This window comes from Taudactylus pleione, unplaced genomic scaffold (assembly GCF_031769625.1).
Source record: "Taudactylus pleione unplaced genomic scaffold, aTauple2 ptg000202l, whole genome shotgun sequence".
Taxonomy (NCBI): Eukaryota; Metazoa; Chordata; class Amphibia; order Anura; family Myobatrachidae; genus Taudactylus; species Taudactylus pleione.
The window spans coordinates 1,593,416-1,665,504 of record NW_028284604.1 but is presented as its reverse complement, the minus strand read 5'-3'; the positions used below and the strand labels follow the sequence as shown (position 1 = coordinate 1,665,504).

At 42.1% G+C, this 72,089-nt stretch overlaps 1 pseudogene; it reads right to left on the bottom strand.

The window, feature by feature from the left end:
• Positions 1–38,039: 38,039 nt before the first annotated feature.
• LOC148518087 (Y-box-binding protein 1-like) lies at positions 38,040–39,014 on the bottom strand (annotated as a pseudogene).
• Between the last annotated feature and the right edge of the window lie 33,075 nt (positions 39,015–72,089).

The following is a 72,089-nucleotide window of genomic DNA, read 5'->3' as shown; positions in this document are numbered from 1 at the left end:
GAATATCAGCAATACTAAGCAATAATTTGCAGGCTAATTACCACAGAGTAAAATGCACTGCTGACAATAACAGAATGCGATTGTATATGAACAAAACTACATAAAATAGTCGCAATCACACAACAGATATATATATATGTATTGCAAGATGGCATAGAAATAAACTCAGATACACATGCAACTGACAGTATGGAATTGCAGCATAACATCTAATGCAGAATGGAATAGCAATATATTAACAAGCGTGTGTTTTTCAGATTATACAGTAGTAGCAGAAAGAGATATGTACATATATTGCAAGATGGAATAGCAACAGTACACAACACAAATGGCTTGCAGAGTGTATTTTCAGTGCAATGAAAGTTCCTGGTATACTTGCAACAGATACAGGTAATGTAAGGCAGAGCCAGGACAGGAATCAGGAATACCAAACAGCAGATACAGGAATAGGGACCGGATAACATGACTTCCACAAGAAGCTACACTATATGGACAAAAGTATTTGTCCACACCTGTTAATTATTGAATTGAGGTGTTTCAATCAGACCCATTACCACAGGTCTATAAAATCAAGCACCTAGCCATGCAGTCTCCATTTGCAAACATTTTCCTGTATCAGAATGGGCTCAGAAGTCTGGGGCTGGTTGTGTCTTTGGGAGGTGACCCCACGCCTTTTTTCTTCTTAAATTATAACCCTTTATTACACCAAAAACTCACAGAAGCACTGCACAGATCACCCTGATATGTACAGTGCTCCTGTAGAACACTCTGCTCACAGACACTTCTATTAATTCCAGCCCAATACAACTGAACTCGCACGCAATCAAACACAATACCATAGATCATCAGAAATCACGATTCAGTCAAATAAGATTCTGGTAAATTTGATTGATTGGGAAGAACTGTTAGGTATCCCAGCAATGCACTTCATGTTTAAACTCGGACAGACACAAATGTTAACTTTGTGTTTCACTGTTTTTATGATTTGTTTTAATTAATCTACAATTTATATATTATGAACAATTTTAAATTCTGCTAATTTTTGACAGACTTATTTACATTTATTTAATCTTTAGAAACATGATACAGTGATGGTAGTAATCACAAATAAAGGCAAAATAATGGAATAGAGTAAATATTTGGCAAATGAACCAATGTATTTTTGTTGTCAAATTGAAATATATTCGCAATAATTTTTTAATCCAAATTTCATTATATAATATTATTTATCCACTGCACTCACCACTCTTAGGTCTGGGGTGCATGTGGTATGTGACCACATTGTTTAAATAAATATCAAGCTTAAATGTTTTGATCAACATATGAACTAAGGACCACATTCAGAGCTGCTCGCTGCTGGTGGGCGCTTGCTCTGAATGTGGGCATATTTTTTTTTTCTCTGGCTGCTCGCTAAGCTGTGGGAGACCACCCACAGCTTGTGCGAGTGGCCAGTAGACTGTCATGGTAATCATAACCATCGGGCTTGCGACGAGACCCTAGGGTAGGGTCTAGCTGCCGCAAGCCCGAGTGGACTTCCTGCTCTAATAGAGCTTGAAGTCCACTACTGACATCACTAGTGATGTCAGTAACCCCTCCCAACAAATGCCAGGCCTTCCTAAGTGAACTCCTGTCTTTGTCCTGTCACCCCCCCTACCCGCCCACAAAATGGGGTGAGCTGTCAATCAATGTCGACAGCCGCCCTGTCTTGTAGTGAGCCCCGTAGTGACTGAGCTTCAGTTGCTCAGTGGGGCTCGTGCATGCACATGCCGGATGTGGCTCATGCGCAGGGCATTGACATCGAGCCACTTGCTTGTATATGTACTTTGTGTGTATATATATATATATATATATATATATATATATTGTGGTGAGAGGGGTTGTCTCTCACCTGAATTGCCCACATTCTGGAGAGGGAAACACATTCTGCACCTGCAATGAAAGTTTGGAACTCTGGGTTTTCTCGGCTGCACAGCTCATACTGGAAATATAGAATTCTGGGTTTTCCAGGTCGCCCAGAGCCAGCAGGAAGTCAGCAGCACAGGAAGGGCTTAAAACTGTCACACACCTGTTGCTCGTTGCCCTGATGCTGACTAGCAGCCAAGTAGTGGCTACAGTGTTGTAGTGCCAGGGTCCAAGGGCTATGCTGGGAGAGCATGGCCAACTGCTGACTGCTAAGCACAAGGAGTGTTTGCATATTTTCTGTTATGTACCTGTGTGTGTCCAGGCCTATGCTCCCATATGCTAAGGTACAGTGCTTGCTGCCATTAAAAGACACTGCTTTACCAAGTACCTGTCTATTTGGAGTCCTCATTTCTACACCCCATGTTATATATATATATATATATATATATATATATATGGATCCAAAAGTTGGTGTCCTGACAATTAATAAAAGAGAAATGTCAGTTCAAATGGCATTTATTTTTTGACAGTCTCATTGATGCGCCAAACTCTTGATTCCATTCGGGTAAAAGTCTGGTGACTGGTGCTCAAAACATTCCTGTAGAGCAGTCGTGATATCATGACCAGATGCAAAAATTTTCCCACGAATGTGTTCCTTGAGCTTGAGTGTGAATTTCCGTTTTCTCCATTTTTCAGTATTCTCCATTTGTCAACTTTTAGTGATGTTGTTCCCAACTTTTAGTGATACTGTTCCTTTTATTATTCAATATCAGCAAAAATAAAACAATTGTGCTGTAATTTTCCATAGTTTTCTACTAAGCCCTCTAGTACATACATACAGAAATTTAATATGGGGTGACACCTACTACTACGTTTGGACACAGACTTTTGGATGCACACCCAATATATATATAGTGCATCCGGAAAGTATTCACAATGCTTCACTTTTTCCACATTTTGTTGTGTTACAGCCTTATTCCAAAATTGAATAAATTAATTTTTGTCCTCAAAATTCTACACACAGTACCCCATAATGACAACATGTAAAAAGTTTTTTTGAGATTTTTGCTAATTTAATAAAAAAAATAAAAAATAAGAAATCACATGTACATAAGTATTTACAACCTTTGCTCAATACTTTGTTGATGCAACTTTGGCAGCAATTACAGCTTCAAGTCTTTTTGAATATGATGCCACAAGCTTGGTACACCTATCTTTGGGCAGTTTCACCCATTCCTCTTTGCAGAACCTCTCAAGCTCCATTAGGTTGCATAGGAATCATTGGTGCACAGCCATTTTCAGATCTCTCCAGAGATGTTCAATTGGATTCAAGTCTGGGCTCTATGAAAGAACACATATGGAATTATGTTGTAAACAAAAAAGTGTTAAATAAATCAAAATATGTTTTATATTTTATATTCCTCAAAGTAGCCCCCTTTTGCTTTGATGACAGCTTTGCACACTCTTGGCATTCTCTCAATCAGCTTCATGAGGTTGTCTCCTGGAATGGTTTTCCAACATTCTTGAAGGAGTTCCCAGAGGTTCTGAGCACTTGTTGGCTGCTTTTCCTTCACTCAGCGGTCCAACGCATCCCAAACCAGCTCTTTTGGGTTTAGGTCGGGTGATTGTGGAGGTCAGGTCATCTGACGTATCACTTCACCACTTTCCTTCTTGGTCATGTAGCCCTTACATAGCCTGGAGGTGTGTTTGGTGTCATTGTCTTGTTGAAAAACAGCCATGCTGGTTAAGTGTGCCTTGAATTTTGAATAAATCACCAACCGTGTCACCAGCAAAGCACCCCTAAACCATCACACCCCCTCCTTCATGCTTCACAGTGGGAACCACACATGCAGAAACCATCCGCTCACCTTCTCTGTGTCTCACAAAGACACGGTGGTTGGAACCAAAAATCTCAAATTTGGACTCATCAGACTTCCACTGGTCTAATGTTCATTACTTGTGTTTCTTGGCCCTAACAATTCTCTTCTTGTTGTTATTCATCCTCAGTAGTGGCTTCTTCGCAGCAATATGACCATGACGGCCAGATTCACGCAGTCTCCTCTGAACAGTTGATGTTGAGATTTGTCTGCTACTTAAAAACTGTGAAGACTTTAATCTGAGGTGCTGATAAATAGCAGTTTCTGAGTCTGGTAACTCTAATGAACTTATCCTCTGCAGCAGAGGTAACTCTTGGTCTTCCTTTCCTGGGGCAGTCCTCATGAGAGCCAGTTTCATCATAGCGTTTGATGGTTTTTGCAACTGCACTGGAGGATACATTCAAAGTTCTTGAAATTTTCCGTATCGACTGACCTTCATGTCTTAAAGTAATGATGGACTGTTGTTTCTCTTTACTGAGTTGAGTGGTTGGTGCCATAATATGGATTACAACAGTAGTCAAATAGTTGTGTCCACTGTGTAGTAACCCTACCTCTGCACAACACAACTGATGGTCTCAAACACATTAAGAAGGCAAGTAATTCCACAGATTGACTCTTGACAAGGCACACCTGTTAATTCAAAACCATTCCAGGAGACTACCTCATGAAGCTGATTGAAAGAATACCAACCAAGAGTGTGAAAAGCTGTCATCAAAGCAAAAGGGAGCTACTTTGAGGAATCTAAAATATAAAACATATTTTGATTTGATTAACACTTTTTTGTTTACAACATAATTCCATATGTGTTCTTTCATAGTTTTGATGCCTTCAGTATTAATCTACTATGTTGAAAATAATTTAAATAAACAAAAACCATTGAATGAGAAGGTGTCAAAACTTTTGACTTGTACTGTGCATACATATATATATTATTATATATTATATCCATTATTTTTTGCATACTTGTTTTTTAATGTTATGTTCACAGTGGTCACCGATGAGACAGTAAACACTCAAATCTAGCCTTGGAAACTTAAGTGAACCAGTAAATATATTTGTACTGTGTTTCGGTGACATTGCATTTCTTTCATGCTTACATATTTTTTGAGCTAGTCGAGAAGGAGAATAAAATGTCCTTCATTTCTCCTTTATCTCAAGGATTAAAAAGAAAACATCAGGATGCACATGTAAACTCATTGTAATTCGCTGAGCTGCATGTATCCCTTTTTCCATTTATAACTATAATTGCTTCCATACAGCAAAAAAAAAGAAAAAAAGTATTTTAAATGACACCATGCAGTACAAGGACACGCTATGTACTGTAAGCAAGGTTTTTGAAAGTGTTTTGCGCAAACAAAGACCTTGTTTAGAAAGCTGCTTGAACTGTATCTGTCAATCAATTATCAAAGATAAAAGAATGAGTTCTTTATAAATTTAATTTTAACAGTAACTGAAATGTAAAGCCCTAGGTGCCGTCATGTTAGTATAATCAATTTGAGCGCTTCTGTAAGTAGGTGAAATCCAGAATAATCACTAAAAGGAAAGCTTAGAGGGACTGTATTTTCATATTTTCCTTTTACTGTACAATGTTGCTCATTGCACAAAAGAAATGGCACAGTCTAAAGAGTAATGTTCCCACAATAGGCACAGGCAAGATAAAGATGAAGATTTATCAGAGATCAACAATAAACAAAAACAAAAAATAATATACTCTATTTCAGAATTGTATATGCAAATATTTGTGTATAAAGGAAGATCAAAATTATTATTATTATTATTATTATTATTATTATTATTATTTTTCAAAGGAAATTTAGAAAATAAATTTTTGAAATGAAGCTTTTGAATTTCTTCAATATTTATTATCACTCATTTCTGTTATTTAGTAATACAAATATTTCATGTGTTTGCAACCTTGAGCATTGTTTATTTCTGGTTCTGCTTCTCATCTTTCGTTAAGCAGTGGGAAGTGTGTGTAATGTGCTTTGAGAACTTCCAGGTATGCCATTATTTAGTGTGAAAATGAGCTAAATATACCCACAATTATTTGCAAACAAAGTCTCTGATACAGAAATGGACACTGCTACCTCTTCCTGAGATAATATGTAAATATAAATACAGGTATCAGTCTTCCCCTAGTGCACTAACCTGCATCTAATTGTGCAAACACAACCACTTCTAACGTCTCTGCACGATGTAACACCGCCAGTGATTCTTGACACGCCATCATCGGCGCACCATTGCATGCACCATCTGCACTTGCACTAGCACTATGGCATGTGTCATTTCTCTGTTTGAACATGGCTGCTGTAGCTGAGAATGCAGCCACTTTCACTGACACGCCTATGACACACCTATAACACTCCCATGAGGCATAATTTTTTGCGTTCACTTCAGGCCACCTCCTACTCACTGTGAATATCGGGAGTGGACTCGAATTGTGTGCATCTCTGTATCAGGCTAAAAATTTGGTTATGTTTGCTCATGTCTACTACTAATAATTGCATAGAATGATATTAGAATGCATGTTTGATATTAAAGGTACTATTAGCCTAAAATGCAGGATGCTTATAATAGGCTAGCCTTCAGAGAATAAACAGTTTGGTGACGAACAATACCTTTTCCAGCATGATGGAGCACCGTGCCATAAGGCAAAATTGATAACTAAGTGGCTCGGGGAACCAAACTTCGAAATTTTGGGTCCATGGCCAGGAAACGCCTCAGACCTTAATCCCATTAAGAACTTGTGGTCAATCCTCAAGAGGCGGATGGACAAACAAAAATCCACAAGTTCTGACAAACTCCAAGCATTGATTAGGCAAGAATGGGCGGCCATCAGTCAGTATGTGGCCCAGAAGTTGATTGACAGCATGCCAGGGCGAATTGCAAGGTCTTGAAAAAGATGAGTCAACACTGCAAATATTGCCTCTTTGCTTAAACTTAATGTAATTGTCAAGAAATGCCTTTGATACTTATGAAATGCTTGTAATTTTACTTCAGTATACCATAGCAACATATGACAAAGAGGTCTAAAAACACTGAAACTTTATGAAAACCAATACTTGTGTCATTCTCAAAACTTTTGACCATGGCTGTACACTACAGTTCAACACACTTCTTGAAAAATACAATTTAAATTTAATTAGAAAAGACTGCAGTTTTTATTTAGACAACAGCTAATAAAATAATAATGCATTTTTGCAATTATTATTATTTGTAATAAAAGGAAATTAGGTCTTCTTTAGGGTGCTGCTCAGACACCGCACAGTATGCAATTTCACTTTTTAATAAACAATTAAGAGCCTGTTTTTGCAGCAGCTCACAGTGCAGCCTGTTTGCAGTTTGTAGTTTGCAGTGTGTGTCTGACAAACAAACACACACACATACACAGTGACAAGGATACCTGAAGTCACCCATCCCGTCCAATCCATCTACCTACTGTACATCTACTTACTACAAATCTCTCTGCCCTAATGGGTTCCTGATGGTGTTTTTTGTATGCACAGCCGACAGTCACACACTGTCTCCGTCCTCTCTCCTGTGTGAAACAGTGCATGATCACAAGGGAGGAACTCTTACTCTATAAGTCTATATGCAATCCAAAACAATCAAGATCCAACATATATAGGTAATGGCGTTTTGCATGGTTCTGAGATCCAAATTTGGTGGGAAGACCTGTGCAAGTACTTGGATTCCCTGGGATCCCCTAAGTCTAGGTGTGTTCAGTTTTCAAACAAAACAAACCACTCATCTCTATTGTAAAACCAATCCCTGTGAGCTAAAGTTACAGCCTAGCATCTCGACAACACTGTGAGCTGCTTCTTGCTGATTCTGAGATGTGTATAAGATGCAAAATTTAAAGAAAAGTACCTTATGCTACTCCGCTCGGAGCATCTCAATCAAGCCGAGCACCTTGTGCCATATGGCATATAGGTGCTAAGTGTCTGAGGACCAGTGGTGTAACTAGGAGGGGGGGTTGAGCGGGGCTCATGCCCTGGGTGCCATTGGACTGTTGATGCAGGGGTGCCTCGGCCCGCGGTCCAGGACATGCGTTATCAGTGTAGTGCGGCCACACGGAGTGCAGTCTGCACTACACATAAACAAACACAGCTGCCAGCTAGTACACTCGCACTACCAGGTGGCAGTATGTTTGTTTTGGTAGGTAGCCAATGAGAGTCAGAGACTCTCATTGACTGCTGCGCCCACTGTCGAAGCCGGTCTGGAGCTCACTCATGAGCTCCATCTTCCAGCTCCCGTATGGGGTGATGGGAGTGAAGTCATGATATCATGATGACTCTCCCATAATGCAGAGCAGGCCAGCCTGGCAGGACAGAGAAGTGGACAGGGATTCAGGTAAGTGTTTTTTTTTTTTTTTACATGTTTGTTTTCGTCTGGCACTGCACGGGGGGGCTACTACTGGGGGCACTATATAAGGGGCACTGCATTGGGGGGACCGCTACTGGGGGCACTGCATAGGGATGGACTACTACTGGGGGAACTATATAAGGGGCACTACTGGAGGCACTGCATGGGGGGGCACTACTGGGGGCATTATATAAGGGGCACTGCTGGGGGCACTATACAAAGGGTACTGCATAGGGGGGGACTACTATTGAGGGCACTATATAAGAGGCACTACTGAGGGCACTGCACAGGGGGAACCACTACTGGGGGCACTGCATAGGGGGGCTACTACTGAGGAAATTATATAAGGGGCACTACTGGGTGCACTGCATAGGGGGGAGACACTACTAGGGGCACTGCATAGGGGGACCTACTACTGGGGCACTGTATAAGGGGCACTGCATAGGGGGGGACCACTACTGGGGGCACTGTATAAGAGGCATTACTGGGAGCACTGCATAAGGGGGACCAACACTGGGGACACTGCATAGGGGCACCACTACTAGCAGCATTGTATAAGGGGAATTACTGGGGGCACTGTATAAGTGGTACTACTGGGGGCACTGTATAAATGATACTACCGGGGGCACTGCATAAGGGGCACTGTATAGGGCCACTGCTGTAGAGAGCACTGCATAAGGGGAACTGTTACTGGGGACATTGCATAAGGGGCACTGTTACAGTGGTCATTGCAAGAGGAGCACTACTACTTGGGGCATTAAGGTGCATATGGAATGGAAAGTAATGGTCTCAGAGTGATGAGAAATGGTTGTTTGTCATGTTGCCATGCCCCCATTTTCCAGTGCCCACGCCCCTTGTGGCATGTGGCCATGCCAACTTTTTTGCACCTAAGGCAAGCACACCTGCTGCGAAGGAGCGAGTTAGGTAAGTTAAGTGTGTGTGTCTGTGTCCTTTCTCTCAGACCCAGGCCAGGCCATTTTGTTGGATTGTAAAGTCAATTTCAGACAGTGGATACAGTTGATGGGACTGAGTCTGGGAGAACCAGACTCAGGACCTCATTCAGAGCCGCTCGCAAAATGCGAGCGCTCGCTCTGAATGAGGGCGGCCGCTTCCTCTTTAAAATTCGGCCTCCTGGATGCTCACTAAGCTGTGGGTGACCACCCACAGCTTTAGTGAGTGACCAGGTGATGGTCGAGACCATCGTGACCATTGGGGCTTGCGATGAGCCTTGGGGTCGTGTCTCGTCTGCTGCAAGCCCCAGGTAGCTTCCTGCTCTAACACTGCTGATGTCAGTAGGGCCGCCTACAAATGGCAGGCGTTCCTCCGGGAATGCCTCCATTTGTCCAGCCACCCCACCTCCCCTCCTACAGCCCCGGAGCAAATTAATTTGTCACTCGCTCCGGAGCTAGCGCATGTGCACTGTGGCCACTGTGCGTGCGCAGGGCCTCACCATCGACCCACTTGCGAGCGGGTCTGAATGAGGTCCTCAGTCCTTGTGCTTTATGTAATTCTCCCCTCCCATGCTGCCTGACAGGCTCCAGCATTAGCGTAAGTCTCTGAATCAGGCCCTAACTGCACAGCAGCAGACTGTACAGTTATTTCAAAAGGTAGAACCAGTAACTTTTGTGTAAAATGTGCCATACTGTACTTTAATAAAAGGTATAGGTGACCTCCTGCACATTATATCAGATTATACTTGCCAATGTCCAACATACAGTATACACTAATTATGGCCAGATGTATAGTGGTGAAGGAAGAGGTGTTGCGGGGGGGATAGGGGGGGCTATTTTGTCGGTCCCGGGCCCCATCATTTCTGATGGCAGCTCTGCCACTGCTGCACTACATAAAAATGCCCACTTTACCTTACACACAACCATAATGTTTAACAAGACTGTGAAACCATTGGTTCAATCGAGTACCATCGCAGCCTAATGCACACTTGCACAAGCCCAGACCTTACTCAGAAATTGATAACTTCCATGCATGCTATCAGACCTCAGGCTGCGAATGGTATCACAGTGGATAATTTATGCACACCCCTGCAATGGCATACAAACACACTGGCACACCTGCGTTCACCCGACCACCCCCTCGTCACCACCCACAAACGGCACTTCCTGTCAATCACTCTGAGATGGGTCTGTGTAGTCACTGCAAATGCAATCCCGATCGCAGTGGCTGGTTCGTGCATGCGCACTGCGATGCATACACATGCACAGAACGCAACAATTGGATGGTTGTGTGCAGTGGTGGCTCCAGAGGTGGGGCTACAGCACAGTTCAAAATTCAAATAGGGGAATCACACCAACTGCCATTTCAAATGCTGACAAACATAGATGGCTGGCACTCACTGACAATTATTGTGACTCCCCTATTTGAATTTTGGACTGCGCTGCAGCCCCACCTCTGGAGCCACCACTGGTTGCGTGCGTATCAGCAACTGCGTTCCTTGCTGAATCAGGCCCTCAGTTACTTATCATGATCCATAATTGTACTACAATATATTGTTGGAGCTGACAAAATAATGTAGAAATAGGTAATAATTCCTTTTAATTCAATAAAATTTGTTTAATAAAATATATTTTCAAATAAATTTTGGCATGATTTGTTTTATTTTCTTTTTTAAATAGTGGAACTGATGCCCAAATCTGGGTGTTCAGTTCCCCTGCAAAAGCACAAGATGGCAAGCCAAATTACCCATGCTCAGAACTACAGAGACTAGCTTGGCAGTATAGCTAACCCTTACACCTCCGTGCAAGCATTATCAAAAAAGATGAGTATTGCTCAGCTCTCAATATTATATTATTTATTTATTTTAAAAATGGGTTTAAAATTATATTTGTTGCCAGGATAATGTGCTATTTAATTATAAACTGTCACAGAAAGGGATTATAACAGTGTATTACACTGCATTAGATAATCTCACATTCTCATTTTAATCCATCCATTAATTTCTTGCATTGAAGAAATCCCTTAGCAAAGTAGTAACATTTTTATTGCCACCTTCACTGTATTTATTCTACTCTAGATTATCATTTTTAAAGAATGAATATGTTCATAGAAAAGAATCTGTCCTCAGTGATTTCAGACCAAGCTTCCTTGTTTTATCTCATAGACCCTAGAGACTATTTCACACACAACATATTTGTCTGTCCGGCAAAAAAACTGACTTTGGCCCTCATTCAGAGCCACTCGCTAGCGGCAGTACGCTCGTTCCGAGCGATGTTCGCACATCTGCGCATGCGTACGGATCGTTATACGCATGCGCGAACCAGTCAGTGCGGCCGAAATTCATGTGCTCGCGAAATAGCGAATGCCTGATAATTTGAGTGACAGGATGAGGCGTATGTGGGTGGTAACAGGGGAAGGTGCTTGAAAACGGGGAGTGGAAATCAGAACGCAGGCGTGCTTAAAGGTCAAAACGGGCGTTTTATGGGTGTGCATATTTAAAACAGCAGCGTCATTGACCACGTCACTGGGTTTTTTTTAAGCCAGAACTGTTCGCAAAATTGTGGTAGCAAAAACCAACCACAAGAATAGCGAGCAGTTCATACGCTGGTCGATGTACTCGATTAATCTAAAAAATATCGGACATGACGTATGGTGCGAGCGGCCAGGGGGCGTTTTTAACAAATAAACGAGCGTATGTTTTGCTCGCTCGTTCAGACTTAGAGGTGTGAACAGACTGCAATTTGCGAACGGATCATTTGAATAGCCACCCCTTGTTTTTGAACGAACGACCGCAAATAGCGAACGGCTCTGAATCAGGCCCTTTTTTTTCTGTTGTTTAATTTCAGTGGAAGTGACAAATACATCAGGGCTTTCACACTGCACGAACACGGCACGGTCGCCGTGTTACAGCCGTGATAACCACTGAGTATGATGGCTGCCGTGCCGTAACGTGCCCTCTCCAGGACTTAGGACCTCATTCAGAGTCGGTCGCTGCGGCCGCTCGGTCGTAAGGGAAAAGGGGGCCGGATATGCAAATGAAGCGCTCACAAGTTGCGTTGTTAAGATGGGATAGTTAGCTGGACGAGCGAGGGGAGCATGCGGCCGTAAGACTAAAAACATGCCCACTTCTCGTTCGCAATACACGTCATCTCCGAGCACATAAGGATTAACCGAGACCATCGGGAACCATCGGAGCTGGTCGTAGAGCTTAAGGTTGACCAAACCCTCTCTTAAGCACTACGATCAAGTCAGTGTAAAAACCTCCCATGTCACATGTGCCATGACACTACTTAGTTAATTATGCACTTGAATAAAACGCCGTTTGCATAGTCAGGCACGCCTGTGTTCAGATCTCCACTCCCCCGTTCACAAGCACTTTCCCCTGTTACCACCCACAAATGGCTCAATCTGGCACTCAAACTAACGACCTGGCTGTGTTCAAGGAGAGAGCAATTTCTGATCGTAACAGCTAGTTTGTGCACGCGCATTGCAAATTTTATGCATGCGCAGTTTAGCAAACATCGGTTGCTTACGACCGAGCGGCCGCAACGACCGACTCTGAATGAGGTCCTTAGTGCCTTACATAACTTTATGCATGCTTTCACAGACAAAGATTTCATTCAGAGTCTGTCGTTGCGGCCGCTCGGTCGTAAGGGAAAAGGGGCCGGATATGCGAATGATGCGCTCACAAGTTGCGTTGTTAAGATGGGATCGTTAGCTGGATGAGTGAGGGGAGGATGCAGCCGTAAGACTAAAAACAAGCCCACTTCTCGTTCGCAAAAAAACGTCATCTCCAGGCAGATAAGGATTAATCGAGACCATCGGGAACCATCGGAGCTGGTCGTAGAGCTTAAGGTTGACTTATACCCTCTCTTAAGCACTACGATCAAGTCAGTGTAAAAACCTCCCATGTCACATGAGCTTTGACACTACTTAGTTAATTATGCACTCCCATAAAATGCCGTTTGCACAGTCAGGCACGCCTGTGTTCGGATCTCCACTCCCCCGTTCACAAGCACTTTCCCCTGTTACCACCCACAAATGGCTCAATCTGTCACTCAAACTAACGACCTGGCTGTGTTCAAGGAGAGAGCAATTTCTGATTGTAACAGCTAGTTTGCGGACGCGCATTGCGAATTTTATGTATGCGCAGTTTAGCGAACATCCATTGCGTACGACCGAGCGGCCGCAACAACTGACTCTGAATGAGGTCCTTAGTGCCTTACATAACTTTATGCATGCTTTCACAGACAAAGATTTCAGACGTCAGGTGGTCTTGTAATCAGTGCTTGTTTCATCCGAATAAAATCCATTGCATGTAATATGAAGTCATCCGTCCAGAAAAAGATTTTTTTTTTCTGCACGGACAAAACTGTTATGTGTGTGAAACTAGCCTAAAGGTATCCTAGCTATTTACAGCAATATCAAAGCTGTCAAGAAGTTCTACAAAAAGAACAGAATACTTATTACTTACACTCTAAGGCAGATTTTCTCCACTTCAAATTTATGCTCTCATCCTACAGTGTTGCCCTTTCCCTCTCTAAACAGTCCTATTTCAAGAACCTCATTTCCTCCCAGTCCTCTAATCCCCAGCATCTCTTCACCACCTTCAACTCCCACCTCTGTCCACCCCCTCTCCATCTCCCCTCCTCACTCACTGCCATTGACTTTGCTACCTACTTTACATCTTAAATCGATTCCATATGTCAGAACATCATATCCCACCAGTCCCCCTGCTCTACACCTCCTCCTTTCCCTTATCACCCATCTCCATCCATTTCACTGACTCTGACATCCTTCTCCCCTGTATCTGGAGAGGAAGTCATGGCTCTCATCTGGTCCTCCCCCTTCTACCTCCCCCACTTGACCCTATCCCTTCACGTCTCCTCCGCTACCCCTCTCCTTGTGCCTGTTCCCATTTTGCCCACCTCCTCAATATCTCCCTCTCATCTCGTACTGTCCCATCTACATTCAAACATGCAATAGTCTCCCCCATTCTTAAAAAAACCTACCCTTGATCCTAATACTCTCTCCAACTACTGTCCCATCTCTCTCCTCCCTTTTGCCTCCAAGCTCCTTGAGCATGTTGTTTACAACTGTCTTACCACCTTTCTTTCCTCCCACTCCCTCCTTGATCCTTTTCAGTCTGGCTTCCATTCTCTCCACTCCACTGAAACTGCCCTCACAAAAGTCAGCAATGACCTCCTTGCTGTCAAATCCAAGGGCCACTTCTCTCTGCTTATTCTCATTGACCTATCTGCTGCCTTCGACACTGTTGACCACCTTTCCTGCTGCAAATCCTTCACTCCCTTGGTTTATGCAACATTGCTCTCTCCTGGCTGTTGTCCTACCTCTCCAACCGGTCCTTCTCTGTCTCTTCTCATGACTCCTCTTCCCCACCACAACCTCTTACAGTAGGTGTTCCCCAAGGTTTCCGTTCATGGACCTCTACTATTCTCCCTCTATATGTCCTCTCTAGGTGAACTCATCAGCTCTTTTGACCTCCATTATCATGTCTATGCTGATGATTCTCAGATCTACCTTTCCTCCCCTGACCTCTCCCCCTCTCTCCTCGCTCGCATCTACAAGTGTCTCTCTGCTATTTCTTCCTGGATATCCCAGCAATTTCTTACACTTAATATGTCTAAGACTGAGCTGATCATTTTCCCACCCTCCAACATAACCTCACTTCCCACAATTTCTTTAACAGTTGATGGCACAACTATCTCTTCTAGCTCCAAAGTGTGCTGTCTTGGAGTTATTCTGGACTCCTTTCTCTCCTTCAAATCACATATCCAGAGCCTCTCACAGTCCTGTCATTTCCATATCAAAAATATTTCCAAAATTAAACCCTTTCTCACTCAGGATGCCACCAAAACCCTCATACACTCACTGGTCATATCCAGATTGGACTACTGTAACCTTCTCCTATCTGGCCTTCCCAACTCCCATCTCTCTCCTCTCCAGTTTGTCCTCAATGCTGCTGCTCGACTCATCTTCGTCTCCAAATGCTCTGCATCTGCTCCTCTCTCCTACAAGCCCTCCACTGGCTTCCCTTTTAGAACCCAATGCAAGGTTCTCACACTCGCTTACAAAGCCCTCACCCATTCCTCTCCCATTTACATCTTTGACCTCATCTCCCTCCACTCTCCTGTCTGCCCTCTTCGCTCAACTAATGTATGCCACCTCTCATGCCAACTGATTACTTCTTCCCATTCCCGTCTCCAAGATTTTGCCTGTGCTGCTCCCGACCTTTGGAATTCTCTCCCTCTCCCTATCAGACTCTCCTCCTCTTTACAATCCTTCAAATGGGCTCTCAAGACCCACTACTTCATCAAAGCCTTCCAGGTCCCATCCTAACTTGCTGCAACATGCTCCTTCCTCCCTGTTTACCCCATCTGTGTCACACCTGTTTGTTTGCCCATCCATTTTACAATACGAAGCATCATCCCATTACATCCAATGTCTCAGGCAACTGCTCACGAGCAGATGTAATACGAACAGCTCTGATGAGCTGAGAAAATGGCAAACCATTCTTTAAAGGCTTTGGATGAAAGCTGGATGCCAACAATAATGTATTTTTGTCACATCCCACCACTGCGTAGGGGGGGAGATAGGCATAAATTACTGCTACAACATGAGTGTCATTGGATCCATAGGCTTAACAGCATGGTACCAATGGGTCTAAATGAGGAATTTTGCTTATCAGCGTTTTTGTGATATTTCTGGTTTATATGCTATGGGTATGTGACTACATGTGCTGGAATTTATGTATCAATTTATTTATTCATGTATATATGATAGTTCATTATTGGTACTACATTTTGCATTATTCACATATGTGTTTATATCATCCATGTTATTCTTGACATATAATGGATCTCTGATGTTAGAATAGTACTTTAGTATTAGTTTAGTATTTTATGCGATTTTCATGTATTGTATATTTTGTATATATGTGTGCACTTTTGTTTATTGCGATCACAGTGGTTACTGTGCCGTCACTTCTGGGTGTGCGTCTGCCTTAGCCTTCCCCCTGCAATAGACGATGTAGCTTGGTTCCGCTTTCCGGTGTCACTTCCGGTTTGGCGGACCGTGGCTATGCCATTCTGTTGGAGGATGTGCTGGGCAGCGTGGGCTGACGGAGGTGGGCGTGCAGTGCCGCAGGTGCTTGATTAGGTAAGATAAGCATGCTGCTTATATAAGCCTGTCTTTGCCTTCACATGTTGGATGTTGTCTCTTGAAAACAGTGTTTAACCGAAACAGCTGTTGGGGAATGGCATGACAGATATGTCTTCCAGACTCATGGTTCAGTAGAACATGATAATTTGTCTGATGATACATGATGTCCTGACTGTTTCTGGGCTTGCTTCATAAGTATATGGCTGCTTAAATGGCATTTTATGGCATATTAAACATTTTGATCTTTTGCATCTATATTGGAGTGCTGGTATAATCCTTTTGTGGCAACTATAGAGGATTCATCTATTTATACTATTAGCGTGCACCCTTCTGTTACTTCATAGTGAGTGAGGACCTCTACTTTTGCATTATATATATATATATATATATATATATATATATATATATATATACTGGATCATCACTGCTGCTTGGATCTTAGGCTCAAAAACCCAGTCCACCATCCGCACAGGGACTTCATTTTTAATGTGTTCTTTGAATTAAATATTTTAGGCACTATGTAGCATCCCCTGAGAGAGAGAGAGAAGTGGGACAAAAAAGTTGTATAGAGAGAGAGACAGACTGGCAGACAGACACAGAGAGCCTGAGTGGTGGGAAGAGACAAAGTTGTGGTGAGAGGAAGGGAGAGAGGAGGGAGGGACAGGGAGATAGAGAGTGAGATGGACATTTGGGAGAGAGGGATGGTCAGGGGGGAGAGAGGGATGGCTGTGAGAGGGAGGGACAGTTAGTGAAAGAAGATAGAGGGATGGATACGGATGGGGGAGAGAAAGGGAGGGAGGAGGGAGGGGTAGAGAAGGAGGGAGGAAGGGAACGGGAGGGAAGAAAGGAGAGTGAGAGGTGGGGAGGGAGTGAGACAGAGAGGGAGAGAGACAGAGTGAGATGAAGAGAGAGCGGGAAGGAGGGACATAGAGGGAGAGATGAAGGGATTGACAGTGACCACACACTCACCTGTTGTAGCAGCATCTCTCCATGAAGGGAATCTAGACACTACTCTTTCCTGATGGGGCAGGCACATTTTGGCATTAGGTCATGCCCCCTACCCATACACCTGTGAATCATGGCAATGAGGGGCTGGGGATTACATTGTCAGTCACAGTCAGGCCCATGATCAATGAAAGAATGTGTTTTGGACTATGATGCTGCCAGGAGCCGACCAGGGAGAGACCAGAGTGGCCAGGTTCTGACCAATTTTTGCAGCAGTGTGTGGGCCCCCAATGTGTGGGGGCCCCTGGATGACCACCCATCTATAACCCGGCCCTGCTGACAGCAATATGGAGACATTGGAAACCAAATAAGATGTATTCAGTTAATGTTCCTTCCTTCCCAAAATTATGGCCTCTATAGCTGATAAGCACGGGACAGAGAAAGACTGCTGGTGCAGCGTGGCCTGACTCCGGCTGCCACTGAAAGACATATCAGAGACTAAATCCATCTACTGCCATCATTTGTCCAGTATACACTGACTACAGCTCTCCATAGGTACTATGCGTCACCATTCTTTGTGACTTAATAGCCTGTTCTATTCATAAGATCCATAGCCATATTGAAATCCTTTTTAGGGGATATTTCAGAGGAATATGTATTATACTGTTTTATAAATAACTAATTACTGATATTCAACAAATTATATTTTATTGTATGTTATTGCTAATATATATATTAATGATTTTTATGTGATTAAATACAAATATATTTTTTTAATGTATGGAGCAATGATTGTTTCAGTTTCTGTTACCTCACGATTTACAATCAGATTATTATTAGCGCAGTTCCCTCTCATTTTCTTATAGTACTTCCTCAAAATGTGGAAAAACTCAAGTTAATTAATATGAACTACAAAATCTATGAAGAAGACCTTTGCCTCCAAATGCAACAAAGTACAGAGGCTTCTGTAACATTGAATTCCAATGGGAATAGCTAATATTGTGTAATGATGTTAACACTGATAAGTGTAAGGAGGATGAGGATGATAATGACATCTTCCAAGTGTAGAGATGATTAACAATGCTGTTAGCAGCCTTAAGCCCATTGGTAGCTTGTGTTGTGGGGGACTAAACAAACCTAGCACTTCAGCCACAAATGTGGCAGTCTCTGTTGCTGAACTGTATGGTTTGTTAAACTGTGCATGTCCTTTTTAACATACAACATACAGTAAGAGTGGATGAGAGGGCCCAAGAATAATTTCATCTTGCACAACTTTCTTTTCATTATGGGCTGTATTTTTTAGGGTATTGGTGACAGTTTTTTTGCATAGATAATGATATTTATTGGTTATTGCTCTTATAAATTACTAATTTGCAATACATTTTTAACCAGATATAATGTCGTGTCTCATAAAAAAAATAAGAAAAATGTAAAGTACTATAGAGCATATTTACTAATTACTAGTATTATTCAGTTATATGATCATGGCAATATAAATGTATTCTTTTATGGCCTTTTTTCAGTTGCTGCAAAACAAGGTCATGTCTCAAATTAAATTTTCTTAATCAATTAATTAGTCAATTGATTAATTAAAATCAATCAATTGTTTACCTCTCTTACACTACATAGTCATACATACTCCACCTTAATAACCTGTACTGTCCTTGGGCCTCTGATCTAGTTCTATATTTATGGAAACATTCTCTCTATGGGGTTGTATAGTTTATTATACTATACATTCTGTTAGCCACTGCTGTGCCACAATGTGTATATGTGGTATATTCTTATAAACTGCCGTGTGTTTGTACTGATGCACTGTTGCTTAGTTTAAAAACAGGCCTAAAATACATAATTATAGCTGTTTTTAATTAATTTAAAAAAAATCCAGATCCAAAAACAAAAAAACAAAATATGTGAAATGGTCCGTCTCATGGACTTATAATAGGAATATCACAGGCATGTCGCTGAGGTGGTTGCAAACTCAGATGTTATGATGGACAATCTGCACCTACAGTAGCATGGGGCTGGTGCAAGTTTTAATGGTGTGACCGATGGTTGAATCTGAAGATGCCACAAGTGGTATTTGAGTGTCTAAAGTTGCTCAAAGTGGGCATTTCAATCTTTGCACATTTGTACACCGGGAAAGGGTTTGTAGCAGTATTTGCATAAAGTCACATATGCATGACCGACAAAAGATTCTAACACACACAGGGCCATACAGAGCTGTGTTGGGTCTTGGTATTTTGTGAGGAATGTCAACTCCTCCTTGCAAAAAAAATAGTATTTACTGCACCTTGAATGGAGGTGGTTGCCATGTGCCCCTCAACCAGGAGCAAATCGAGGGGGAGGCACAATCTGTGTGACTGCTCCCACCCACACATCCAGAGGAGACTGCTGCTGATCAATGGCTGCCACGTAAGGGAAGAGGGTCGGGTGGTTGACTTGTGTCGCCCTCTGGTCCCTACATCAAACCCAAGCTTAGTACCCCCTCCTCCCATCTCTGCACCCCTGGACACGGGAGCTGCAGCATCCAACTCATAATCAGGCCCTTTGTCATCCCTGTTGTTTGTGCATTTGCACTTGTAGCAATAGGCCTGGTACAGACTGAAAGAAAAGCAGGGTACTTCACTTAAAAATGTTTCAATAAATTTACTTTGCTGATCATTTTCATATATATTTCAATCAACAATGTATTTCCTATTCATGCTTACTGCACCCATTCAAATGCATTGTCCACTGAATGGGAAATCTCAGTCATCAAGCTTTCATTCAATCTGAGTTGCCTGCAACCAGTGACATTCTTTTTGGAAATTTGCATGGTTATTTTGACAATCGCCTCTAACAGGTCCTAATTACCCTAAAGCCCCGTACACACTGGGCTACGTGTGTACTGAGCGATGTCAGACACGGCGGGCCCAGCGAGGGTGCCGGGATCGGTAAGTGCATACACACTTGCCGATGCTAGCAAAAACAAATGATGGCACGGGGGTGGGGTGGGGACAGGGCCATGCTGCATTCTGCAGCATGGCATCTCTCACAAAATTACCAGATTGAGCTGCATGAACAGACGTCTGGGGATACCGTTAATGACCTGTGGGAGCACGGATCGTTCATCGCATAGTGCATACACACTGGACAATTTGAACGATAAATTGATCAAAGATGTCATTATCGTACATATCAGCTTTAGGTTCACAATGTAGAAGTAGATCATTTATGTGCTTACAAGTTATGTAACTACAATTTTTTTTGTAACGGAAGAATTGCGTGGTGATATGCCTTTCATAGATTAGGTAATCATAAAAGAATAGGAGATTTTATGTAAATCAATCTTAGACAGTTCTCCCCCTTTGAGGTCATTAGGTACCATTGGTAACAAATCTCTATAATGCAGTTTACTACCCGGTTCATTTAACTGTTACACTCAAGCACTGTTAGGGTTCCCTGAGGACATGAGTTGTGAAGCACTACCTAGACGCTGCATATGTTTGTACCCTCTGTCTGATATGCTCAGTGTTGCTGGAAAATGCATTGCTTCCTGCAGTCGATAGTTGCGGACCCATGAGACTATCCTACCTGGGGATGTCAGGCCAATAACTCCCAATGTGAAGTGGATACTGAGGGCAGCAGGTATTACATATATTAGATAAAAAAGAGCAACAAAATGAATTTAGTATGACATGTGGATTCTTAAAACTGTCTGATGTTAGTACGAGCATGCTCTACACATTTCCTGTAGCAAGAAGTCATTTTAACATAATGTAGAGAACCACCATAAATTATTGAAATCGTGGTCACTCTGAAACTTGGCAGAAAAAAAGAATAACTGTAAAGCCCTGTATTCAAACTGAGTTTAATGAGAATTCAAATCTGTGACTTGCTGTGAGTTCCCAATATTCCCCATGGTTTTATTGTGCATGTTCAAAAAGTGTCAGTTAAGTAAATGTAGTTTTGTACCAGCAAAGTTCTAGACCTTAATACCTATAGAGAAAATAACTACTAAGCTTAGGGGCTCTACGCTCCTCAAATTTGATCATTGTATAAGACAGATTATCCTTGAATTCAAATGAATCATTTACTTGTAAGGAACAGTTCCTTATTCTACAATCCAAACAACATTGCCAGAATTGCAAATCAAATACTGTCAATTGATATCTGTTCATTGTTGTTAACAATTATTTACTGTGTTAGACTATTTATCAGTACTGTACAAAAAGGTGGTTCTGCTTATAAGAAGTTAGGGGAAATAAAGCTTGACCAGCTGGACAGTTAATAGATTTGTCTGACCTACTGGAGTGCCATGGATCAGCACAGTGGTTATCATCACTGTCTTAAATTTTAATTCAAACAGAACATAGGACCTCATTCAGACCCGGTCGAGAGAATTTCTCTCGCTCCGGAGCTCACTACAAAAGGGGCGGCTGTCGATGGTGATCGACAGCTCTACCCATTTTGTAGGTGGGGCGGGGGGGTGGCTACACAAACGGAGGCGTTCCCAAGCGAACGCTTGCTGTTTTGTGGGCGGCCACACTGACACCAGCAGTGATGTCAGTGGGGAGCTTCCTGCTAGATCAGAGCAGGAAGCTCCCTTGGGCTTGCGGTTGCCGAGACCGAACCTTACGGTCTCGCCTTGACCATCGCCACCATCAACCTGGTCAGTCGCTAAGCTGTGGGTGATAACCAGGGCCTTATCTGTGTGGAGTTTGTATTTTCTCCTTGAGTTTACACATCTTTCCGTTGCTACAGTTTCCTCTTACACTCCAAAAACTCACTGGCAGGTTAATTGGCTGCTGACTTATATGTACTCTAGTGTGTTTGTGATATGGACATTAGACTGTAAGATCCAATGGGACTCTGAACAGTGCTGCTTAAGTAGTGGTGCTACAGTAAATAAATACTAATTATAATAATATATATACATTAAAGACATGATCTCCCCAATAAACTGATTGGGTCTGAATTAAACACAATTCCGAGTACAGATGAATCTTGCTATGACTGTAAAAGCAAAATGTGTGGCCCCCATACGCAACTAAGAACATTTACGAGTGAATCAGAGCTGTAGGCATCTTGGTTGCTTCTCATTTATGGCTGAATGGGCATCACATGAGTGTGCCAAAGGTCTGTAGACAGAGTTTCAGGCTGTCTTCTGCACCAAGGATGGGTCTGGTGCAAATGCAGGTAATAGTGATAATGGCTGCTCTCACTAAGCACAGGGCTAGGGATGGTTCAGTCACAAAGATGTACCCAAATCTGAATACAGGCAGATGTTCAGCTGGATTTCCAGAATTGTAACTGCTTAACATAGAGCTGAAAATCAGGCCCATTGCCTATGATATGGCAAGGTGTGCTCATTTCATTTTATGCACGAGTTAAAGAATTTTAAAAAACAAAACATATTTTGATATTTATATTGATTGGTGGATTGTTATTAGATCATTTTAGTGAACTTTATTATATACCTGTGACACCCTGGTAAAACATGGTACCACGAAGAAGTCTCAGATAATATCGAGGATAGGTTCTTGGTTTTTATACAGAGAGGTAAGGGCTAACGTGAGACAAACAAATAAATAAGATAAGATCATGCAATGTCAATAGATAATAGTTTTACAATAAATGTATAAGTGATGCACACGGTGAACAACATATCACTTTCGTAGTAAAAGTTACAAGTTCAATTACAATAACAGATACAGTTACAGTTCACACGAGAAAAACAACAATTCAGGTTTTATTATTCAGGAACACAGCTCCCTCGCAATCGGTAGGGATTCCTCTCCTCCTGTTGGTTTTAAGAGGTTAATGCATGCAATACTTTCCCTACCACAGATTAACTTAAACGCTGTTACTAAACAGTAAGACAATAACTAACAGTCTTTAAATTAGTCTCTCAGTTTGCGGATTAGTTTCCTAAACTTTACCGGCCAGAAGCTATTAGTTCATGAATTAATACTGTATTAAGTATTCCTGAGTGTATGAAGATGGGCGGTAGAACTGCGCTCTCGTTGACCAGGGGGTGGTGTGTTGTGGTTTCGGGGTGCTGCACCTTTGTGTGGGAGTACCTTTCCCGCACTGAAAACGTATGGGGGTAGGGGGGGAAAGTTGCGCTCTTCCTGCTAGTAATGGTGATGACTTGTGTGTGTTTGTGAGTGGTGTTAATTAGAATGTTTCTTTTGGTGGTGGTGATGTTTTGGGAGTGAGGAGGGTGTGATTGGGTATGGAGTGTAGTTTGGAGTAATGTGAAAAGGGGAATGGAATAGGATCAAAATGAGGCCAGCGAGACACAGTAATTTGGGCAAAATCTTTCATTGAGTAGTCACAATGCTGCTCTGTTAAGATCCTGGGCAGGTGGGTGGGGTTCAGTGATGAGTGGTGATGAGACTGGGGAGGTAGGTGGACCCTTTTAGGGGGCTCCTTCCCGTGCAGTTCAGTGACCTTGCACATCACCCCTGCTGGACCTATGGTCGACAGTCTAGGAAGTCTCGGGGGTGGGGGGATTTGCAGAGTGGGTTGGAACACCTGTGCGGCGTCCCGCGTGTTGGTGTGAGTCTTGGCAGTACTTACCTACCGGTAGGTTTTTTGTTGTGGTGATGTAGGTCAATGTTGCGGCTGTTGCAGATTGGTTGGAAGCTGCAGGTTTGTTGGTGAGCTGGATCAGCGTGTTGCTGGTGTGCTGCAAGTGCACGGCTGTTCTGATTGGTCTGCGGAGGTCAGCGACCGTAGTATGCAGCTGAAATTAGCTCTTGGTCGTGCCACTGGTGGTGCGGAGCCAGAGGTGTGGATGGGTGAGCTGCTGGGAGGCTGAGTTGCAGTGTGTGTGCTGAGACCACCCCTGGGGGGTGGTTTGCCAGGGATACTGATTCAAAAAAAGCCAGGGAGGAGGGGGAATGTGGAAAGTGTGACCGGGATGGAGCTGGTCACTGGCGATATTGGCTGGGCGGACTTGCGGCCGGATGTGCGGGATGCTCTTATCACTGACGGTCCCTCATGGAAATGGGGATCGACGGTGGAGACACCCCTGGCCAGGAGTGAGTTGCTGAGCATGCCTGGGAGCAGGGGGGGAGAGGGGCTGGTCCGGGGTGGAGCCGGTCACTGGAGGTGTGAGCGGTGCAGACCAGCAGGTGGGTGGGCTGAGAGCTTTCTGCACTGGTGGTCCCTGGTGGGGATGGGGATCTCTAGTGGAGGTCAGCCTGGATCGGTCTCGGATTTGATGTGAGGGTCTCCAACGCGTTTCGGCACAGGTTCTTATGTAGGGCATTTCCGGGGGTGGGGGTGTGATCAGGTGACTTATGGGGCCAATGGTGTGTTTGAAAGGTAATGTGGTGCAGGTGAGTGCAGGGACTTGCTGAATGGTGATGCGGTGCAGGTGTGTGCAGGAACTAGCTGGAGTGATGAATTTAATCAGATTAGGCCACTGGTGTGTTTGATAGGTAATATGGTGCAGGTGTGTGCAGGGACTTGCTGATTGGTGATGCGGTGCAGGTGTGTGCAGGAACTAGCTGGAGTGGTAAGTGTAATCATATTAGGCCAATGGTGTGTTTGAGAGGTAATGCGGTGCAGGTGTGTGCAGGGACTTGCTGGAGTGATAAGTGTAATCATAATGGGCCAATGATGTGTTTGAAAGGTAATGTGGTATAGGTGTGTACAGGGACTTGCTGATTGGTGATGCGGTGCAGGTGTGTGCAGAAACTAGCTGGAGTGGTAAGTGTAATCATATTAGGCCAATGGTGTGTTTGGGAGGTAATGCGGTGCAGGTGTGTGTAGGGGTTTGCTTTTTTTTTTTTTTAAATGTAATGCGGTGCAGGTGTGTGCAGGGACTTGCTGAATGGTGATGCAGTGCAGGTGTGTGCAGGAACTAGCTGGAGTGGTAAGTGTAATCATATTAGGCCAATGGTGTGTTTGGGAGGTAATGCGGTGCAGGTGTGTGTAGGGGTTTGCTTTGTTTTTTTTTTTTTGTTTTTTAAATGTAATGCGGTGCAGGTGTGTGCAGGGACTTGCTGAATGGTGATGCGGTGCAGGAAGTAGCTGGAGTGATAAGTGTAATCAGGTTTGGCCAATGGTGTTTATTTTTATTTTTTGAAAAGTAATGCGGTGCAGGTGTGTGCAGGGACTTGCTGAATGGTGATGCGGTGCAGTTGTGTGCAGGGACTAGCTGCAGTGATACGTGTAATCATATTGGGCCAATGGTGTGTTTGAAAGGTAATGCGGTGTAGATGTGTGCAAAGAATTGCTGAATGGTGATGCAGTGCAGGTGTGTGCAGGGACTAACAGGAGTGATAAAAGGTGAGGTGATAGGGGTTGGGGCTGGAGTAGAGCGTGGGAGGGCTGGTTGGAGATTACTTCGTTATAAGGGATTTGACTTCGCTGTCAATGTTGATTCCCCTGGGGGTTAATGTTTTCAGCGTGAATATCCATCTAAGTTCCTCCTTGTTGAGGATTTTGTTATGGTCTCCGCCTCTCCAGTTTTTTTGCATGTGTTTGATTCCTATGAAAGTGGTGCCTTGTGTGCTGCTATGGTGGTATTCTTTGTAGTGTACGGGTATGTTATGGTTCTCTGTTTGTTTGGTGATGTTTCTCAGATGTTCGGCAATTCTGGTTTTTAGTGGTCTGGTGGTCCTGCCTATGTATTGTTGATTACGTGGGCATTGTATGAGGTAGATTACGTTGTTAGTGTTGCATGAAATGTGTTCTTTAATTTTATACGTGGTGTTTGTCTGTGTGGATGAGAATGTTGTAGTGGGTGTGGTGCTTCTATATTTTAGTGTGACGCAGTTGGTATATGAGCTGCAGTGGAAGAAACCCCCTGTGAGTTTGGAGTTGTCTAGAGTGCTTTGTGTTCGGATGGGTGGAGGAATGTGGTTGGACACGAGTTTGTTATGGATGTTGGGGGCCTTGCGGTAGATGACTTTGGGTCTGTTGGGTAGGATACTTGTCAGTTGTGCATCTTCCTTAAGTAAGTGCCAGTGTTTGTTGATGATTCTTTTTATTTGTGTCGCCTGGGTGTTGAATTGTGTGATGAAGGGAACGTGGTTGTCTGTGTTTTGTGGTTGTTGTTTGTATTTCAGAAGTGGTTTCCTATCTTCTAGTCCTATTCGGGTGAGTGTGGCTTCTAATGTGTCCGGTTTGTATGCTTTGTCCGTGAATTGTTGTTTAAGTGTTGTGGCTTGTTCGTGATAGTCCGTGAGTTTTGTGCAGTTGCGTCTGATCCGCTTGAACTGTCCTGTGGGGATATTGCTGAGCCAGGAGGGGTGATGACCACTACTGGAGAGGATGTAACTGTTGACGTCTACTGGTTTTTGAAAAGTCTTGGTCTGTATCTGGTGATTATCAATATATATTTCTAGGTCTAAGAAGTTGACGGAGGATTGGCTGTAATTGGTCATGAATTTGAGGTTCCAGTCATTGTTGTTGATGTATTGAATGAAGTCAAGGAGTGTGTGTAGGGGACCCTTCCAGATGCAGAGGACGTCGTCTATGTATCTGGTCCATAGGACCAAATTCGCATCCCAGTCATGACCCGTCCATATGTGGGAGTCCTCCCAACTGCTCATGAACAGGTTAGCATAACTGGGCACGAACTTGGTCCCCATAGCGGTGCCAGTCCTGTGCAGGTGGAAGTCCCCATCGAACCAAAAGTAATTGTGTGTGAGAATGTATTCAATGCCCTGGAGGATGAATGCGATCTGTTCTGGTTCCAGTGTGTCGTCATGATTGAGATGGTGTTTGATGCTGTCAAGACCCTGTTGGTAATTGATGATCGTGTATAGGGATGTGACGTCGCTGGTGACTAACCAGTGGTCATCCCCCAGGTGGTGTCCTCGAGTATTTTTAGTATGTGTGTTGTGTCCTGTAAGTGTGAGCGTTGGCGTTTGACGTATGGTTGAAGATAGTGGTCAATGTATTGTGATAGATTAGATGAGATGGAATTGATGCCGGAAATGATGGGTCTACCTGGAGGGTGTGTCGTGCTTTTGTGTATCTTGGGGAGATAATAGAATACGGGTATGACCGGGTTTGGGTTATGGATGAAGTTATATTCCTGCTTATTGAGGATGCCTGTGTCTAAACTGGTCAGGAGTATGCGTTTGAGTGTTTGGTTGAACTTGAGTGTCGGGTCAGAATTGAGTTTCTCATATGTGTCTCTGTCTTGAAGGATGCGCTGTGATTCTGCGATGTAGTCAAGTTTGTCCAGGAGTACTATGCCCCCCCCCTTGTCTGCTGGTTTAATTATCAGGTTTCTGTCTGATTTGAGATTGTTCAGTGTACTTTTTTCGTTAGTGGTGAGGTTTGGGTTGTGCCGTTTGTTAGAGGTATTGAGTTTGTTGATGTCCTCTGATACCAGATGTTCGAAGGTGTGTATGAGTTGGCCTTTTAGGTGACTGGGGAAGAAGCTGGATTGGGGTTTGAGTGTAGTGTGTTTGCATTGGTTATGTATGGGTTCTTTTGTGATGGGGTTGGACATGAAGTATTTTTTGAGGGTGAGTTTCCGGAAGAATCTGTTTAAATCAAGGTAAGCTTCGAATTTGTTAAGAGGGTTATGTGGGGCGAATTTAAGTCCTTTGTTTAGTACAGAAATGTCATTCGGTGTGAGGGTGTGGCTGCTTAGATTGAAGATACCTGTACTGTTGGGTGGTGTGGGATTGGTCAGTGTTTTGGTGGTTTGTCCACCTCTGCATCCTCGTCTCGTTGGTCTAGCTTGCGTTTTGGCCTTGTTGGGGTGTGTGTTAGGGTAGGTGGTATGCAGGCGCAGTTGCCTGCCTCCAGATCTAAAAAATGCTGTGACCATTGTTCGTCTGTGTGGATGGGTGTACATGGAGGTGGCAGTGGTGGTCGGATGGCTTCTTGTGTGTTGTCTGTTTGTGTTACTGTTTGGTCTGGTGTCCCTCTGAGTGTGTTGACCCACCCTTGGTTAAGAGATTGTCTTGCTAGCTGTTCGTAGTGTTCCGACTCGGATGGGTCTTCTATTTCATGAATGCTAAATGATGTGTTGCAGTCTGAGTCTTGTTCCTGGTCGTTTGTGTCGTTATCTTTGTTGTGTGTGTTTGATGGGTTCTTTGTGTTGTGAATCTTGGACATGTATTGCTGGTACGTTAAGTCTAGTTTTTTGTATATCGGGGTGCCTGAGGTAGTATGGTTGGTTGTGTGTTGGTGGTGTGATGTTGGTGCGGTGTAAGTGTGTGTCTTTGTGGTGGTGAGACTGGTGGTTTTGTAGTTGTGATGTTTGTCTATGTTCGGATTGTGAGCGTTGGGGCGGTGGTGGTTACCTGGTTTATCCCGTGTGATTTTGGCTATCTTTTTCTCGATTATGGCTTCCTCTGTTTTATTTAGTTTGGTTCGTGTTAGTGTCACGAGGTTTTTAAATTCCTCCTCCCCTTTGTATGGATCCAGGTCTTTGTCAAGCGTGTTTATTTGGTTGTCTAAGAGGGCTAGGTCTATTTTGTGATGTCTGATGATTAAGTTGATCAATGATTTGGAGCAGTCATGAAGTATACTGTTCCATTCAGTCATGAACGTGGGATTGTCGTGGCTATGTGTGGGTGTTTTTTGGATGACTAGGCCCTTCAGGATGAGGTTATTATTGAAGTACCATTGGAGTATGTGTGCATCCGACCATACTTTTGACTCTCTGGTGATGAGATTTTCGAGTTGAAGGTATGTTTGGCAGAAGGTGTTGCTGTTATTTTGTAGCGTGGCTCGTTGGTCTAGTTCCTTTAAGAGGTATTTGGCCCTATCTACGCGTGTGTCTCTGATGTTGAAAATGCCCATGTGTGGATTTGTGTATGGTCCCTTTGTTGTGTTCGGTTATGTGGTTACTTATTGTGTTTTGGGGGTGTCGGTGATTGTGTAGATTGCTGTTGGACGTTGGTGCTGCAGTTCTGGGTACTGGTAGAACATATGAAGATGGGCGGTAGAACTGCGCTCTCGTTGACCAGGGGGTGGTGTGTTGTGGTTTCGGGGTGCTGCACCTTTGTGTGGGAGTACCTTTCCCGCACTGAAAACGTATGGGGGTAGGGGGGGAAAGGTGCGCTCTTCCTGCTAGTAATGGTGATGACTTGTGTGTGTTTGTGAGTGGTGTTAATTAGAATGTTTCTTTTGGTGGTGGTGATGTTTTGGGAGTGAGGAGGGTGTGATTGGGTATGGAGTGTAGTTTGGAGTAATGTGAAAAGGGGAATGGAATAGGATCAAAATGAGGCCAGCGAGACACAGTAATTTGGGCAAAATCTTTTATTGAGTAGTCACAATGCTGCTCTGTTAAGATCCTGGGCAGGTGGGTGGGGTTCAGTGATGAGTGGTGATGAGACTGGGGAGGTAGGTGGACCCTTTTAGGGGGCTCCTTCCCGTGCAGTTCAGTGACCTTGCACATCACCCCTGCTGGACCTATGGTCGACAGTCTAGGAAGTCTCGGGGGTGGGGGGATTTGCAGAGTGGGTTGGAACACCTGTGCGGCGTCCCGCGTGTTGGTGTGAGTCTTGGCAGTACTTACCTACCGGTAGGTTTTTTGTTGTGGTTATGTAGGTCAATGTTGCGGCTGTTGCAGATTGGTTGGAAGCTGCAGGTTTGTTGGTGAGCTGGATCAGCGTGTTGCTGGTGTGCTGCAAGTGCACGGCTGTTCTGATTGGTCTGCGGAGGTCAGTGACCGTAGTATGCAGCTGAAATTAGCTCTTGGTCGTGCCACTGGTGGTGCGGAGCCAGAGGTGTGGATGGGTGAGCTGCTGGGAGGCTGGGTTGCAGCGTGTGTGCTGAGACCACCCCTGGGGGGTGGTTTGCCAGGGATACTGATTCAAAAAAAGCCAGGGAGGAGGGGGGATGTGGAAAGTGTGACCGGGATGGAGCTGGTCACTGGCGATATTGGCTGGGCGGACTTGCGGCCGGATGTGCGGGATGCTCTTATCACTGACGGTCCCTCGTGGAAATGGGGATCGACGGTGGAGACACCCCTGGCCAGGAGTGAGTTGCTGAGCATGCCTGGGAGCAGGGGGGGAGAGGGGCTGGTCCGGGGTGGAGCCGGTCACTGGAGGTGTGAGCGGTGCGGACCAGCAGGCGGGTGGGCTGAGAGCTTTCTGCACTGGTGGTCCCTGGTGGGGATGGGGATCTTTAGTGGAGGTCAGCCTGGATCGGTCTCGGATTTGATGTGAGGGTCTCCAACGCGTTTCGGCACAGGTGCCTTCTTCAAGGAGGTGTGAGAGGATCAATGCTTCTGAGGTTCTTATGTAGGGCACTTCCGGGGGTGGGGGTGTGATCAGGTGACTTATGGGGCCAATGGTGTGTTTGAAAGGTAATGTGGTGCAGGTGTGTGCAGGGACTTGCTGAATGGTGATGCGGTGCAGGTGTGTGCAGGAACTAGCTGGAGTGATGAATTTAATCAGAATAGGCCACTGGTGTGTTTGATAGGTAATATGGTGCAGGTGTGTGCAGGGACTTGCTGATTGGTGATGCGGTGCAGGTGTGTGCAGGAACTAGCTGGAGTGGTAAGTGTAATCATATTAGGCCAATGGTGTGTTTGAGAGGTAATGCGGTGCAGGTGTGTGCAGGGACTTGCTGGAGTGATAAGTGTAATCATAATGGGCCAATGATGTGTTTGAAAGGTAATGTGGTAGAGGTGTGTACAGGGACTTGCTGATTGGTGATGCGGTGCAGGTGTGTGCAGAAACTAGCTGGAGTGGTAAGTGTAATCATATTAGGCCAATGGTGTGTTTGGGAGGTAATGCGGTGCAGGTGTGTGTAGGGGTTTGCTTTTTTTTTTTTTTAAATGTAATGCGGTGCAGGTGTGTGCAGGGACTTGCTGAATGGTGATGCGGTGCAGGTGTGTGCAGGAACTTGCTGGAGTGGTAAGTGTAATCATATTAGGCCAATGGTGTGTTTGGGAGGTAATGCGGTGCAGGTGTGTGTAGGGGTTTGCTTTGTTTTTTTTGTTTTTTTTTGTAAATGTAATGCGGTGCAGGTGTGTGCAGGGACTTGCTGAATGGTGATGCGGTGCAGGAAGTAGCTGGAGTGATAAGTGTAATCAGGTTTGGCCAATGGTGTTTATTTTTATTTTTTGAAAAGTAATGCGGTGCAGGTGTGTGCAGGGACTTGCTGAATGGTGATGCGGTGCAGTTGTGTGCAGGGACTAGCTGCAGTGATACGTGTAATCATATTGGGCCAATGGTGTGTTTGAAAGGTAATGCGGTGTAGATGTGTGCAAAGTATTGCTGAATGGTGATGCAGTGCAGGTGTGTGCAGGGACTAACAGGAGTGATAAAAGGTGAGGTGATAGGGGTTGGGGCTGGAGTAGAGCGTGGGTGGGCTGGTTGGAGATTACTTCGTTATAACGGATTTGACTTCGCTGTCAATGTTGAGTCCCCTGGGGGTTAATGTTTTCAGCGTGAATATCCATCTAAGTTCCTCCTTGTTGAGGATTTTGTTATGGTCTCCGCCTCTCCAGTTTTTTTGCATGTGTTTGATTCCTATGAAAGTGGTGCCTTGTGTGCTGCTATGGTGGTATTCTTTGTAGTGTACGGGTATGTTATGGTTCTCTGTTTGTTTGGTGATGTTTCTCAGATGTTCGGCAATTCTGGTTTTTAGTGGTCTGGTGGTCCTGCCTATGTATTGTTGATTGCATGGGCATTGTATGAGGTAGATTACGTTGTTAGTGTTGCATGAAATGTGTTCTTTAATTTTATACGTGGTGTTTGTCTGTGTGGATGAGAATGTTGTAGTGGGTGTGGTGCTTCTATATTTTAGTGTGACACAGTTGGTATATGAGCTGCAGTGGAAGAAACCCCCTGTGAGTTTGGAGTTGTCTAGAGTGCTTTGTGTTCGGATGGGTGGAGGAATGTGGTTGGACACGAGTTTGTTATGGATGTTGGGGGCCTTGCGGTAGATGACTTTGGGTCTGTTGGGTAGGATACTTGTCAGTTGTGCATCTTCCTTAAGTAAGTGCCAGTGTTTGTTGATGATTCTTTTTATTTGTGTCGCCTGGGTGTTGAATTGTGTGATGAAGGGAACGTGGTTGTCTGTGTTTTGTGGTTGTTGTTTGTATTTCAGAAGTGGTTTCCTATCTTCTAGTCCTATTCGGGTGAGTGTGGCTTCTAATGTGTCCGGTTTGTATGCTTTGTCCGTGAATTGTTGTTTAAGTGTTGTGGCTTGTTCGTGATAGTCCGTGAGTTTTGTGCAGTTGCGTCTGATCCGCTTGAACTGTCCTGTGGGGATATTGCTGAGCCAGGAGGGGTGATGACCACTACTGGAGAGGATGTAACTGTTGACGTCTACTGGTTTTTGAAAAGTCTTGGTCTGTATCTGGTGATTATCAATATATATTTCTAGGTCTAAGAAGTTGACGGAGGATTGGCTGTAATTGGTCATGAATTTGAGGTTCCAGTCATTGTTGTTGATGTATTGAATGAAGTCAAGGAGTGTGTGTAGGGGACCCTTCCAGATGCAGAGGACGTCGTCTATGTATCTGGTCCATAGGACCAAATTCGCATCCCAGTCATGACCCGTCCATATGTGGGAGTCCTCCCAACTGCTCATGAACAGGTTAGCATAACTGGGCACGAACTTGGTACCCATAGCGGTGCCAGTCCTGTGCAGGTGGAAGTCCCCATCGAACCAAAAGTAATTGTGTGTGAGAATGTATTCAATGCCCTGGAGGATGAATGCGATCTGTTCTGGTTCCAGTGTGTCATCGTGATTGAGATGGTGTTTGATGCTGTCAAGACCCTGTTGGTAATTGATGATCGTGTGTAGGGATGTGACGTCGCTGGTGACTAACCAGTGGTCATCCCCCAGGTGGTGTCCTCGAGTATTTTTAGTATGTGTGTTGTGTCCTGTAAGTGTGAGCGTTGGCGTTTGACGTATGGTTGAAGATAGTGGTCGATGTATTGTGATAGATTAGATGAGATGGAATTGATGCCGGAAATGATGGGTCTACCTGGAGGGTGTGTCGTGCTTTTGTGTATCTTGGGGAGATAATACAATACGGGTATGACCGGGTTTGGGTTATGGATGAAGTTATATTCCTGCTTATTGAGGATGCCTGTGTCTAAACCGGTCAGGAGTATGCGTTTGAGTGTTTGGTTGAACTTGAGTGTCGGGTCAGAATTGAGTTTCTCATATGTGTCTCTGTCTTGAAGGATGCGCTGTGATTCTGCGATGTAGTCGAGTTTGTCCAGGAATACTATGCCCCCACCCTTGTCTGCTGGTTTAATTATCAGGTTTCTGTCTGATTTGAGATTGTTCAGTGCACTTTTTTCGTTAGTGGTGAGGTTTGGGTTGTGCCGTTTGTTAGAGGTATTGAGTTTGTTGATGTCCTCTGATACCAGATGTTCGAAGGTGTGTATGAGGTGGCCTTTTAGGTGACTGGGGAAGAAGCTGGATGGGGGTTTGAGTATAGCATGTTTGTATAGGTTATGTATGGGTTCTTTTGTGATGGGGTTGGACATGAAGTATTTTTTGAGGGTGAGTTTCCGGACGAATCTGTTTAAATCAAGAATTCATGGACCAAGCATACAAACCGGACACATTATAAGCCACACTCACCCGAATAGGTCTAGAAGATAGGAAACCACTTCTGGAATTCAAACAACAACCACAAAACACAGACAACCACGTTCCCTTCATCACACAATTCAACACCCTGGCGACACAAATAAAAAGAATCATCAACAAACACTGGCACTTACTTAAGGAAGATGCACAACTGACAAGTATACTACCCAACAGACCCAAAGTCATCTACCGCAAGGCCCCCAACATCCATAACAAACTCATGTCCAACCACATTCCTCCACCCATCCGAACACAAAGCACTCTAGACAACTCCAAACTCACAGGGGGTTTCTTCCACTGCGGCTCATGTACCAACTGCGTCACACTAAAATATAGAAGCACCACACCCACTACAACATTCTCATCCACACAGACAAACACCATGTATAAATTTAAAGAACACATTTCATGCAACACTAACAACGTAATCTACCTCATACAATGCCCATGCAATCAACAATACATAGGCAGGACCACCAGACCACTAAAAACCAGAATTGCCGAACATCTGAGAAACACCACCAAACAAGCAGAGAACCATAACATACCGGTACACTACAAAGAATACCACCATAGCAGCACACAAGGCACCACTTTCATAGGAATCAAACACATGCAAAAAAACTGGAGAGGCGGAGACCATAACAAAATCCTCAACAAGGAGGAACTTAGATGGATATTCACGCTGAAAACATTAACCCCCAGGGGACTCAACATTGACAACGAAGTCAAATCCGTTATAACGAAGTAATCTCCAACCAGCCCACCCACGCTCTACTCCAGCCCCAACCCCTATCACTTCACCTTTTATCACTCCTGTTAGTCCCTGCACACACCTGCACTGCATCACCATTCAGCAATTCTTTGCACACACCTACACCGCATTACCTTTCAAACACACCATTGGCCCAATATGATTACATGTATCACTCCAGCTAGTCCCTGCACACAACTGCACCGCATCACCATTCAGCAAGTCCCTGCACACACCTGCACCGCATTACTTTTCAAAAAATAAAAATAAACACCATTGGCCAAACCTGATTACACTTATCACTCCAGCTACTTCCTGCACCGCATCACCATTCAGCAAGTCCCTGCACACACCTGCACCGCATTACATTTAAAAAAAAAAAAAAAAAAAAGCATACCCCTACACACACCTGCACCGCATTACCTCCCAAATACACCATTGGCCTAATATGATTACACTTACCACTCCAGCTAGTTCCTGCACACACCTGCACCACATCACCATTCAGCAAGTCCCTGCACACACCTGCACCGCATTACATTTCAAAAAAAAAAAAAGCAAACCCCTGCACACACCTGCACCGCATTACCTCCCAAACACACCATTGGCCTAATATGATTACACTTACCACTCCAGCTAGTTCCTGCACACACCTGTACCGCTTCACCAATCAGCAAGTCCCTGCACACACCTGTACCACATTACCTTTCAAACACATCATTGGCCCATTATGATTACACTTATCACTCCAGCAAGTCCCTGCACACACCTGCACCGCATTACCTCTCAAACACACCATTGGCCTAATATGATTACACTTACCACTCCAGCTAGTTCCTGCACACACCTGCACCGCATCACCAATCAGCAAGTCCCTGCACACACCTGCACCATATTACCTATCAAACACACCAGTGGCCTAATCTGATTAAATTCATCACTCCAGCTAGTTCCTGCACACACCTGCACCGCATCACCATTCAGCAAGTCCCTGCACACACCTGCACCACATTACCTTTCAAACACACCATTGGCCCCATAAGTCACCTGATCACACCCCCACCTCCGGAAGTGCCCTACATAAGAACCTCAGAAGCATTGATCCTCTCACACCTCCTTGAAGAAGGCACCTGTGCCGAAACGCGTTGGGGACCCTCACATCAAACCCGAGACCGATCCAGGCTGACCTCCACTAAAAGATCCCCATCCCCACCAGGGACCACCAGTGCAGAAAGCTCTCAGCCCACCCGCCTGCTGGTCTGCACCGCTCACACCTCCAGTGACCGGCTCCACCCCGGACCAGCCCCTCTCCCCCCCTGCTCCCAGGCGTGCTCAGCAACTCACTCCTGGCCAGGGGTGTCTCCACCGTCGATCCCCATTTCCACGAGGGACCGTCAGTGATAAGAGCATCCCGCACATCTGGCCGCAAGTCCGCCCAGCCAACATCGCCAGTGACCAGCTCCATCCCGGTCACACTTTCCACATCCCCCCTCCTCCCTGGCTTTTTTTGAATCAGTATCCCTGGCAAACCACCCCCCAGGGGTGGTCTCAGCACACACGCTGCAACCCAGCCTCCCAGCAGCTCACCCATCCTCACCTCTGACTCCGCACCACCAGCGGCACGACCAAGAGCCAATTTCAGCTGCATACTACGGTCGCTGACCTCCGCAGACCAATCAGAACAGCCGTACACTTGCAGCACACCAGCAACACGCTGATCCAGCTCACCAACAAACCTGCAGCTTCCAACCAATCTGCAACGGCCGCAATGTTGACCTACATCACCACAACAAAAAACCTACCGGTAGGTAAGTACTGCCAAGACTCACACCAACACGCGGGACGCCGCACAGGTGTTTCAACCACTCTGCAAATCCCCCCACCCCCCGAGACTTCCTAGACTGTCGACCATAGGTCCAGCAGGGGTGACATGCAAGGTCACTGAACCGCACGGGAAGGAGCCCCCTAAAAGGGACCACCTACCTCCCCAGTCTCATCACCACTCATCACTGAACCCCACCTACCTGCCCGGGATCTTAACAGAGCAGCATTGTGACTACTCAATTAAAGATTTTGCCCAAATTACTGTGTCTCGCTGGCCTCATTTTGATCCTATTCCATTCCCCTTTTCACATTACTCCAAACTACACTCCATACCCAATCACAACCTCCTCACTCCCAAAACATCACCACCACCAGAAGAAACATTCTAATTAACACCACTCACAAACACACACAAGTCATCACCATTACTAGCAGGAAGAGCGCACCTTACCCCCCCTACCCCTATTCCTGAGTGTACACTGCGTTGCCATGGTTATTAGCTGGAAGTTCTGACTGTATTCTGCTTAAGCAGAAATAGCTCCACTGTGGGTTAATATAAAGCTGTGTTGCTCCTAAGTCCAATTGTCTATTTATTTAATCCTGGCTGACAGACTCTGCAACAATGTTAATGTCAATAGTGCTGCAACCTTGTTGGTACAAACGGACAACTGTGACAGTTTGGTAAATGGCTCTGCCTCTCCTACTGCACACAGAGCTGCTCGGATGGGATTTATTATATGGAACACCTGCAGCTCCTTACGGGGACTCTCCTGCCCACAAGTCCCAAGTCTAAGGCTCTGTGCGGTTTATGTGGCTAATAAAGTTTCAGGCTGTAGACACTTATTAATTATAACTCCTTTTCTGCACTGGTGTCTGGGGAGGTTATTGCTGGGCACTATACATAGGGCTGTAGCTGCCAGCTAGCTGCGGTCCTCTGTTAGCGGGTAGTTGTAGAAGAGTGTGTGTGGCCAAGCCTCTTACCCCCCGCAATAATCACGGCTCCTTTCTGTGCCTGCACGGTCCGCTACAGCCTCCAGTCACTGTCATCAAACTGTGGCTCCACCCAGGAACACCTCCGGCTGCTGTTCCTCACTAAGGGAGGCGGGTCAGAAGGCTCTAATGGCTGCCAGCACTCAGTTCATTGAGCTCCCTGCACTCTCCAGCAGCTCCATCAGCGGCCCTCTGCAGCGCAGCTTCCCCTTCACCGCTCACCTACCAACTGCACACAACTGACACCCAACTGTCACTACAAGCCCCTCTAGTCATGGGGCACTGTTTCTCTATTGCATTGGAAGTCCAGTCTCTCCAGCCGCATGCCAGCTCCTGAAGCTGGCTATATTGTCCACTGTCACCAATGAATACATTCAAATGTCCAGCAACACATATATAAGGGTACTCAACATGAGGTACTCCCAGGTTCTGGGGTACCACATATTCCCCGCTAGAATGATGCGAGTCCTCATGCATCTCACCATTTTAAAAAGATTCCAAACATCACTATAACATTACAGCTCAGTTACAATATAACACTTTTATGCAGAACAACTATCATTTACATTTTTCTTTTAAGTAACAAGACAGTATGATACCTTGATGCACGCAACCTTTAGTTACAATAACTAATTCTCTTTCTAATGGGTAGAGGTTCAGTTGCATCTCTTGCCTGACTGGTTACATGCCTGTTGCAAAATTGAAGCTACCTGTCTTTAGCCTATTGTTATGTATTTGTCGTCTGGACGGTACCACGCTGGGAAAAGGCTTCTCACTGTTTCCTTAGCTGTACTAGGAGTATCAGTAGGGATATCAGATTCTGACTTCAATTTAACTGAATCTGGGCATTGGGGGATAGGAGTGTCTGATTCTCTTGCCATCACCCTTTCAGTGTCTCTTTCTCGTTCAGTGGCACTTGAATTTGCCTGATGATTGAAGCAATTTGTTCTAGAATTGCTGTTCTCCACTCTAGATTCACTGTCAGGTACTGGCTCTGGTGAAAGTTGTGGCTTGACTATGCTCTGCCGACCCCACAGCAATGTTTCTCTTTGTCTGTCCCCAACTGGTTCATCTGTTCCTTCCGATGGCTCACCCTTCACATGGTCATCAAGGTATGGTTGTCTGCATCCATAGGGTTTCTGTAAATAGTACGGCATCTGATAAGGTTGTCGTTGATTTGTACTTTGTTTCACCCTTCCTACTTCGTTGGGCTCCTCTGCATATTCATGATACTGATAGTTTGACTTGTAATTACGTGGAAAACCTCTGTGTCGTGAATAGCACCAATAGCTCTTACGATCAGCAGCATATATGCTGCCTTGAACTGGAACACCACCAGGACCAGTTACATTAGCTGCCTGCAGACCTTTCGCTCCTTCAACCACATCAAACTCTACAGTCTCCCCTTCTCCCAGGCTTCATTGATATTTTCTGGGATTGTTCTTCTGGATGGCCGTGTAATGCACAAAGATATCTCGCTTGGTGTCTTCACAATTGATGAATCCATACCCACGTCGCACATGGAGCCAGACAACTTCACCAGAAACTTTCCCAGAATGGACCAGAGGATCAATGTCTAATGTGGTGCTCAGTTCATCCCCAATTATATGACATTGTTTGCCATTACAGAGCCACCATTCTTTAGTGGTAGGATTCACTCTTGCTGTACTCCCCCGAGGCTCGGTCTCCATCCTCTGGGCATTAGAGTTTAAACTATCCATACAATGTATCCCTATGTGTCCTCCCTTCTGGCATCGCCGGCAAATGGGTTTGTCTCTGGAGTCAAATCAATCTGTTGGCCTTCTTCCATTTCTTTGTGTGGATTCCCACCAATCAGTCAAGGTTCTTCTTCTCTGAGTGTGTCCACAAGGCTCAGTTGAATCAGGGACTTTATTCTTGGATAGATTTCATACTTCCTTACAGACTTTCGTCATTCCCACAGTCAACTCCTTTGGTTGGCTTTGAAGCATCTGCAGTGAGTCATTGACCGGTGTTTGAATGCTTTGCTGGACAGAATCTTTTGGTGGTAGGACATGTCTTCCTTCGATATAATTTTGCCTCATAACACTAGGTTGTTCTTGAAATCCAGGTATTTTAGGAAAATAATTTTCTAGAATGGGCTGAGACCCAACTACTTTTAATGCGGCTTCATTAAAATCTAAGAATGCATGGTTAGGCATCTGCATCCTTAGTAGCCTTAGTAGTGTTCTCACTCCTCTACCGGAACCCTCGACGAACTGAGCTACCAGGGTTTCCTCCATATTTTGAATCTCTTCCTCCTCCAACACCTGAATATCCCATAGAGCCTCTTGCAGACTTAAGGCGAAATCTTGCAGAGTCTCCCCAGGAAACTGTTTCCGGCCATAAAACCGTGTTTTCAATTCGGACACAGTTCGCGTCTCAAATGTAGTGGCAAGACATTGAAATATCTGGTCCACCTTCTGACGTTCTGCCGGGGGCCATGATGTTACTTCTCTGAGAGCGGGTCCTTTAAGTTGCCCTATCACTATTTCCACCTGTTGTTGTTCAGTTAAGGGGTACAATCGGAACATCGACTGAATTTTATTCTTGAACTCTGTAATCTCACTCCCATCCACTTCACGAACATCTCCAGTATATGTCCGTAACCAGGGAGCACCAAAGTAATAGGGCATCATTATGGGATTTATTTGTGACATCATTGGTGCTCTTGGTTGAGCAGCAATGGCACCTGCTCCGGAAGAGTCTTCCATTGCTCATCGCTCTTGTGACATTGATACTAAGTATACAACTGCCTCACTTAAACTCCCTTACTTTGGGCTCTGTATCCTGTTCGTGACGCCAAATGTGACACCCTGGTAAAACATGGTACCACGAAGAAGTCTCAGATAATATCGAGGATAGGTTCTTGGTTTTTATACAGAGAGTTACAGTTCACACGAGAAAAACAACAATTCAGGTTTTATTATTCAGGAACACAGCTCCCTCGCAATCGGTAGGGATTCCTCTCACCTGTTGGTTTTAAGAGGTTAATGCATGCAATATTTTCCCTACCACAGATTAACTTAAACGCTGTTACTAAACAGTAAGACAATAACTAACAGTCCTTAAATTAGTCTCTCAGTTTGCGGATTATTTTCCTAAACTTTACCGGCCAGAAGATATTAGTTCATGAATTAATACTGTATTAAGTATTCCTGAGTGTACACTGCGTTGCCGGGGTTATTAGCTGGAAGTTCTGACTGTATCCTGCTTAAGCAGAAATAGTGAGTTAATCTAAAGCTGTGTTGATCCTAAATGCAATTGTCTCTTTATTTAATCCTGGCTGACAGACACTGCAACAATGTTAATGTCAATAGTGCTGCAACCTTGTTGGTACAAACGGACAACTGTGACAGTTTGGTAAATGGCTCTGCCTCTCCTACTGCACACAGAGCTGCTCGGATGGGATTTATTATATGCAACTCCTGCAGCTCCTTACGGGGACTCTCCTGCCCACAAGTCCCAAGTCTAAGGCTCTGTGCGGTTTATGTGGCTAATAAAGTTTCAGGCTGTAGACACTTATTAATTATAACTCCTTTTCTTCACTGGTGTCTGGGGAGGTTATTGCTGGGCACTATACATAGGGCTGTAGCTGCCAGCTAGCTGCGGTCCACTGTTAGCGGGTAGTTGTAGAAGAGTGCGTGCGGCCAAGCCTCTTACCCCCCGTGATAATCACGGCTCCTTTCTGTGCCTGCAGGGTCCGGTACAGCCTCCAGTCACTCTCATCAAACTGTGGCTCCACCCAGGAACACCTCCGGCTGCTGTTCCTCACTAAGGGAGGCGGGTCAGAAGGCTCTAATGGCTGCCAGCACTCAGTTCATTGAGCTCCCTGCACTCTCCAGCAGCTCCATCAGCGGCCCTCTGCAGCGCAGCTTCCCCTTCACCGCTCACCTACCAACTGCACACAACTGATGCCTAACTGTCACTACAAGCCCCTCTGGTCACGGGGCACTGTTTCTCTATTGCATTGGAAGTCCAGTCTCTCCAGCCGCATGCCAGCTCCTGAAGCTGGCTATATTGTCCACTGTCACCAATGAATACATTCAAATGTCCAGCAACACATATATAAGGGTACTCAATATGAGGTACTCTCAGGTTCTGGGGTACCACATACCTCCCCCCAACTTTGTGCCTGAATCTATTTTTTAGTCCCCATAGAAGTCATCGAGCTAAAACAAATGCATCTCTATTGATGGGATTAGCCATTGCAGCCCATAGGCTATAACATGACACTTTGGGTCCCGCTCTGGTAATGGGTGCTTGCGCATTGGCAGCTGGATGGTTGCACATGTTTAGTAACTCTGTGGGTTCCGACCCAGAAGTCACGCGATCACTTTACTTTTTATTTTTACGCACTGAGTCTGTGTCCCTGCATGTGTTATTTCTTACATCATTTCTTATTGCTGTGATATGTGACGATAAGAAATTGTGCTTAGTGGGACAAAATTGCAGCCAATGGAAAATCGGCCCCATAGAATCATTTTAAAATACAAATCCTACTTAGCCTGATACAATAAATGTGATTACATATAGCCTTGCAAAATGGTAAATCTCTAGCACATACAGTTCTGATTATGCAACACCAATGTATCCAAGGAATAAAACATGTTAAATTGTTCTGGAGAGACTTCACAGTTATGCACCTTTATATTCTCTCTGGGACTTATTTTAAGAATAAAGGTGCTGTTTATATAATGTGGATGCTCAAAAGTAGACAGGAAAATTCATGGCTGTTATTTTTCTTGCTCTTTTGCTGACCTTGAAATTATTCAGGTACTTGGAAAAGAAGCTCAGTTTAGTCAGTGGCAGCTGCTAGTGTGTTTTTAAATATACATCTGTTCCAATTTAAAACAAGATGCGTACCATAGTTACAATAGTTAACATATTCAGGCATATTAAGTGTAGAAAATATACACTTAATGATATATATGAGAATATACAAGGGATCGTTAAAACATTGCATCAGGGAAAACGGGATGTCCAGACTGTCGTACCTTTCTGTTAGCTGAATTATGTGAGATAAAGCAAAGTGATTAGTCTCCTAAGCAAAGTGACTAGCCTCCTGCTCACTGGGACAACCTTGCTGAGCTGGACGGTAAAAAAGTGATACATTGTATTAAGGAAGTGCTACATTGTTGATTATATCATTATGCAGCCATGCAGTACAATTATGAAACATCTGTCTTCATTCTTGCTGAATTTTTATTATCAATTATCCTATATGAGACCAACAATATTTGCTGTTGATTGTTTCATCTACACTTATTCTAAATTTGTAGTGGTTGTGTCTGTACATAGAATTTTTTTTGGAGAGATATGCTCCTTCGGACTGTGTATGAACTATGGAGATAAAAAAAGATCTGCATTTTTGTTTCTCTGTCTGTGTATTCCGGCATCACGCGAAAACTACAGGATGAATTTGGTTTGCGTTTTCAATATTGTATAGCCTAGTCACCAAATAAACTCAGGTATGTATTATCCCAATGTGACATTAGGGAAAGGAGCAATAAAGGAAAAACCAGATGCTTGACACTCCTCAAGCCAAAACTGATGGGACAATTATACTTTTAGGGACAACTTTTTTTTTATTAGAATTTGCAGAGGCTTCTCAAGTCTAAGATGACTATATACATATATATATATATATATATATGTGTATATATATTTACACACATAAATATGCAAACAGTTATATATGTATGCATTTATAAATACATAGATATAGATTTATTGCAAGATCTATTTTGCAGGAAGATCCAACTACATATTAAGCACTAATCAAGCAGCTTATCTTTACACATGAAGTTCCAGTATGCATGTCAAACCAGTAGATGGTGCACAAAGATATATACTACATATCATAGATTCACTGTTCATGTTACTTGCAACCTTACAGTGTTACTGCAGGTTAAGTAACAACCGATTTGGGATCTACAAGATAGTGCAGCTGCACTTCCAGTGCACAGCATTGCACTGAAAGTTGATGTTCCAATCATGCTTCTGCAGAACTTTAATCTGCCCAAGTTGAGCAACGGAACCTGACTTAAAGTCATTGCTCTACATGGGAACCCAAGTGAGGCACAGATTCTAACAGGATGTGACTCAGGTGAGACTGTGTTTATACCATGCATATCCATTATCCCCAGCAATTTTCCTTCTCAATTCAAGCACTTGTATTTTAATGTAAGTGTCTGCTTCACTATGATGATCAACAAGTCGCAGGGACAAATGCTAAGGACTGCATGCTTAGAACTCAGGAGCAGCTGCTTCTCCCCTGGGTACCTTTACATGGCTTGCTCACAAGTTAGTAGCGCCAAGCTACTAAACTTTTTGTGTTAAACCCTGAAGGAAAAACTGCAAATATTGTTTACCAAGTGATTTTGTTATCAATGTTTACAATATAAAATATACATCACAATATTAGATGGCACTACTATCTTTGTAAAATTAGTTCCGCTGAGCAATAACAGACATCCATGAGAGTGAAGCTGAGGGCAAACGCTAGTATTGACTAGAAATGTAGCACATTTAGGGCAGCCATGCTTTTGAAAAATTGTGACACCATGTGACATGGGTTTGCTAGGCTTCCAAAGTCATCCCATTGTTTCTTGTAAATGGCAAACATACAGTAATAAAACATATATACATATTCCTGCTTATTCTGTTAATTCATACCTATTATCAGCCCCAGGATGGCAGGAGAAGCATTGTTGAATCCCTGCCAGACCAAATCACTATGTGCATGTGTGGATGATCGCTGCAAATGCTCATATCACTTTATCATTCTGCCGACCAGGTTAGGCTGCAAGTGACAGGTGGAAAACCATTTTGAGGAGCAGGGTTTTTGCTGGGTCTTTCAGAAGAGCCCCAGGATTGCTAATTGTATTGGTACTGTAGCAACTGAGTCAACAATCTATACTAATATAAAAATAATGTTCTATCTGTCTGTTTGTTCCAAGTTGGTGCAAAAACTAATGAACCGATTTTCATGAAAACTGCATCATTTTGTAAGATTCCACAGAAAAAACATTTTGTGCAAAAAGTCGCAGATAGGGGAATATGTGAAAACAGTATGAAAATGGACAGACAAATGAATAAAAAGCCTAATCTGTAATGAGCAAGTATTTTTGTTATGTTACACTAATGATAACACAGCAATAAAACATTTGTTTATCCATTTTCACACTATTTTCACATTATACATATTCCCCCTATCTGCAACTTTATGCACTAAAATAATTGTTCCACACAATCCTGTTTCTAATGTCCTAATTAGCCTCCCTACCAAACTTGGTGACATTCTGATTGTTAGATCAAGCTACATGGCTCTGAATAGTGAAAGTTTAATTATTGTCACCCTGTACATAGTGTAAAGGGCACTAAATACAAAAAGATAATCATTGAGGGCAACAGCACTGATGTCTTTTCTGCTGGCTTCTTCCTTTGCAACAGGCTCATCTATAACCATTGTCTAAACACAAACTGCCAACTATGTATTCTTTAAAACAAGAATAAATAAATTTTTACATGATTTGTCTTTTTAATCGTAATATATCTGCTGCAAGGCATCCTTGTGCTAAGCAGAATATTTCACCTATTAATCACACCTGTCTGCCACTTATGGCAGGGGCAATGCAGTGTCAGTGACAGGTCTGCAATAAATGATGACAAGCCGTAAGTTATACATTGGTGATGTTTGATGATGTTATCAAGAATTATTTTCCTATCCTGCACCACTGCTGAGTGGAGACATCCCGATGCCGGAAGGCCGGCAGATGAAGATCCTGACTCTCTCTTAGGAGTGCCTATCCCTAACCTCCCCCGTTAGTGCCTAACTCTAACCCCCCCTGCCTGCATCCTAAACCTAATCCTCCCAGGGGGGTGCCTAACCCTAAACTCCCCCCGGGGGTGCCTGACCCTAACCCCCCATTCCCCTACCCCTAACCCTCCCGGGGGGGTGCCTAAACCTAACCCTCTCCCCCACGGCTATCCGCTCCCGACGCCTGGCTTACCTACGATCGGTATGCCAGGCTAATGATAGGCGTCGGTATTTAGATGCCTATCATTAGTCCCATGCCGAGATTTCACTGTCGGGAAGCCGGCAGTCGGCTTTTCGACCGCTGTCTTCCTGACTGCATACCAACAATAGTATGTGTGCATTATTGACACCAGGATAAAAAAAATAACACATTTGCTAGGTTTAGGCCAGGGGATGTGGTAGTAGTACATGCTAAAGTTACAGTACACAGTTTGTAAAAAATATAGTACTTTAATGAATTAATAGTAAGATAGTCTGTCTGTGCCTGTATAGTATTACAGTATATTAATAAATATTAAAATTACATTTACCATGTAATATACAATTAAATACAGACACAAATTTAAAATAAAAGTTATAATTAAGTTTAAATAAATACAAACATCAGGTATCTTCCCTTTTAAAAAATGAAATGGGAATCCACTTTCCTGCAGCATACTAAATGCAAATATCAATTAAATATAGCAAATCATACACTGTAGCAACCAATCTCATAACTTACTGTATATACTACCAATAACATATTTAGCAAATGAGAAGCAAAAACCATTTATCATCATCTTCAGTACAAATTTCACTTCAGGAGTCCAGCACCTGCAATTTATATACCTGAGCTGTCACTCATTGGGGTGGGCATAGGCTGTGATATATTTGTGACAGGCAGTTTGGCAGTGAATCAAATTTGCTGCCACATACATTGTCTGCCATTGCAGGGCAGTTGCTGCCACGACTCTTTGTCTCACCAGATGACTCATAAGACTAAGAGCTTTCCTGCTCACTGCATGCCCAACGGACAGACTACAACTGAGATCTTGGCAGTAGGAACTCTATAACCTTTTAAGAGATATATATTTTCATTCAGTTCTTTTTGTATTTAGTGACACATTACAATTTGTAATAAACTAGCCCTTTTCAGAGGGCATTTAATGGGCATTTCTTGTTTCTCCAAAACCTCCCATGTGCATGCTCAAATGATGTGTTCTGCAGGTACATCTATCTATATAATAAGCGAGAAAGTGTTTCTGTCTGTCTGTCTGCCTGTCTATCCGACTGTTTGTCCTTTATGCACGCAGAAAATTTTATACCTAGCTCAACCAAATCTGGCATGGTGGTGTAGTTTGACCAGGATTATGTTTTTGTCTAGGTATGAACTTCATCAGGACCACACACTGCCATGCAATCCCTAAAAATGTGGACACTCTTAAGTTATACAAGTTCCAGGGCTGGCTCCAGTGGAAATTGACAGTCTGCCAAGAACCTGTAAAAGTTACAAAAGTACCCTTTTTAACTTCAGTCTGAGCAAACTTTATGACTCATGCAAGTTCATATTAAATCCAGAGCCTCTGTGCTTGTATGCAAGTACATAACTACAACTCTGTAGGCTACATAAGGGCCCCCCAGTGGAAAAAAAATACATACATTTGCCCCCACACAGAGCCCATTTAGGTTATGCCACACAGTATTACCCCTTATACACATTATGCCATGCAGTAGTAGTGCCCCATATACATTAAACAGTTGGCTGGTACTTTATCTCTGTTCACTTTATCTCCATCCAAGGCTTAGTAAATAGACCTGCCTATAAACAAATTCTACAACTGTGCATTTGCAAAACATAGCTCCTCCTACTGTACCTCCTATAACAAACAGTCTGAAGCTGTTGCTATATTACAACAATTTTGAGGTCTAAATAATACATTTACTAAGCAACACATTTCAAAGCCTGCACATCTTTTGGCCACTGGATTTAAATAGGCAATAATACTAGATACAAAACATGCCTGGTTTTATATTTAATCCTACTGCCCTTTTAATCCAGCATACAAAAGCCCCAAAGATGTGGCAACTTTAAATAGAGAATTTTAGTAAATTTATACTTAAGTTTTTATCAATGTTATTTATTTAGTTATTATTTATGAACACTTATATAGCGCCACAATATTTAGTTGCATTTTATATTTGGGAACACAACAATAATAACTGGAGAATGCTTGAGAAAAAGGTAAAAGGGCCCTGCTCACAATCTTGCAATCTATAGTGAAATAAGAATTTAATTCATGAGTATTAGCGCTATATACTGTATTTCAAATTGGTCAAGCCAGATTTCAAAGGATCATGGTGGGCTATATGATTCAGTCACACAGCAATGTTGATCCGGCATCAGTAGGTTGTATAAATGTAAAAAGAAAACATGCAAAGTTCTTTGTGGACAATGTGGAGGGGATGTCATGCAATAGAATAGCTTAAAGAGGTTGGCAGGGCCGCAACTAGGGGGGAGGGCTGGAGGTGCACGTGCACCGGGTGCGCCGCTGCACCTGGCGTCAGTGACCTTCAGCTCGGTGCAGCAGGGACACTCTAATGCGGGCGCCCGCTGAGATTTTATTACCAGCGGGCGCCCGGCTCTTCTCTCCTGAACTCCAGCTTCCAGCTCTCCCCACAGGCACTATGGGAGAGACGTCATGATGTCTCTCCCATAGTGCAGAGAAGCAGCCAGGCGGACCCAACGGTGGTGGTCACTGGAGCGGGGTTTAAGGTAAGTATTTCTTTTTTTTTTGAGTGTGTAAGCGGCACTACGGGGGCATTACCAGGGGAACTACAATGGCATTACCAGGGAGCACTACAGGGGCATTATGAGGGGGCTCTACATGAGCATTAACAGGGAGCACTATGGGGCATTACCAGGGGGCACTACAGGGGCATTATCAGGGGGCTCTACAGAGGCATTAGCAGAGGGCTGTACATGGGCACTACAGGGGCATTACTAAATGGGCACTACAGGGGCATAACTATGGGTATTACTACATGGGCACTACAGGGGCATTACCAGTAGGCTCTACAGGGGCATTACTAGGGGGCACTACAGGGGCATTACTAAATGGGCACTACAGGGGCATTACTATGGGTATTACTACATGGGCACTACAGGGGCATTACTAGAGGGCATTACTATATGGGGACTACAGGGGCATTACTATTTGGGCACTACAGGGGCATTACTATTGGGGCATTACCATATGGGCACTTCTTTTGCAAGGGAGGGCATTTTACAGTGTGGGTGTAGCCAAAATAAAAGTCATCTAACCATGAATGGAACAGGTAATTAGAGTGGATAAGAGAACAAAACTGATGGGAGATATTTATGTGTTAGATAATTTCTCCTGGGAGAAAGGTTTTTATATTTCTGGATTTTTAAACTTTTTCTTTACTATCATGTATGTTTCTAGTCATATTGATCCTCAAGTGGATATCAAAGTGACTTTTTTTTGCAGTCATCTGTCATAATTACATCTCTAGAATTTCAGAAGCTGGCATTATTATATGTTATCAATTAATACTGCTTGAAGACATTATTTAAAGTGAAATCAGTTAAGAGCATTCACTACCCATGTGGATTTTAGATGTACTTGATGCATGCAACATCTGATGGGCCTATCATAATAATGTTCCTTATTATTTTATTTGGGCAAATAAAATCTCAATTTGATAACAATTTGGTGGTTTCATTTCAAGTACACTTAGTAATGTGTATTATTATATTTTTATTATGTATTAATGAATATATATAAGGAGAGATGTTAAGATGTAAAATGATTTTAAAAGACTCACATTGATAAAATTAAAACAGAACAGTGATGGATAAAGCAAAAAAATATTTAATACTTTAATTCCATAAGTATCACTTTCACTAGGACAATGAGAAGTGATAGGGAGATGTACAGGCAATGCTCTGTGGGCAAATATTCATATCAGCTCTTCCAAAAGAAAAATATATAACCCACTGGATTTTGATAGCATGATGCTGCTCCTCTGCCCAGGGGCGGATTGGGCCACCGGGAACTCGGGAGAGTTCCCACTGGGCTGAAGCCCTGCGGTTTGTTGCTGGGCCACCTCACACTGTTGCAGGGCCAGCTGCTGCGATTGGAGCTCAGCTCAGCTCCGATTGGGCAGTGTTCATCTCCGGGGAGCCCTGCCTGTGAATTCCAATAATTACTTACTGTACTGGCCACTGCGGCCAGTGCAATAAAGTTTTCTTTTTAATTTTGGCGCAGTGCGCGTGACGTCACATGCTCCACACTGCTATGCTGAGAGGGAGATGAGCCACGGCCAGAAGAGGAGCATCCAGAAGATGCTGAGTAAGGTAAGTGAGGTCCCTATATTGCAGCACAGATCACCACCACCCCACAGGGAGTACAGGCTGCTTGTAGTGTTGAACCTGGCCAGCATCTCTTTCTGAGCTGGGTGCCAGTGGCTGGGCTGCAGAGGCTGCTTCACAGTGTACAGCTAGGCTGGCACAATGTGTGTGTGTGCGTGCCTGCTGGGGGACAGGTACTAAACACTCTCAGCATTATTGCTGAAGGGAATATATATACAGTATATATGAGTACAGTTTTAACATAGGGTTGTGAGCTCTCTCTCCCAGCAGAGCTGATCCTATTTACCCTTCAACTTAAGGACATTAGTGAGGGCAGAAGTGTGGTTCCATGCCCTGACAGCACTGTTATTTTGTCTCCACTGTATTTTCTAGTCACCAATAGTAGAAATTTGTACCCTTGCGGGCCTCACTTTGCTCGACGCGCTTCGGGCAGAGTGCATTGCTTCACTCGCCACAGGTTACTATTCCCACTCAAAGTCCATGTAGATAGTAACTGATAATGTCAGGGTTCCTTCAGTGAAGGGCATCTAGCCACAACCCCCCCAGAAGCAGGCAGATGTCACATCACTTCCTATCCACTGGCACTCACATGCCACTGCTCTAATGCTGCTCTGCCAGGGGACAGGTATTCTGCACATGGTAGCATCAGTGGGTTATGCTGCTTTATTTACTAGCATTCTCTATTAATTTGATCAGTGCCCTTTGTGCAAAGCAGGTGTGAGAACTTTCTTAACTCACATATTCAGAAGGGGGCTGGAGAGACACAAGGAGGCTGGAGCTGGGAAGACACTGAGGGGTTGAGGATACACACATGAGCAGGAGAGACAAGGAGGCTGGAGCTGGGAAGACACTGAGTGTCTGAGGAGACACAATGAGGCTGAAGCTGGGGAGACACTGTGGTGTTGGGGAGACCCAGGGATAAGGTGAGGCTGGAGAGGCACAGGGAGGTGAGGCTGTAGGGACACAAGGGTGCTGGAGTTGCAGAGAAATGGGGAATGAGGCTGGATTGACACAGGGGGAATGGAGAGACATGGGGAGATGAGGCTGAAGTGAACTGGAGGGAGGGGGAGTCACTGGAGATTATCCACAGCTGTCAGGATTTGAAAGAAAAGTCTCGGGAACAGTAATCTTACTGATACAAATAGTATACCAAATTATCAAATACAGTTTTATAATATAAAATAGTTTGACTACAAAAGTTCACATTTTGCCCTGCACCAAATCTTCTTCTGCTATGTATTAGCTAGTTGAACCTCTGTTATATGATTATGACATTGGTTATGTTTGTAAACAAACAGGCATCTTCCGGACCATGTGATCTCCTACATGAACAGTGAATATCGACTGAAATCACCATCTGCCGAGGGAGGATCAATTTCTTCAGAGGTTCCTCTTTGTAGAGAAACCACCATATAGGTAAGGAAGACTCATATTTAGGATAAATTACACGTACTGTATATATCAGAAAAGTTAAAAACTGGCATATCAGGGGCAAACAAGCCAGATAGTAAATAGCATGTCCATATGTTATCAGAAGCTGGTTCCTTGTTTGAAAATGGAGCCATGGTGCATTTTATTAATCATCTTTTTTGCCCCTCACATACCAGTTATGTAGCTGCATTAGCATAACGCAGACGCAATTGCAGCAAAAACGCAAGGAAGACCACGGTTGCCTCCGGCTCAGAATGAGGCCCTATGAGGAGGAAGTATCCCACCTTTCCCACAGACCCCGTCCGCTCAACAGACCCACCCCCATTAGGGCTGCTTCCAGAAATTTTCCAGGCTGGTTTTCCATGCCAATCCGCCCCTGTATTGAAAGTTGGTGTCTTATAGCTTGCAATGTTCGCCGCTCTCAAGTACACAATGGGAAGGCTAAAACTAGCATTTGCATGTCATCACAGCTGCAAATCCAAAATATATCACAGCCGCACATACATTAGTTTTCACCTCTGAATCGGGTCCAGAGTCTCTCAAATTGTGACTTCTTTCTGGGAAAGGGCTTTGCTGAGCTAGCACATGGTACAAGTCAGTGCAGCCCCGTTAGTCAGTACAGATCATTTCAAAATATTACTGTACCAGCAAAAATGGGCCCCTAGAATTGTCAGGCATTGGCCAGCTACCCAGTGTGCCCATTCATTAAGAAAGCCATGGACCAAAAAAAGAGGGAGAAAGACCAAACTATGGGGGTCACAGGAAAGAAAAACAATGGGAAAAATGGAGTTAGTCCAAAACCTGGGTCTACAGTGTTTGCCATAGGGTTAGATAAAGCAAAAAACATCAGGAGATGGCCCTTATCTAAAACCACCCATGCAGTACCCACACATTCAGATTGATAATGCTAAATATATATAACTAAAGATAGAACTGGTGAACTAACGGATGGGTTAGTGCACGTTCAAATTACAAAAGTCACTCAGGATAGCAGGGAAAATAAATATCAACCCATTAACAAACTCAAAAGTAGAAAGTAGTGACAATAACAATAACAGCCATAAGTCACGGTAGCAACATGTAGGGAGGAAGAACATCATATGTAATACTTAGGACACAGGAACAATGAGAAGGCTTCAACATAGCAGCAAAAAAATAAAAATAAAAAGTTATCTATGTCCAATAGAGCTATTATACATAGCATGTAACAGCCAAACAAAGTGTCAAAGAAATATAAATAGCTATGCAGCATACAGTGTAAATACTACACTATGAAATCAGATAGGTTCAGATGTTCACAAAGAGACACCGGAACTCATCACAACAGTTTAATATTTCCAGGAACACGAAAAAGTAATTGCCAGGAGACATCCAACAGGAACATCATAATAATAGCACATATAGAATGATCTCATGTGGCCTGGGACCAGTCCTGAGACACTTGGGGCTAAATTACAAACTACAGTATTACTACTCGAGTGGGTTGGAACTGAAAATTTAAAGAGGCACTCAAAATTAGGCCCGTATTCAATTAGCGGTGAAAAGCCGTAATCTGTGGAAAAGTATCGCGGATGATGTAATTTCACCAGGCGGAAACTTTTTGCCGTATTCAATTGCAGAGACGCGGAAAATCAATGCAATGCAAAGGCACGGAAACCACTCTGCACCCTTTGGACAGACCCCCAAAGGATAACTGCATCCAAAAAATGCAAAAAAAAAGAGGAACACCCCAAAAAACACTTTGAAAATGGGGGCGAAAAAGTACAAAGTGGGGGTACAAAAACTAGCGAAATAGACTTTTGGGGGGTCTGATAGTATGGGGGAGGTGTTGTTTTTATTGCAGGTGTTTGCTGAAGGTGTGTTTTTTGCAGCACTTAAAACTTGACTGTAGCAATTTTTAACAATGCTTGCACCCATTTTCAAGTACCCCAAATTTGACAGGACTACTTATTTCCACAAAAAAACTGCTTAATGCTATTCTTCACCACTTGTGCAAAGCCACTATTTTGGAGCAACTGACAGCACTTAAGTACCCCAAATAGCTTCAGTAGGGCTAATCGGGGACATCTACATTGATCCCCAATGTTAGAGCATCTTTTGGGGGGTGTCAGGCTCATTTCCTCAATTCTGCCAACACTTTTTGCCTATTAGAGTTTGAATTGAACACGGCGAATAGCGATGGCGTGCACGTTAAGTTTCGTCAGCTAAACACGCGAAGTCGGTGAAAAGTGCAGAATGCGAAAAAGTATCGCGGGTGCGAAACTAATTGAATGCGGCCCTTAGTGTAAAGCCTGACAAGCTTTACACTGAATATGGGTGCAGCCTTAAATTTCCAAATAGAATTATTGTTTTTTTAGAATTCCTGATAATATTTCAATACTAAAACCAGTCTATTCTTCTAAATAATTATTTGGAAAACAATATTTCAATCCATCTATAGTGGTTGTTGATGGTCATGTAGAATATATTCTGAAGAATATTCTTGATCCCAAATAGGTACAGTGACAATTTTATTATCAAGATCATTGGAAAGGGTATGGACCAAGGGAAATGATCTTAATTTTTGTAAAGGATCTTCACATTGGGAACTTAAGTTTAGCCTTTCATAAAACATTTCCTAATAAGCCTATGCTTGGGGCTCTTGGTCTCTACTCAAGGAAGTGCAGGACAATCTTACTAACAGCAGATGATTGGTCTTATTTTATATTAGAGCTAGCAAGTAGTCTGTCATAATTAAAATTGCTCAGATGCCAGGGTTATTTTATTATAGAAAGCACTTCATAGACACTGTATATCACATTTTTTTATGGTCTTCCCTTCTCCCCTGACCTTGGACCTGATTCAGACCCAGATGCTATGCTGTGCTCACTCGCATTGAGCGATTTTACACAATCTACGTATGCTTATGAGTCGCAATGCGCGTGCACGAACCAGTCATTGCGATGGGAAAGTGCTCGCCCATAACCCGCAGTCGGGCCGCTATTTTGAATGACAGATAGTGCCGTTTGTGGGTGGTAACAGGGGAAGGTGCTTGTAAACGGGGGTGTGGATGTGCGAATGCAGGCGTGCCCATCCGTCAGAACGGTGTTTAATGGGTGTGCATAATTAGCAAAGTAGCGTCATTACACACGTAACTGGGTTGTATTTTAGCCTGAACTGCTCACAATGTTGTGGTGGGAAAAGGCTTCCACAAGCGCTGCGAGCAGCTCTGATGGCTCTCGATGTTTCCGATTAATCCTTCAACTGCTGTAGATAACGTGTGTTGCGAGTGGCAAAGGGGCATCTTTATACAAGTGCGAGAACATAGTGCGGCCGCTCGCTATTACTTAGTGGGCGGCTTGACACAACGCAGTGCGAGCACATGATTTAAATAGCCAGCCCCTTTTAGCCAACGAGCGGCCGCAAATAGCGTCCGGGTCTCAATCAGGCCCCTTGTCTTTTACCGAGTCCTGCTTTGTCAATGCTTCTTTACTGTATATGGAAGCTTTGGTGAAACATCATTGAAACATATCATTTCATGGCAGTTCTCCTGTTCTAACTTCTCTTGTATTCCTTGTTCTGACTGCTGACTGGGCTTACTGCTGCTTGTGTACCCTAACGTTGCTTATTGTCTGCTGCTTAAATGATCTACATCCAGTGTACACCAACTCTGTACTTTCATTACCATCTTGATTGACTTCTGATTTGGTAGCAGATTATGTTGCTCTGTTGCTCCTTGCTGTCTGAAGCTTGTTGGAATTGCATTCTTCATATCATATTCTGGTTAATTGGTATGATATAATCTGGTCAGTCCCTTGGTATTTTATAGGGTCCTATTTTCTAGTTAGAGCAGCACTTAGATAAGTTTTTATTACATTGAGTTTACGTCTGGGGGATAACCAATTACTAGTGAACGTATAGGGGTATATTTACTAAAGTGAGGGCTTTTAGAAGTGGAGATGTTGCCCATAGCAACCAATCAGATTCTACTTAACATTTATCTCGCATCTTCTAGAAGATAATTGCTAGAATCTGATTGGTTGCTATGGGCAACATCTCCACTTCTAAAAAATCCACACTTTAGTAAATATACCCCATAGAGTTCTATGAAAATAAGACTACTCTATGTTAACGTCTTGTCAAAACCAGTCCTAATAACTTATCCATTTGGGAAGTTTTGTGAAAGGACTGAAATCAGCCTAAATTTTTTATTGTTATAATTTTCTGGTTCTGATTTTGCTCCCTTTTTATAGGCTGGTACCACAACTGTGACAATATTGTGGCACTGAAAGCTACAAAAAAGTCCATGAATATAAAAAAGAAGCTACAGTATCTTCACTTAGATCCTTGGAGTAGCGTAACAAGGAAGGTAAGAGGCATGCAACCGCAGAGACACAGAGATGCCTACCAATAACCATTGTTTATGAGAGTGATGACAACTGACAACTCTGAAGCTGATCGGTGCATTCTTGACTGTGCATATATTGAGCCTGCATTCAATCCACAAGCAATGCCGATGTGCACGTAATCAAGCGATTATTTGTAACCCTACGGCGCATGTATTATACCGAGTGTACAGACAAAGATGCTGTTCAATCGAGACAGACAGTATAGGAAATGTGGTGTAAAAGGCATTCCCGGGCGGTGACTGGGAGGTGGTTTGTAGTGCATGCAAAAGTGGTCAGCTCATTGAGTGTCTAATGGGAGTGTCCGGTCGTGTCAATGCAAGCGGCTGACGCACAGACGGAAGCCCACAGTCAGATGGAGAAATTGCACCTGCCATAGGACTGGTGCGAGTTTTGATGGTGTGATCAATGGTGGTATATAAGCATGCACCAATGGGTATTATAGTGTGCATAGACACTAAAAGTGGGCGTCTTAGCTTTCCTCATTCAGCTGCACAGATGTACTTAAGGGAAGGGGTTTGTAGCAGCAATTGCATAAACTCACAGATGGACAGCCGCCAATAGATGCAGCTGCGTGCGCTTTTGCGTGCAACTCAGAACCAGGCCCATAATGTGATTGTGGATGAATCATTTGCTACTTTCATGCATGAGGAGTAAGATTATACATGCTGTCATTTAATCATACCTAATACCGAATGCATTTGATGCTATCAAAATATTTATTGAAAAACTTTTATTGTGCTTATAATTTGGTAAGTGTATCTGATCTACCCCTGACATAAACCTGTTGCATATGCTACTGGTGCAGGGCTGGAGCCATATTGGGTGTAAATATGTTATTTTTATGTGCATTTGATTTAAGCGTTGGATAGACATCAAATTCCCCATGAGCCGCTCTATGCTCTATTTTCAGCTTTAGTCTTTGCTAACCTGATTTCCTTTTTTTCATATTTTGCTAAATTACTTCTATATCCATGAAATTTCTTTCCTCTAATCACCTCTATTACTTTCATTCCTAGAAATATGTTGTTATGCAAAATTTACTTGCAGCAGTGTTTATATGTAAACATTATTCTTGTTTCCTTCCCATTTGGTCTCTTTGCTCTATATAAGAGTACAATTTCCTAGTCTACAAGCCTCAACGCTTCACTGAGCTGATTAAACTTTACTTTGCTAAAATTCATTGTTTTTAGAATTTCCTTACACATTTATTTGTTGAAACTTCAATTTAAATATGACATGTTGGAAGTCAAAATGTAACCTGTGTTTTGTCACAATTCCATAAATGCTCCCTCACCTGTACATTAGCTAGATCTCCTTTACGATGGTAACAAGTCCAGCACAGCGCCCCTTCCAGCTGATTCCGCTACCTATTGCAATCTCTAGTTAGGTTTTCAAATATTTCTTTGCAAGAACTACTGTAGCTCATCAACTCATATTATTGTACAGGAATAATTAAATCAAACCCTTCAACATATAATAGGATATATATGGATGGTGTAGTGCGCTACGCAGGAGTGGTGTTTAAATGCAAAAATATGATGGTATACATGTTGTGTGCTAAGGTTTGTGCTCTCCCCAGTCTCACCAATAATATTGTATACTGGATATGGATGTGTGTCTGGCAATGGCACTTCACATGTACTCCCAAGAAACTGCTTGAATGCATTTGTAAAAGTACCCGCACCAACGAACTCCTGCACATAGACAGTGGCTGCCACAGCTATCATCTTAGGCAGCTACCAACTTCAGGAAGCGGACCCGGACCCAGTTGCAGTCGGAGGCACATGACACAACAACACCATATCAGCGATCAAAGTACCAGAGTTCACCCCTTCCCCACAGGGAGACTCGCTCCAAGGATAGCATTATTATACAGCTATAAGATAGGAGGTAGGCGCTCCCAATCTATCAGCTGTATAACCTGCACAGTTACCCAAACTGTACACCATCATTTGAGAGACACACTACCTCATATCTCTAGCATAATTCTTGAATAGGATATCACAGCATTATTTATCTGGCCACAGATTATTAGGATCACCCTTATACAGAGGACCTTTGTACTGTGTATTGTGACTATACTACAACATATATTGCATTGCATGGTTCATTCCAACTGTGATTAGTATATGTGTTATATCATCTTACATGATTTGCTGTATGCCATATGTCCTAAAGTATATGTTTCAGTATATGTACAGTATACAGTATGTACAGTATATGTTTCAGATGCTATATATGTATTACTTCCATTCCTATACTCAATGACACAACAACACCATATCAGCGATCAAAGTACCAGAGTTCACCCCTTCCCCACAGGGAGACTCGCTCCAAGGACAGCATTATTATACAGCTATAAGATAGGAGGTGCGCGCACCCAATATACACCTATCAGCTGTATAAACTGCACAGTTACCCAAACTGTACACCATCATTTGAGAGACACACTACCTCATATCTCTAAGCATAATTCTATATAATAATAAGTACATCTCTTGAGCTATTTCTACTTTTATCGAAGATATCCTGTTTTTAGTCAGGTTTACAATTACACCCAACATATACTAATTTATCTGTATACATTTTATCACTATTTTATTCTAATTAATCAGTTTTATTTCATTTTTACAAATGCATTCAAGCAGTTTCTTGTGAGTACATGTGAAGCGCCATTACCAGACACACATCTATATCCAGTATATAATAATAATAATAATAATAATAATAATAGTATTTAAGTATAATCATTTATGCTGTTGACTTATAACAAAGCCCAAAGAATACTTTTCTGTTATTTTTTTCTGCTTATGGGGTTGATGCAGAGCTGAAGGCATATCTGGCGTAATTACTCCCACATTACATGCACAGTCCTAATTACCTATATTTGCAGTATGCAGAGTTCAGAGTTGCACACTTCCGCTATCTGTATGCTTAGTTTTCCTGCTGTCATCATCATTATCATTAGTGTGCACTAGACTATACTTGGTATTTTGCTTCAGTCCAACTCTGCAGAGCCCACAATCCCATTAACATGCATTATCTGAACTTGGCCTGTGTGAGAATGCTCCACTACAGCCCAGTTATTTGAAACTGGAGATGTACAGTAACTGAAATGTGTACAACTAACATGCTCCTAAAACTGGTATTCGTTCCACTCTGCATTAACCCCTATATGTCTACATTACAATAATCTTAGCAGACATTTTGCCACTGTGCAAGATTTAAGTATTGTGTTGCACATAACACAATTCCTCCCCCATTCATGTCTTTCGTGTCCTCTTAAACATGCTATATTAATTTAAATTCACTGTCCAGTCATAACTTGCAAATCTGCACAATAAAGAGTAAATCAAAATAGAGTAAGTAACTTTGGGCCTGGACAAACCATGTAGCAATGCAAAGTGTTCAAAGACATAATTGTTTTTGCATGCATGGTAAACATTGGATAAATCTCTCTGCACATTTTAAATCTGCTCCTCCTGTAGTTTAACATGATTTTGCCCAGCATAGCTACTTATTCCCACCACAGAATCAAGCACTGTATAATAATAATAATAATAATAATAATAATAATAATAATAATTATTATTATTATTATTATTATTATTATTATTATTATTATTATTATCAATATTGTTTGTGCTGTATATTGAGGTGATCATGATACAGACAATAAAATGACATGAAACTGAAGGTAAAGATGTCTCTGCCCAAATGAGTTTACAATCCAAGAGGATTGAGGAAAATTCCATACATTATTTAGTATTATTGTAGCATCTTCTATTTTATTTATGAAACTCTTCTATTCATACCATATATTTTGTATATTTACTGATACTTTTACACACCTCTCTATCCTCTCTCCTACATCCTCACTAAACGCCTCCTCTCTTATCCTAGACAATGCCCTTTTCCTATCTATACTATTGTATATTATATTCTGCACCTATATTTTCTATATTCTCCCCCACATTCATACTTTAAAAACTCTCCAACCTTTAAACAAGCTGCTCCCCCAGAACAGCTGCACTCTGCCCATTTAGGTTCGCCCATTCGTAGCTTTAGAGACTATGGCCAAGAGACAAATCAGGTTAGTTATTAAACCTACCATCTCAGCAACTTATATACAGTTAAAAAGCATTTTATTAACGTTTTACATGCTGCTCCTTTGCCTTTAATGTAATGGGATAAGCTTGGTGATCATCAGTCAACATTAAGGCTACCATCCAGGGTCCTGGCATTAGTTTTCACTTTTAAACACATTTCTGCCACTTTAGCAATGTTCTAATCCCCTCTGCTACTCCAATTTACTAAAGACTTTTCTTCATTGTAGGTGCAGTGTATCCACACAGCACTTCATTATCATCACAAATAGCAGTAGCCAGGTGCCCCCTCCTCTGAGCAGCCCCTCGCCATTTTACTTATTGTGTCAGCAAGCTGGTCCCCCCTCCTCTGCGGTTCTTTCTTCCCAGTTATATTTGGTAAGATGGCACATACACACAAGAGAACAAAGAGTCTGGGACAGTGCTAGAGTCTTTGCTTTCACTGCATGGTGCCATCTTTCCAAAGGTGTCACAGAGAAGATTGCACCACAGAGAAGGTACCCGCTTGCTGGCACAAGGTGCAGGGCATGCTGTGTGTGGCCCTAATAGACCCAGGGGCCCTTGTGCAGCACACACCCTGTACCTAATATAAATACACCTATGGCAGTGGTATAGGAAACTAGGACGGTGCTCATACCACTGCCATAGGTGTAGCCATTGTGATTTCACTGGGAACCACCACAGGGCATAGACAGTGATGAAACAGGAAGCAAGTGCACTACTCATTTAATGAAGAAGCTCATCTGGTTTCTATTTAAAACTGGAGAAGCAGTGGAAGGAGGAGGAATTACTAAAGCAATGGTGAACAATGTGGAAGCTCCCCAAATCTGGCAGCAGGACACTGATTGGCAATCATATTATGAGGTTTTATTAACCAATAAACCTGAAAAGCTTTAATATTTTGGATTTAGGGGTTAAAACCAAAAACTTAAATGAGTAAATATCCCTTTTACATTTAAATACAATGCTTCTGATGAAGGACCACTGTCCGAAATGAGTCTAGCAGGTGACATCCGGAGACCTATGAGACCACTGAGGGAGCCTACCTTTGCCAGACCAAGGAGCAGGAGCACGAGTGTCCGGGACTTGGCAGCTCCAGATCTGTTTTCTTTGGAGGAGATTAAACACGAGGCACCTTTTTTGGAAGTGGATAAATCCTGTTTTCTGTTTGCTTTTGAGAGTAAAAAACTTACTTTGCAAATGGAGTGTTCATTGAAAACATCTTGCCTTATAAAAAGTATTGCATTCTACCACAAGAAATGTGGAAAAAGGAAATAAAGTCTAAAACTTCAACTTTTTCATCATTTAGACTTTATTTAACAAGTTGAATTATTTATACTGTGGATGCGCCATTGTGGGCCATTTTTCATTTTTAAATTATATTTATTTGTTGGAGGTAAAGGTGGAGGCTCCATTTTGCCTTTCATGGGCTGCAATCACAGGTGTTTGCGCAGATTTGAAATAACCTTTATTTTGTTACGTTTAAATACAAGTTAATTTTTATTCCTCTTTGGAAGTGTCTTTTCTGTCTACAACAAACAGCTGATAACTAAATAAATGTTTTTTATTTATTAGAATGTATTACTACAGAAACAACTTTTCTGTAATTTATAAATAATTTTAAAAAGAACAATAATTTATTATTATTATTATTATTATTATTATTATTATTATTATTATTATTATTATTATTATTATTATTCAGTATCTTGTCAATAACAACAATCCATTTTATATTTTCTAGTTAGGATAAAAGAAAATGTATGTAAAACAGAGATTTACTACATAATATAGTTTAGTTTAAAGCATCATTAGATATATTATAGATATGCTATTTGTTTTTCCTCTATTACACAGTATGATGTGTCTGACAATTTAAGCTCTTCGATATACCACTACAACCAGATAGTGTAGAACTGAAATATGAATGCATTGATAAACCTCAGGCACTTCTTGAAGAAAAAATAATCTATACCCTGTAGAATGCCAGGGCTAAGTGAATATATAAATGAATGTAGACTAAACCATTAGATGTTTGAAATGCATGCTATTCTCCCGGGAATAAAATATGTTTCTAGCTCCTTTCATAGCTGCACTTCCATTTAGAACGAGAGGAAATTGTCATCATTTTGTGTTAATGGTCGAATTGATGGTCAGTGAATTAGAGAATGAACTAGATAGTTTATAGTAATGCCATGTATTATATCTTAAAACATTACTCTCAGAGAGCTTATGATACATAAGAGTGTGCTATTAATCACTGTCCATGCTTCAAACAAGGCATTATTAATTAAAAGCAGATAAATGTATTTCTTAACAGCATGAAGAAAGTGCATATGTGGCACTTCCCTTTATGTTGCGCTCTTTGCTCTGTTCTCGTCTTGGCTCACTTAGAATATTCTGCCAGATCATATTTTCATAGTAAAACAAAGCAGATGTGTAATTAACTTTTCAAGACAAATACATATCAGTATTGCTACGTTTTCCAGTGAGCCCTCCCATTTTATGGCTTATATCCATATTTAAACATGCGAGAATCTGATCACATGCTATGCATTTAAATATTTTCATCCATATGAATGATGACAAGCACGTACATACAAGTAGTCTTCCAGGACTAAATTTCTTGTAGCATACCTCAAGGATTCAATTATAACGTTGACAAGAGTACATTTTATTTTAACCAAAACATTGTGGTATATTTAAACAAGAAATAAAAGTCTGCTTGTGAACTCCATCATTTATACCAAAGTGAAAAAGCAATATTTTGACAAGATTCTTTGACTTACGTATAAATAATCATGCTTCAGCATTAACACTAGATGACTGGGATGTGGCATGTACCGGGTACTTGATTTAAAGTTAACACTGATGATAAATTATAGTCTTTTGATCCTTTAGGGGATTCTGAGTGCTGTTTGTGTCTTGAATCCACATTCTTGTAATCAGTTCAATCTAAACCTCTCAGAAGCCAGGAAGATATTATTTTGGTGCTTCTAAGTTTAAGTGCTAATCCATCAAAGCCTCAGTAGAGAGATCTCAAGGCAACCTTCTATAAGATGCATCTGCTTCTCATCTTAGGTGCCCTCATCCATAGGTTACATTTCTCTGGTTTAAGAACGCTCTTTACACTGTATATTTAGTCTGCATTAAAGCAAAGCTATTTTTCATTCTAAAAGTAATCAATATTAACAATGAACAACAAAAGATGTATATCTTTCTCAAACAGTTACTATGTGTGTGTGTGTTTTACATTTCAGTTATTTTATTGCTGATCTAATTATTCATTGATTTTGCACATAAATAAATATGCAGAGATGGTAATAATATTTTTTTTCTTAATTTTGTCATATGGAAATAATGATGATAAATATACCTATTATGCTGATGATTATGTTTTCTAGCATCAGCAATAGTTAGAGAGTGCATAAAGGTTAGAGAGTCAAAATGTAATTTTTTTTCTCTTTTTGTACAGATTATAATAGTGCCCTAATAAAGGTCCCTGACAACCATCCAAATGTCCATTGTTCATAGCGGTGTGATCAAAGCCGAGAAGATGAACCAAAATATTTTATCATAAAAATAATATAAACCTGTCAGTATTTTGACAAAACACAAGATCAGAACAAAGTAACAATTGTCATGATGTATTAATCTAAAGTGATCGACATCGATGTTGTGTTTCAGGGGGAAACTCACACATTTACTGACACTTAAAATCAATATTAAATAATTGTCTGTTAGTATCTGTAAATGTGTGATTTAGCCCCTGAAACAATACAATGATGTTGATGACTTTAGATTGATTTTTAATCGATTCAAATCAACCTTTAGTAACTTTACCCCTAATTGTATGAGAAATAAAGTAAAGTAGGGTTTAGTATTGTCAGTACAGTGTCATATTTAATTGAGGATCACTTGACCTACCATTGGTTTTTTTTTTGGAATTGGTGCAAGTGAGCCGGTATACAGCGTATGCCATACTGCTACTTCAGCCAGTGTCCTAACTTAGTCCATGCTGGGAGCTACAGAGCAGCTGCAGCCTAATGTGGAGATGTGTTCCACTGGGGACATATCTCCAAGCAGTGCTGGCCTGACCGAGCATGAGGTGAGGGTCCCGGCACCATGACAGATGTGGCCGCAGTACAAACCCCGTGCCAGCTACACGGCTGCTTCTGATTGGCTGCTGGTCTGTGTCCTGATTGGTTCACAGCTGGCACCAAGTCTAAAGCCTGGAAGGAGGATGCTGATCTGCCTGCGGAGCTCCACTGCCAGCCGGGGGACGTGAGAAGCCAGACATTGTCAGCACTGACTGCAGACATGGAACAGGTACAGGGGGTAAGAGAGGGAAGTATTTAGTGTGATGTGCATGGGGTGGGTGGAGGGAAGTGTGTGGGGAGGGAGATTTCAACTAAAACTTCCATACCCCCACTTCAATAGTCTCACTTCGAGCACTGATGGGAGGTGTGATAGTGATGCTGTTAGATTGCTAGAGAACTCAATAATAACAGAAGATAACACTGTGTAAAGATAATGGAAGACAGATGTGCCTAACATCAAAATATGTCACTGCTCAGGACTTTAACATTGATGAAATGGTAGTGGATGACGCTTCAGACTGCACAGCAACTAGGTACAATGAACTTCAGGTTAGCAATGTAGAAGGACCTCTGGAAAAAATTGACAGGAAGCAAAGTATAAATTTATAATGTACATTTACCATTTTAAAATACTTTATGTTCTGATGCCCCAACTGATGGCTATTCCCATAAAATATGTTTATCCTGAGTTTCCAATACCTTTATTGGAATAAATGAATACTAAACTATGTACCTATAATCCTGCAGAAGACTCATCATCTTGGATTATCCCAGCATAGTGTTCAAACACATGTTATTATGACAATATATTGTACTACTTATTTCACTCTAGAATTTTATAAGAACATTAACATTTTGAGAACATTAACATAGATATGGTTGGTTTAGATATGGACTGATCAATAGTCCTCCAGTTGATCTCGGCAGTCGAAATGCAGAGATAAGGCTATTAGTGTTAGGGGGTAACAGAAGTTCCTCTCTTTAAACATGTTACTGGTGCATATGCTCCAGAATGCTATTCACATGGTATTTTGGGGCACAAAATCGTCATGTGGTCGCAGACTGCTAAATTACTGCTGGTGTGCCAGATGAGAAAAAAGGAAATCCATTTTCCAAATTAGTTTCCTTCATTAAACCCTATGGGATGGTGCAGGACATCATGGTTGCAGCTAGCTTCCATTGCATCCCATGTCGTCGCACCAGTTACTGTAAGTGATTAAAGGTTCCTAAAATGCACAATTTCCACTCTATGAAGCTCAATTAAATCTCTGATCCCTTGAAATTAAAATTAGTTTTTGCACAAGAATGCAATATTTCTGTGCCTAGACTTCCCAAACCACGCCATTACACTAACTAGAGGGAGAAGATTTTCTACTCTCTATAGTCATTGCCATCTTGATGCTTAACTCTATTTCATTCCTGTGTAAACATAAAAAACACTAAAACATAATCATGTGATCACCAGGCCACAACTGCACAGCTTTGTAAGTGATCCTTCTGGCCTTGTGCAGCTTACTCTATATAGGAAACCCATTTGCTAAAGCATAAGACGGGGTGAATTGGAGGCAAAATTGAAAAACACACAAAAGCCAGGAAAACTAAATCTATTACTTTAAATAACAATTTAATATATTTAACTTCAGGCTTTTGAACATATTTGACATATGACATTTGTTCTTGAAATCTTTCACTCTTTCGCTATTAAGATAAATTATACTTAGCAATGAGTTAGTTAAACATATAGAATCAATCTATTGTTCACTATGCTGTTATTTGTGTCATGCTGGGTCATTGATAACCTAAGGCATGAATATTTCTATATAAGTATACTTCTATTTTATAGCAAACATCACTCTTTTACTAATATAACAGTATGTTTCATGCCGTTACAGATAATTGTGCTTCCCATTTCCATCCAATAATATTAACTTTAGTAGTCGGTACTTAAATACCCATTAAGCTCTGTTTCCATGGGCAGGGTTTACAGAGTATAATACACATATACTGTAACTAACAATTTAATTCTATATATAGAACTTTATATATTCTTCAAGATGAAACTACAGTGCCTGTTAAAATATCGAACATTGAAGAAACTAAACAGAAGTACAGTACAGGTCTATTATGTTTAGGACTATACTGTAGGTTTTCAGATAAGCTGTTTTTACACAATTTGGAACTCCATGCCTAATTGAGTACATACTAAATTGTTTTTCAAAATGACTCCCTTTTACCCCTGCATTGTCATTCCACTCTTCACTAAGGAGTTCAAAATAGCTCCTTAGAGTGATAGTAGGAGGTAAAAAGAAATTATTAGAATAGGCTTTAATCACCAGCAGCAGAAACATGGGATATTTTAAATTTTATTCTATCACAAACAGGGTCCTCTAAACCAATTGCTTAGAAGTGTGTTTGTGTGTAAGGTTTGTGAACATTTTTTGAAGGCCAGTTCTGTTTTGCCCCATTTAAATCTGTAACTTGGAATGATTTTCATTTTCCAAGGTGGTTCTAAATATTGCTGAAAATGAAAAATAACAAAAAAGTGACAGAATAAGCTTTTTTGAATAGTCCATTCCAATTTGTGGATATACACTTCTCCTACATTTTGACCGCACCATTACAAGTTTGAAAGGGATTGGAGATCTTTGGTTAGCCATTCACAGTCAATTTGATTCACCTCCCTCCTCACTTTTCAAGTTTCTCCTTGGTGATCTCACCAAGGTATGTAATGCAGTCTTCATCATTTAATGTAATAGGTGTGCACAAGCCCTTTAAAGAATACGTAAGAATATAGAATGTATCTCATTCCATTAATCAATTTTATATGCAATTAATAAATCACACATGATACTGTGTAGGTATTGGTAGTCTAGATACCTCTGATAGAACAAAACATATTTGAGGTATCACTTTTAAAATCTTATTATAATTTCTCATAACTATACTTTGTCATGATCATGGTGCTTAATAGTGCTAAAAGAAAAAAATCAACAGTGTACTAACATCCATTCTAACCAGGGCTTGACTGGCCATCTGACACTTCTGGCAAATGCCAGATGGGCCAGCAGGGAGCCTACCTAGCACAGTCCCTCTGTGATTGGCATACTTTCTTTCTGCCATCATGTAAGTTGTTTCTCAGCAACTCCTTAAATCACGTTATCGCCAATGGACAGAAGATACGTGCACCTTATCAATAATAGCTTAATATCTTTGCATTGAAAACACACAATGCTCAGCTTTACATAGAGTGGACTAAAATTCACAACCTCCTGTACCACAGTGAGGCACTTAACACATGAGATATTTGCTACTATATAGCAAGCTTTGTAATACTATCTATATGTAAGCTAGTTATAATTCTTAGCTTAGCCCTTAGCTCAGCAGATCTATGTAGTGTGCTAGTGCAGGCTAATAGGGAGTACTGAGTCAGTCACTGCTTCCTACTAGTGTGCACCTACACACTGCATACTGTAGATATGCTTAGCTGCAGTGTCTGAAATAAAAATAACTATCTTACATATAGTTAGAATTGTGAGACATGCTACACAGAAGCAATCAGCTCATGTGTTCGGTGTATGATTGTGGTACATGAGGGATCAAGTCCTCTGTATTTATTTATTAATAGTTATTTATACAGTGCACACATATTCTGCAGCATTTCACAGAGAATATTTTGGCCAATCACATTAGTCCCTGCCCCAGGTTCACACACATACATGCTAGGATTAACTTTTCTAGCTCACAAATTAAGTATTTGAATAAGGTATGGGAGGTTTGGTGTTCAAATCTCTTGTAGTGGCGGGTATTTCAATACAGTGGTTATTAAGCAAGTGAAGACTATCATTACTATTAGTACACACATACTACATAATTACAAAGAGCTCTAATGTTAAATATCTGATTATGACATGTGGTCTCGATTTTGAATCTCCTGGAGGATGAGTTGTGATGTGTGTATTTTAACATAGAAAATGATGTACACTTGTTTGCTATTTCAATTATATTTGTATTGAATTGTATATAATAAGAATTAAATGACTCAAGAAAATAAAAAGGAAGAGTCTCTATTAATTGTTAAAAGACCCCTCCTAAAAGAAAAATCCAGATGCAGCCCAGGTCAACAGTCAGAGGCTGAGCCATTCAGAAGCCTGGCCAAGAAGCTCTGCCTTCCATTGCTCTGCTCCATGTGATGGATGTAAAGCATAACATGATGTCATGACATTACATTGCACATACTGGTGGAAGCCCGTGACCACTAGGTGTACCAAGAGGAGGAAGCCAGGAGCCAGCCACTGCTGCTGACGTGGGTCTGTCTGCTTAAAAAGCCAGGGCTGATTTTTAGTCCCAGTGTGGTTTTGATCTTAACCAATTGTGTTCCCAATCAGCTAGAGGCAAAATTCTGTAAGTAGAGAGGACAGGGTATGCATCTTCTACAACCTATTAGAGATGAGCAATCTGGCTTCCCTGGAATTTAGGGGAAATGAGTGTATCCAAGTCCCTGCTCGAGTCTTTCTGCCAAGTTCATATACCAAAATGAGGCAAAATGTAATCTTTCCGGCATCGGATCTCACGTGTTTTGAATTGCATATAAAAGTCCCTCATGATCGGGTGCCATTTCACACAGGAGAGTGACGAGAGATAGTGTGGGTCTGTGGGCTGGAGCACTGTTGAAAAAAATGCAATTAGCACTCCATCATTGCACCATTAGAACTAGGAGGAGTAGGTAGGAGTGCAAATAGTTTTTTGAAGTAGTAGCTGGAGTAGGTGCCCAGTGGAAAGGGACAGGGTGACTCTGGCATCCTCATTGTCAGTGTGTTTGTTTAATTTTTCTCACAAAGATCTGTTCCTCCTAGTGTCTGAAAACAATTGCCAGTCTAAGAGACAGTGTGTGGTGGTTCCTTCTCCCTCCCCTATCATCTGCATCCCAAAACAATTCTCAAGTGTAAAAAAATAATTTCTTGGCTTGTGTTAAAATAATTTTCCCATTCTCTTAATAAAACTGTATGGTAAAGGTAATAGACACTCCTTTTCTTATCTCATTGTTTGTTATATGTTCACTTGGTGTGGTGGCAGATAAATTGATCAACAGTAGATTTTCTACTGTCCTGGTGTCAAAAATAAAACCAGTCATGGATCAGTCAATAGAAGAGCAGGAGCGGCAACCCAGTACTAGTGCTGCTGCTGCCAGTCATATTACTTCAACATCTAATAAAGGTGGTAAATTAAGGTGGTCCAATTAAGCTAATTTTTTTTAAAAAAATCATTTCCTTTAGTATAAAATTTAGCAGTCATTTTGATGCATGACATCAATAATGAAAACACACAAGACAAAAGATTATTTTGCTTATTAATGCTACTTGCAAAATATTTCCTTAAAATAAATCCTCATTAAACAGAATGCTTGCAATTGTCAAGTTTTAAGTGCTCAAATGCATTCACAGAAAGTGAATCAATCTATCAATTAATCAATCAATCAATGCTTCACTTGGCTTCCACTAAATAGTAGTCCACCTCTTGTGCTGGCCTCAGGCCTCTGATCTTGTTCTTGATCAATGAAAACATTCTATAGCAGTCTATAGTTTATATTAAACTAGCTGGAGCACCAGGATTTTAAGAATGTTTGTTTACACATCATCCTCCAACAAACCTCTCCTTAGGCAGGCCTCACAAAAAGTGTGACAAACTTCCCCATCAACAGTCCTAAGGTCTTCGAAGGAAGTAGGCCCTGTAATGGTGTAAATCAAACTTCGGAGATAGAAGCATTCAAAATTTGTCGGATATTCAGTGTAAACATGGCCAAGAGCTTCTGTTGCTCTGATACCAGGATGACCATCTACAGTGACTCCCTGTTTTCTGCGCATAAAAATTTTCGAGAAGCATTCCATGTGTAATATTTTGGCAGCTCACATTACAGCAGGGTCCTTGCAAAGTCATAATTTTGACACAGTTTGAAGAAAGAAGTCAATATTGTTGCGTAATTTGGTATAGTCAAAGAGCTGAGAATGCTGGCAAAGCATGCTAAAGCTCTCTTCGATAATAAACATTAAGATCATGACAAAACATGACAACACAAAACGCTCTCTCCGAGGCCCTACCCATATGCCGTGAGGCCCCACAATGAGCCCACATCAAAAATTGGATTTTTTAATTATTAAAAATTAACAGTAATTAATTTCGATTTCAATTTTTTTTAGTTGCCTCCACCATGTTTATATACGCTTGTATGTAAAATTTCACAATATTCACTTGTAAACTGTGGATTTGTATAGAAAGACAGAAGGACAATTTTTCGCTTTTATATAGTAGAGAAGATACAAAAGAAAAAATAGTAGATAATCTAAATCCTTTTGTAATTCCGGACCTGACCTGTAGAGGGCAAATGCTATGCAAAAATTGTGTTTTTTAATTTATTAAAAATGAACAGTAATTAATTTCGATTTCAAATTTTTTTAGTTGCCGCCGCCTTGTTTTAATATACTCGTATGTAAAATTTCACGATCTTTGCTTGTAAACTGTGGATTTGTATAGAAACAAAACTAAAGGGTTGTCTGCACAGACCTATATGATAATATAATGTCCTTCCCCTATATGGTATTAATATTATAAATAATAATTATAAATAATGTTTATTACTTAAAGGGGGGTGCACCCAGGAACAAAGGAATACATATATACTAAAAAAGAAGAAAGTGTTCCAAAAAGGGGCACTCATGGACTATTTATTATAGAAACATTCTGCTATAGAAATCTCATAACTGGTTACCCAATACAATGAATTTTAAAAATTAACTTTTAATTAATCTGTTAAAATATTAGCGAAATATTGTCTGCAAAAATAGTGGTAAAGTGCTCTCAATGTGAGACAAAACTAACATAAAGATAAAATTTAAATGTTGTGTCCACTCGCAGTCTAATATATACTCCTGGTAATCAACTCTAATGACTTCTAAATCAAATCTCCTTCACAATGTGAACACTCTATCCCCTACGTTCAGTGGAGTTAATAGAGTGATATAAATGTCACTTATGAACTGTTTCAATATAGATTAGTTATCTAAAATCCAATCACTCCATCGCTATATGTGATTTATAGATCCCAAAATCACATACTTTACTCGTCCTCAGAGCATGTGAATTCAATTGATCATCACGCTCATAGATTAAATTCGACTCCCCTAAAATAATATTTAATCCAGAAATCTGGTAGGGGATCCAATGTGCCTGATGCAATATTCAAGTATGAGGACTACATACTGAAATGGATAGTATGGAGTGGAGATCTGTTCATGAATTAGTACCATTATAATTCATCATCACCACCCATAATCAGCCTAATTTATACAGCTATGAATTGCTAATAGCGGTAATAATCACATTGTTCCCCAAATACATAATATTAAATTATCTGTTGAGACACACATAGAAATATTGTAGCAATACTATGGAGTGTGGACTGATTACACCCAATATTTTAATTAAGGGTCCTATACACACAGCATCTCTGTATATCAGATAACAATGCTGCCACACTGTTTAATCCTCTTAACACATAATTACTGTCATAGACTATAAGGGGGCATAGTTGTGATACAGGCTGGTATAGGAACTCTACCACTAATTGCATCTGTTGTTAATACAAGCCCTACTTTGACAGTATCATATGTTTATTATTCACTGATAATAATATCCATCAGCAACACACTGTGTAGGGGAAGTATGTGGATAGACATACACCAAAACAGGCTCCGGACACGCTATCCCATGTGTGCGGTACTCCTGGCTGATATGAAAGCTCAGTGACTTTTGTAGTCCATTCTTGGTATGAGCCTAGCATTCACAGCATCTTATTTTATTAATATTAACTGGTAACAGTATCGCCCAGCAGTACATTGTATACGGAGGACATTGAGTGAACAAACAACAATTAAAACCACCGGACACACGCACGTTAGGAGTACCGCACACGTGGACCCGCGTGTCCGGTGGTTTTAATTGTTGTTTATATTATTAGGTTCAGCATAGTTAGAGTGTGCACTTGCATCTGTCCCCTTTGTGGAACACTTTCTTCTTTTTTAGTAGATTTGTACAGAAAGACAGAAGGACAAATTTTTGCTTTTATATAGTAGAGAAGATAGAAAAGAAAAAATAGTAGATAAGCTAAATCTTTTTGTAATTCCGGACCTGACCTGTAGAGGGCAAATGCTATGCAAAAATTGTGTTTTTCAATTAATTAAAAATTAACAGTAATTAATTTCGATTTCAAATATTTTTAGTTGCCTCCGCCGTGTTTTAATACGCTCGTATGTAAAATTTAATGATCTTGGCTTGTAAACTGTGGATTTCTATAGAAAGACAGAGGGACAGAAGGATACATTTTTGCTTTTATATAGTAGATTGACATCCTGTCTGCCTCTTCAGTGCCACTGTTTCTTAGATGTGCTATATTTTTTCAAACTGCCATGTGTTTGTGCCACAGCTCTGTCGCTTAGTTTAGCCAGTCAGTTTGGTGTAGTCTTTGGCCAATATGGG